This window comes from Polyodon spathula, chromosome 8 (genome assembly GCF_017654505.1).
Source record: "Polyodon spathula isolate WHYD16114869_AA chromosome 8, ASM1765450v1, whole genome shotgun sequence".
In the NCBI taxonomy this organism is placed as follows: Eukaryota; Metazoa; Chordata; class Actinopteri; order Acipenseriformes; family Polyodontidae; genus Polyodon; species Polyodon spathula.
The window spans coordinates 43,539,987-43,612,075 of NC_054541.1; the positions used below are offsets into that span (position 1 = coordinate 43,539,987).

The window sequence follows — 72,089 nt, forward strand, 5'->3', positions numbered from 1 at the left end:
GTGATTGGAAATTGCACTGTTTCTTAGAGGTCTTGATTGTGACTCATATCCTGCAAGCACTGGATCACCTTGGCAGTCCTCTTAGATCAGGGCTTCTCAAACTCGGTCCTGGGGAACCCCTGTGGCTGCTGGTTTTCATTCCAACGGAGCTCTCAATTACTTAACTAGACCCTTAATTGAACTGATAATTTGCTTAATTAGACCATTTAACCAGCTCTTAAACAGTTGCAGTTCAAGTTACTTATCAAATGTTATGGCTAACTTGCAATATGCAACTGTTCAAGAGATGAAAACAAGTAAAAAGTAAGTAATTTTGCAAATTATCAGTTCAATTAAGGGTCTAGTTAAGTAATTGAGAGCTCGGTTGGAATGAAAACCAGCAGCCACAGGGGGTCCCCAGGACCGAGTTTGAGAAGCCCCGTCTTAGATATTGGCTTACCGTCATCAGTGCGTTTACATGGCACTTCAAATCCCTTTCAAATTCACTGATCAGATTCGGAAATCCTGCCATGTAAACGCTGCAATCAGACTTGGGAACCGGATTTCTCTCCGTAATCTGATTCCCGGTAATCGGATTTGCGGACGTGGTTTACCCGATTCAAATCATTTTCAAATCCGATCTCGCCGCCTTGTAAATGCGATGATCGGGTTACAATGTTGTTTCGGCAGTGCGCATGTGTAACAAAAATCAGAGAGCAGTCCTGAGCATTAGTGGTTGTTTGGGTTGATGAGTATATGACGTCTCGAAGCAGCTTGGTGACGAGGAAACTGTTTTTAATAAAATCTCTTAACGAATTAAATGGGATGGGGTCTCGTCTCTGACACACAGGTGTATATCCTTTGTGCTCATAAATGGCTTTATCATTTCGCAGAGTCATAGAGAAATTGTCTCTCCGATCTGCACCTGTACATTCGTTAAGTATAGTTATGTATCACCAATCCCCACCTCTTTCTTTGACCCATACAGTACGACCGGGCTGGGGCTCGCTTAGCAACAGCTGTACGTAACAGAACTGGGGTGTAATCGTCAGTCTGGCCCTGTCTGCCTTGATCTAGCGCTAAACGCTGACAACGGAAAATAATGAGCACTCCAAGGTTCGCATTAATGTTTAATTGCATCAACATCATAAATGCTGAAGTACACATTTGGAAAAATGTGTAATCGATCTGTATTCTGACTGGAAAGAAGTTCTGAAATAAAATAGAGAGGAGAACAGCTGTTCCCTCGGAGGTTTATGGTGCCTTGACTGGCGGTTCTGCGCCTACAGTTTCTAAGCACGTCACCGGTAGCATTTAACCCTTATCAGGTAAGAAAATGAATCGAGAAAACACACACACATATATATATATATATATATATATATATATATATATATATATATATATATATATATATATATATATATATATATATAAACACATTTAACAACAAGATGACGTAAATCTGTCAATTTATAAGTAAGGAAATACTTCAACACCATGTATACCGAGATACCGATTCTGTGTATTCCGATTACAGAGAAATCCTATTACTTCATTCCATGTAGTGATTGGTGTGAAGTAATCGGTTTAGTGTAGTTGAATTACATGGAGTCGGATTTTGCAATCGGAATACAGTTTCCATGGCAATGGATAAGCCAATGCAATACTTCTCTCGGTATACATGGTGTTGATGTAATCGGATTGCCCTTTTTATAAAAGTTACAGTAGCTTTGACTGTGTAAAAAAGTACAATGATCCCAATTTAACAAGTTCTAAACGTCAAAATGTAAGATGTAACATTTAAAATACGTTTTGACATATATTAAAAACGTTTTCCAGGTACTGTATATTTATATATAATATCTGCAATGCATTTAAATAATATCAAAATATCAAAATAATTTTAAGATATAGTTTGAATGCAATTGAGATATCCTAATTACTTGTTTTGAGATATCTTAACATTAATTAGATTCCTGGTCATGTTGAGACATCTCAAAATAACTTCCTGTGCATTTATATTTAACTTATTTTGAGATATCTCGAAAATTACAAAATCTTCATTCAAAGGCTAACATAATTGAATTGACGTTATCTCTAATTCATTTTAAGATATCTCAGTGACGTATTTAACTCATATTTATGTAAAATGAAATTGCTCACTACCATTGATATTGTGGATTTGTCAACTAATTAATGAGAGGAATCCACTGTTCTTAATGTTCTCTTTGGTAATACACAGTTATCATTTGGAAATTAATGTTTGTATTTAGCATTGGCAGGTTTCAGTGAAGCACCTCTATTTAAAACCAGTCTGACCAGTCACATTTGATCCTCGTTTCTCCCCCTCCCCCCCTCTGAAACATTTGATCTCTCTGCAGTCCAGTGATGCTCTCCTCGCCTCGGAAATTCCGGCTGTGCTGGGCCTCAGCTTGAAGGCACTCCTGTCTGAACAGAGGGGGACCCCCTGGGCCAAATCCTACCACACTCAGGGCCTCTCCATGCAGCCAATGCTTCAGCTCAGTGACTAATGCTAAACTAAATTAGTATTAGAAGTCACGATTGAGCTAATAAGATTAAAAAAAGAGAGTAAGCAGTTACAGAAAACACATGTACAACACAGTTCTAATGAAGAATTTTGTATTTTTGAAAAACCACATTGGGTACATGTTTTCTTCTTTCAACCCTTAGACTTCATCAGTTTCCTCTGGTTACAAAAGGTTTACATTTCACATTTACAAAGGATACAGTAAAACATTGGTCCAAAATTTCTTCTAAATTTAATGGTTTTACATACAATACACCTAAATACATCCATATGTTCTTATAAAGTACCTTTTCCTTCCACTGATTTGAATGTGGGGTCTAGAAAAAGCAGAACATGAAAGTACAAAAAGGAGGGTTTGGAAGCCTCTTTCCAGTATATCACAGCACTACATCAAGAAAAAACAAACAGTGATTTGTCAATTGTTTAATCCTCCTTAACAGTGTAATGAAAATCAACAGGTAAATACACTGTCAAAACCGATAGTGATTACACAAGAAGGGTGATCATTACATACTTTATCTATCTATCTATCTATCTATCTATCTATCTATATATATATATATATATATATATATATATATATATATATATATATATATATATATATATATATATAGATAGATAGATAGAGTCATATACTAGGGTATGCAGCCTCTCAAAACTTTGAACCTGTCATTTCTAGGGAACAACTTGTACATCACAGAAACAGAAATTGGGCTTGGCTAAAATGCTGATAACACTAAGACACTGCTAACCTTACAGAAAGTACCAAATAACAAGAAATAAAAACAAACTGAAATAAATATTGTTGGCATTGTTTAGTAACAGAACATAATTTGCATTTGTCACACAATTTTTATTTAAAGCTCCTTTAACAACCGCTCCACCATATTTCAAAATTTAAACCGAGTCGTGGTCCACAGTCATACACAATAAAGGGCAACTCTCACTCAGTACAATAAAACATGCTGCCAATAGTGGCGTGGATGGTCTATGGTTTCTCACACACAAACAGATGTGCCCACATTTGCAAATTGGTTTGCGGTCTTCTACTGCATATCCAGTGCAGCGTATTTGTTCAATTGAAGTAAACCAACACTGAAGTCAACGCTGTTGTATAGTTACATGCTACCATCTTCAAGAACCTGCTTGCAGGGTAATGGGATTGCTATGGGATTTTAACCTCTGGATTAATGAAGTCCAAGCTTTCGTGGACCAACCGTACAAGTTTGCTCTGCTTTAGATCTGTAAATGTTAATGGACCTCTAAAGTTGCTAATGGAAATGTGTCTATTGCTGACAAACAAACCAGCATGCTTTTAAATTAGTGTCAATGGGCAATGAGCTTGACTACATAATAAATTTGATCCTTTGAAAGAGTGTTCTTATATAAACCCTGATAGTTCAGTTAGGCTTGCTTAGCATATACAGCATTCATTCAGGAAATAGCTTGATATTATTTAAAAATATGATTGTACATGGACAGTCATGAATGATCAAGTGCTGGGAAATTGGAGGATTTCTATTCTGACTTTTATAAAACAGGAATGAAGCAAAGCCCAGTTTGTAATCTGACTGATGTCCTTTTTCAAAACGTATGTGTTGTTTGATAAACAGCAATAGCAGCTTATACACAGAAAGGGTTGGGATGGGTTCAGTGATGAAGAATGTGAAAACGTGATGGAATGTGTCATGAATTTGTTTCAACTTACAAACTCAAAAATGCCACTTATTAAAATAATTTGTTTTGCATTATATTATTTATACCTTCCACCCCCTGATGCTACTGTTGAGGTTTTTGTGTCAATAATGCTGTTTCCTTTCTTGAGGGCTGTATAAATGTTTAACAAAACCTGTTTAACAGCTCACTGTACCTTCTGTGTCTGCCTGCTTGATGAATCACATGCAAGGTATTGCAAATGTCATATATATATATATATTACAGCTGTATATAGACATCAAGGAATGCACCCAAAAATGATCTATAATTAGTTAAAAATGTACCACTACAACTTGCATTGGTTTGATAAATAACATTATTACACATTGCTTTTAAACATATACCTATGTTTTATAAGATAATGTTTAAGTGTTTGCTATGCTGTGCACAGGTTACTTTTAAATCCCTGATATTTTATTAGGGAAATGTACATGGCTTTAGGTTACATTGTAAACCAATGAATTAATTTAGGTCCGAGTCCTGTTTGGGTATCAACAAAGAACATTAGCCTAATGCTTGGGACAAAGACTAATGTTATATTTTACAGCAACAGTTTTACCAAAATGTTTGCAGATCTAGAAACAAACCACTGTATTTAGATTCCTCAGCTATCCACTTTTGTGCCTTTTACATTTCCAGAACCATTTATCAAAAGTGCCAGGATGTACTGCCTTTCCACATCATTAGCATTCACTCACATTAACAGTGTAAAAACAGACTCGTTTCTAACAAGTTTCTCAGAATAATGGTAAAACAACTTAAAAGATGACTTGCAAATAAAAAGAGACCATATCAAAACAAAGCAGGAAACGTTCCTACTAATGTCTCCTGAGGAATTTAGATTTAAAGGAGCAAAAATAATTCCTATTTGCTTCATCAGTATTTCTAGGTATTTCTCCCACTAGTACCACACATTATGATCCAGGTGCATGGAATCCTATGAAGAAAGCCAAATTATACTTTATTATTTAAGTTTGCTTTTTAGTGTTTATACAAGCTTGAGATGCCATTCACAATCTGAAACAGCACATCACAGCAGCAGAACATAACTGGTTAAACACATAATAAAATAGCTGACACTTTAAAATATATTTAAACAGAGGAGCACTTTCAATAATATACATCTGTGATTTATATTTATACAATATCATTTATACAGTAATTCACTGATCAAGCATTAAGGTTGAATAAATAATTTCTCTGAAACAGCTTTAAAATACATTAAAATAATAATAATAATTTTTCCCTTGTCGTCCCCTCTAACACCCCCACCCCCAACAAAAAAAAAAAAAAAAACACATTGCACATGGTTCATTTTGGGGTCAGGCTTTCTACAATCATTGCAATATCCCTTCCATGACAAGTAAACTTACAAAATCGAAAATTAAAATCACTCAGAGAGAACTGTGCAAAGCTAGTTGGCAACCAGAAAGCTACCTTCTGCCAGTTATCAGTAACTGGAGAATTTTTAAAAAATGCTGGATCAGCTTTTTATGGTTTATTACGCGATCCGGAATTTCAAAAGGTAGCTGGGGAATCCTGGGATTGCTCTCAGGTTGAGAAGCTTAATATACGACCATTTAAGTCATGGCGTAGCCTACAAAAGGCTTCCTCATGTTTAGTTAGCAAGAGCCCCTTCAAAGTGATGCGTACGAGAGGCGAAAGATAAGGAAGATGAGGTGACATTGGGAGGATAACATTTCCCTGTTAGCCTGAGTGAGCTTCCTTTTAAACGGGGCAATAGCTAGGGCTGTTTGTTCCCATATATTAAGGGAATGATGTAGACAGAGATGTCGTCCCCTGAACCAAGCCTGTCATTGGAGATTCTCCAGCCTCGGTCTTTCAGAACTCCTCGAGCCCTCATGATGAGATCCTGAGCAGCCACAGTGTACCTGCCACAGCACAAAACAAAAAGGCATGGTTTGCCATAATATTAGGGTTATGTGCCATTGAAGTCTTTCACCACAAAATACAGCAACTCTGCTATAAGTAATTGAAATAATTTATCACTATGCACATTACCAACCAGCAAGTCACAAAACACAACTGTTACTGTGCATATTTGTATACGTGTACTGTACATCTGAAGCTGGTTTAGATGTAGGTGGGGCAGTGGGCTAATTCACTCGCCTTGTGGGTCTGGGTTAGGAAAGTTCATCAAGGAGACATTTTTATAATACATCCTTCTCAAATATAATGTAAAAATACTGTTCCAACTTAAGTGTATACTTTAGTAAGACTAAATTTAGCAATATTTTAAAATATTAAAACTGCTTGTCTTCTTTAATGTGTATATCAACCCAAGCAAAAAAAAAAAAAAAGGTGTGTATACAATGTGTATTACCTATTCAGGAACAATGTTACCTCTACCTTAGGAAATCTAACATTTTACATTGCATGAGCAAAATCCTTTGGTGTTAATGCAAAATTTCAGAATCTCACATGTACCTGTGTTGATCATCAGGGTCACAGTTTGCCAGAAAATTTGTAACAGCTTCTGACACTTCTTCATTTGACAACACGTCCCACAGCCCATCTGTGGCTAATACAAGCACATCATCCACTCCATGCTCATACTGTTTAAGGTTGTACACTTTGACCTAAAGAACGAAGGTAAAATTGAATCATCCATTATGCATTTCTCTGTATTTAAAGTATTATGGATTTTCTTCTTGTTACTGCATCTTGTAAAGCACTTTGTGATGGTGGTCCACTATGAAAGGCACTATATAAAATAAAGATTGATTAATTTCACACAGACTGATTTACAGAGGTGATTTCAAATTATGAATCTTTAGGTTAGCTTTGCAGTCAATGATACACAACAATACAGTTTTCTATAGCGCTTTAGATTGAGGCATACATAACCATTTAATAACAAGGTAATAACTGCATAACTACAGTTTCCTGCTCTTACTACTGGTAAAATAAGTGTTATTGGATGTGAATGGCTTTTGTGCCCTTTCCATGCAGTTACCGTAATTGAATTACACACTATTCACACCTTGTAATCTGCCACCCAATTTATATATTAACAGTGTATTTAAATATATACTTCATAAATGCTGTATGAGAAGAGTCCAATTAAAAAAAACACAAACAAAACAAAAAAGAAACAATACGATTTTCAAGAAAAAACAGAAAACATTAATAAGGATCTGACAGTTACTTTGTAACTGATTTTACCCCCCTTTTGCACAGCCCAGAAAAAGCACATCCCCTCAATGCTGACAGCTGGATTTCAGAATGAGCCCATACTGTAAAATGTCAAACATTTAAAATCTGATCTAAATATTCTCTGTATGGCTTTCATGCATCTACTTCACTACAGGTACATTTATAATGGGGATATTCCTATTTAAAACATCTTCACTGTTTCTTCCTCCTACTTCCACTATGCCTCGCATAATTACTTTCAAACAGATTTAGATCTTCACAGGAGAAGATTAGGCCATCTCACTTGAGATACTTTTGTTCTTGCCAAAGACTGTGATGATATACTGAATTATTCTACAAGCCAAATGCATTCACATACCAGGTCCATATATTTAAGCACAACAGCAAGTAAAATACATCTCCATCTAGCCTGGAGTTAATTAATAATTTATTATATAGGGCCAGAATAAGTAAACAGCAAGGCAACATTTAACTTCCATCAGAGTCCTATTTCTGCCCCATTTTTACAGCTTGGAGGTACAAGTAGGTCAATTGACTTGCACAGCATTCTACTGTGAGTAGCTGACTTAAGATGGAAAGTTTGTTGGAGTGTTCCTCTCATGACTTTCCAGTTCAAAACAACTATATTTCTCTGGAAACAGCTGTTTCACCCTTGACCAAATAACTGTTCGGTCATTTATAAGTTTAGTTTTTATTTAAAAAAAAACAAACCCTGAAACGTTGCTGTATAAGCGATGATTTGTACAGTGCACCTTAATGTAATAATGCTTTTCAAAGCATATGCCAATCACTCTGAGCATCATTTAAATGAGAAAAAGAAGCTTGAATACCTCAGGGTAGCAGGAGAGGAAAGGCTTGATGTAGATGTTAGAGTCATGAACCTTCAGATCATGGTCCCCTAGTCCTCTGGTGACACCAATAGTGGCCATTACACGTGCCTGTAAGAAAAAACAAACAAAACATGACATTATTTATACATTGGGCATATATTCTTTGGGTGTACCTACAAGCTTATTTCAAAAGCAGTAATTTCAAAACTATTTGACCAAACTGCTCACAAGCCTACATATCAAGAGCCAAAGTCAGTATTTTAACATTAGCCCAGATAGCCGATTTACATATGGTCATGTTATAAAAGCATCAATCATGCAAGATCAGGTAAAAGCTTCTGCTAAAATTAAATAATAACAACATCATCATCAACATCATCATGTGCATGTGTATGATACATTTTAAAAGCCTTTGCAAATTTGTAGACCCAATTAACATTATTAACAGAAAGTAAAACAAGCTTTTCTACAACCCCTGTGTGAAGCTGGAACTCTGGGCAATGTGTGTTTGTGTGAGGTAGAGAGGGGGTCTATATACGGAGTCACACCATATACAGTATATTAACGCGCAACAGATATCCCTGAAGACAGCCCCGATGACCAACATATTTTATATGAGCGACACTTTTTCCCTTCTAGCTGGCAGGCTGAAGGACACATTGGGAATCATTTTGTCAAGGTAGATGCTGCTTACCTTCTTGCCCTCTCCATAAATTAAAGGAAACTTCAGGTCATCTTCCTCTATGGTTTTATATGCCCTGTAGAAAAGAGAGGATAGCCTTATCGTTGTTTATTTAATCAACGTAACAACACCTCTTCATAAGATGCAAGTGATACCCAAACACAGAAAAACTGGTATGTAGATCAGATACGGTGTTCCTTTATTACAGCACTATCACTGGGAGTCACAGTGAAATTGACTGTGCTAGTCTATAATTGTATATTGAAATTGCTCCTCCTTATGACAAATGGGGGTCAAAAATATACTGCAACAACAATGCATAGTCACAGTTCTAGGACCTCTGTGAATATATCTATGGTCTGCAGAGAATATTTTCAGTGATTGGTTGTATATGGACTAAAACCTGTCAATAAATGCTATATACTAAAAGATATCTGAAGCAATTGAAACTGGATTCGCTTAATTCTACCATCAATATCTAATTTATCTGGTGCCTAAATATTTTTAGAGCCTTAATGAATTAATTCAAAGCAGTTAATACATGGAATTAGTCGCAGATCAAACAGCATCTTTAAAAAAAATAAAAAGCAGTGCCAATACTCGTCTCCATTAATAACATTTTAACAAATACAGCCGTACCAAGGGACTTCCGAAAAGTTAGTTGGTAAAGAATACATGAAAAGCGTAATTTATGTATTAATGCTCCTAGGCGTCTTGCTGTTTTGGGGTGCACCCAGGTTCTACAGAAGAATGCTGATTAAAGGCTAAAGGATATGGAGAACTGTCCATTCTGAACTTATCTATGGCAAGATAATTTTTTGTAGACAGGGGTACTTAATGTAAGCCAGCCATATTGGCTCACAGATCAATGTTAAGGGCAGTGCATTTACCGCCCTGCAAATTCACTCCATGGTCTCTGGGATATGAGGCACTGATTCACTGAAGTCTGTAATGGTTTATAAAATACGAGCTGTTGAAAAAAAACAGTTTGCAACAGATTAAAAAAAAAAAAATGCTCCACTTTACAAGGGCGACTGAAGACCATACACTGTAACAAAAGTGTACGATGTGCTAAATATTTATACATTATTACTGTTACCAACACTGAACAATATGAAAAGAAAAAAGGATGATAGCTTCTTAGTTGAAGGGGACATTTGAAATATCGGACTTCGGAAAGGTCATGAAAAATACACCAAATTTCACTGGTTCAATTGACAACATTTTTTCTTTTTGTTTGGTCATGGTTGATTCATGGCAGCCGCACGTCATTTCATTCTAAATGTTTACTGCAGTGGCCTTTTCACAGTATCCTTGTACTGCACAAAATGCTTGTTTCGGACTACAGTAAGAAACAGCTGTTAGAGTAAACTTGAGCACAAAACAAAAAGATGCATTCACAAGCATGCAATTTGCAATGAGAAAGCAGTAACAGATACACTGACTAAACAGACCGAGCCATCTTACAAACCAATCCTGGATCAATATGACCACTGAGAGGTACCTTTTGATAGAGTAGATAACATGGGACACAGCGAGATTGGTTTTAAATTATATTTTTAGAACTTGATACAGCTATCATTCCAAAATAGTAAGATTTACTCTTTTCCGTGGGGAGAAATAAGAAAGAGCTCTACTGCCATTGAATACCATATGCTGGCTTTACAAGGATAGTATTAGCATGTTTTTGTTTTTAAATAAAATACAATTCTAAAAAAATTCTTTAGTATGTTATACTCTTACAGTATTCAGGACTGTGTAGTATTGTGATGCTCCTACACTACAATATGATGCACACCAATGTATATGGATATGACTAGAGAAAACAGTTGTTTCTAAGACCTTGACCCAAGATCATTGGGCAGATGTAGTCTCTTGATGATGTTGAAACTCAAGGTCACTCTGCATTTACAGTGTGAAAAACAGTCAAGCAGAAACAGCCAGCTGTTGTTAAGAAGGTCATGTGCTTTGTCTGTTGCAGGCTGGAGATAACCTGATGTAAAGCTGCACAAGCATGAACTTTTTTTTTTTTTTTTTTTTTTTTTTAATGATTTGAGAAAGCATCAGTTGCAACGTTCCTTGTGTGAACTTAGTACTCTATTACAATGTTTCGGTTTAATTGTTTTAGTAGACACAGTATTTAAACAAACAAACAAAAAAATAGGGTTATTGATTATCTTTATAAAAGTCAATAAATAAATAGACTATATAGGCCTTCTGTGATTTTTGCTCAAATGCTCTTTTATACTCTGTATTGTCAAATTGAACAGCACATGTGTACTTATTAAAATAACTTTTTTTTTGGGGGGGGGGGGGGGGGGGGGGGGGGGGGGTCAAATATCATCTTATTATTCTCTTTCTCTCTAATCTTTTGGTGCTGGTTGTAGCAGAGTTGCTCTACAGTACCGGATAAGCTCCTTGCATGCTTTCCACACCGACAGGGTAAGTCATCACTGTCAGGAGATGTGCTGTACAGTACAGGTCAGGACTCTCCTGCTGTTTCTTCAGCTTGCTGGGAATCTTTAAAACATGCAGAACCTGCACATTGCAAACAACAATGTATCACCATCACAGGGCCCGAGACAGAGCTCACAATTTAACAACACTAATCCTGCTGTACAGCCTCCATTTTAGAGAAAATACCCAGCTTGAATCAGAAATGCATTGCCTCTAACAGGCAGTGCTAACTCAGGAGTCTGTCACACAGAACACAGCTTAGAAACGGTTTCAAAACAGACTGTATGAAATGGGTGACTCTTATCCAAATTCCACTGCTGTATCGAACAAGCTGGTGAATTGAAGGTGGTTGTTATGGACTGAAAGATCTTTACACACATTACAGGCAGTAATTAGGTACTGATTTGGGCACAGCATTAAATAATTAAATCAGCCAATTCTAAACTGTTTTGCTGCACACAGACATTCTGTAATAGTGAACACAAAGATGACAAATTAAGTAAGGCTTTGAGCTAAATTGAATATAGAAGAAAAAAAAATAGTTCTCAAATCTGCTCAGTATTTTATGCAGTCTTGGTAAGACCTGAAGCCCAGACTTCTATGGCTTAATTTCACAGCAGGCCCATTTTGCATCAACACAAGATTAGTGTTCAAGCAACAAGTCTGTTATGGCTATTTTGTGCATAATTTTAAAAGGAAATAAGCTCCAAAGCCTGTATTGGTTTTAGGCAGCTACTTGTATGATGGTGTGACAGGCTTGCGAGTGGACAGAGGCCCAGAGACAGACTGCAGTTAAAAAAAAAAAAAAAAAACTTTTATTATAAATAAAACACAAAATAAAAGGGCACAAGGGCCAAAACAACGGGATTTATACACAAAAACACAACACAAAACAAGACTTACAAAAATAAAGGTTTCCAGGCTAGACGACGCCTTCACTGGATCAAATTCAAAACCACAAAACAGCAAGCACAACCATCAGCTCCCTCCTCTTCCAAATGGGAATCTGAGGCCTCCTTTTACATCAGGTGGCTGGGTGCTGATTGATCGTTAATTACTCCAATCAACCCCAGCCACCTGAACACAATAAACCCAGGCAGGGAGAGGAATTTAACCCCATCCCTGCCAATCTATAAAGGGCAGAGCTCTGCTCTGCCACAGATGGGTACAAAAAGTAATAGCTGAGTAGCAGCATGGACAGCAAGTTTAAAAAAAAACAAAAAAACATGCTTATAAATGCAATACCGAAATAACACCCCATTTCTTTTTTAGCCTATATGCATGCATATTTTGGCTATTGAAATGTCTTCAACTCAGCTAGTTTCTTTTTATGAATAAAACTCCCTTTCAGTAGGTCACCATAAAATAAACTGCAGATGGTCTGTTGTAACACTACCAACACTTTATCCCACAAATGACCCCACAGATTTGCACCGTTTACCACGACACCAACATTATCTCAGTATAGCCTTACTCACACAGCCCTTTTTTTTTTTTACACCACTTGCGTGCATTAAACACATTTCTAAAATATATTCTTGAAGTTAACATACCATTTTAAATTATTACATCAAGCTTGTGAAATGTCATTGCATGAATGGTAGTTTTCAAAAACAGATTTTTTTTGTTTATAATTTGTGGACAACAGGCTTATTTTCAGTGCTATTTATAATTCTAATTGAAATCAAAACAAAAAGACAAAGATTTCCTTTGACGGTGCTTGAATTACTTAGCTATGTTTTTTTTTTTTTAATCCTGAAATTCATTGTTTTAACAAGGGCAGGTTTTTAATTTGATAGCATTTTCTCAGGCTGGAAAATTATTCAGCACAAAGTGGGACCAGCACATTTTCTTTTTAATGCCTTAGGAATCAATGTGAATGGTAATGAAGAGTATCAGATGGGACTGGTTTATTAAAGAGGGTCTCTGAGGAATTATATCTGAAGCCTCTCTAATAAGCCCTGCCTCTGACTCAATGAATTAATTTCTGTTGATCTATGTCGCAGCAGTCAAGCTAGCTTTGTAAAATAAAACATAGGACCGCACTGCACCCACTGTGCCTGTCCACTCCCCTGCAGTTGAACACAATCCAATTTACACAGGCAGGAGGCAAGGAACAGTTCAAATGAGAGAATAGGTAAGCACTGAGACAGCTGCTGCCAATACAGTATCTAGCACTCTTCAACATTTCATTAGGAAAAAAAAAACAAAGTTGTGCTTCAGTTCGTCCGGCAGAACCTGCTCATAATTTTGTAAATATAAATAAGCAACAATTGTGGGATGATTTGAGTTTCTACGGTCCAAAAGGCTCATTGTTTGACACATATGGCCATACATCACACTGAAGCAAAGAAACCCGAGCACTACAAGGGTATTGACACCTTACACTCACTGTGGAAAAAAAAAAAAAAAAAAAAAAAAAAAAAACCCACAACCAAATTTTACTATGTGAATAGACCGAACCAGGGTTAATCTCGATTGATTCCAAAGCTCGATGTCTTGACAGAATTGTTGTGTCCAGACGTGCATCCCATTAGAGTAGGTTTCATATATATATATATATATAGATATATATATATATATATATATATATATATATATATATATATACTATTATATCATATATATATAATAGTCCGGATTATATTAATAATAGCTAATCTAATTATTTACCAGTATAAGACTATATATCCGGAGTGGCTGTGCCTCAGGCCCTAATCTCATTGCATTCGCAGGTAATAAAGTATATGCTGATATATAAAAAAACTCATTTGATCTTTCTTTCTCAATTCCCTCCCCCCATGTTAAAATACAGGGCAATACAACTTTTATTTTTTAACATTGTTCAAAAGCAGGAATAAAAAAAATTTTACATGGGAAAGTCACTATGACCATTTTTTTTTTTTCCCTTAATATTGATCTTTAAGAAAAATCTCCACGGGAAGAATCCCTTTATGCCCCTGGAACGATTGATTGGCAATCAACTCATCTGTAAAATATGCTGTTGCCATGACCATGCAAGGATCAGAAAGAAGAGAAGAGATTTAAAAGTCATGGTGTCAGACCTAGCTATAAACAAGCCCACAGGGTTTTCAAACTAAAAAGGTTTTTTTTTTTTTTTTTCCCTTCAGCATATAGGCTAGTAAAGAAGTATTTACAATCTTGGTATCAGTTCTAAAAAATATCTGGGTTTCAAAGTCACATCCTGAAGCTGTAGCGTTGAATTAAAATAAGTCTTTTCTTTTACTTCTTGTCAAAGAATTTCACTAGCTCATTTTACTATTGCTGCATATCCTATAATGCACTGTAATACAGTGATGGACAAACTGCCTTTATTGGAGTACAGGAAATTATTTAATCAAATGCTGTAGCAGAAATGAAAAAGATAATCTAGCTTGAAAAGATGACAATTTGATGAAACTGCCTGTAAAACAGTCAAAATAGATACAAGTTGAACAAAAAAACGTTTTCAGGTAGCCCTCATATGATCAAATTATCAAAACTACAGAAAGTGGATGAAAGGTTAAGGCCAAGATCAAATATAAAAACTGTCTCCTCTGCTGTGTTAGCTATAATCTGGTCTTTTTTCAAGTGAGCTACTTTCAAAGGGAAACATAAAAAAAAGTTAAAAAGGACGCCCCTTGGCCTTTTTTTGGTAGAGAATTACATTGAAACTGGCTTTCTGAAGCTCCTGGCTACAGAATGGAAAGCTGTTTTGTCCTCACCAGCCTGTCATGTTGAAAGCCCTGTAGAGCATCCTCTTCCCAAGCTCCTTCCTTTGGACTCTTCTGGCGAACTCTAAATGCGTGAACTCGTTCCCTAACAAGTGAGGTTGCATATATGCCTGGTGAAAACATAAGAATACACAATTATATGAACACTGGACAAACAGGAGAAGTAGGCTACACAGTAAAACCCCTGCAATACGTGGCACTCGTGATCAATAAATTTTTTAAGAAAATGTCACCCCCGAATTCAACTGTTTAAAATTACATTGTGTTGCTAAGCAGGTGTAGAGCTTGATTTTACAGTATGGAAAGTAATTCCCAGAATTCAGCTGTTTACTTTCCTTTCCATAGATTGAACTTGTTATATAAACAGAATAGTCCAAGAACAAGCATGGAGTGCTGTGTTTATTTCACTCATGGGGATAGCTGTAAACAACCCACTCGCTCCCTTTTTCACCCCCAAATTCCCTGAAAGAATGACATGACTGATGAATGACATGTATATACTCCCTTGCAGACTTACCTAGAAACAGCTGATGCCATAGATGGTGGCTTTACACCCAGGGACAATGTTATAAATCAACCCTTGTATGGACATGCATGAAGTAATGAATTTATGGATTTGTTATACACCGTTTTGTAATTTGATTTCTGTTGGTAAAATTAGAACAGATGCGAAATAACTATGGCAATTTACAGGAATTGCCCCTTTTTAGACTTGAAGGGTCCAAATACCTATAAATTGTTTGGTTGCGTATGGAGCAGCATTCACCATTCGCTGTGTGAAGGACATATCAGGTTTTCCACACCATCTTTCTTACAGTCACATACTGTATGGACATGCATACAATGCAAAATTCACATGTATACATTCATATTACTACTTGTGGCTATGGATAAGTGGAAATGCATGTACTGTGGAATTCTCAGTTATCCAAAATATGGTGTAAAACATCAGGATTAATGTAAAAAAAAAAAACACACACAACTTTTCCCATAAAAAGCATGGTACAATGGGACAAGCAGCATCATCTTTGTGACAATGGTCATCAGGTATATGTACAAGTTAGCAGAGGACAGTTCCTGACACAGCACACTGTGAAGTTTTCTGAAAGACCCTATGTTTGTTGCTACTGTTTAGATCATTCATTTATTCCTAACTTGTGAAAAAAACCCTGTTAATTCAACAAAAAGTAAAACAAAAGTAAAATCAATCCAATCCATGGTTTGTTTTTCATTTCGTAACAATGACATGAATTTCACACCTCATGAAAAATAGAAACAGAGAGTGGAGATTATGCTTTGAAAATAGAACCCAAAATATTTTACCAAAAACTGGAGCCTTTGTCTTTCACTCTCAGGTGTAAACTCTGATGACATTGGGATTATTTCTCCATTTCGAATGATTATAGCCCTAAAAGACAAAAAAAGACAAACATCACATAATGTGCCGGGTTTTGTAATTGCAATTACACGATGAAGTCACTTTGAAATGACTGCCTCAATATGCTAGTTCAATAAACCTATTCTACTATTCATCAAGGAACTGTCCAATCAACCGAATCCAAACCATGACTCCACTTCCGTAAAACTGTTTTAGTCAAATGGAATACTGTACTTGTCATTTGGCAGTTAGGGGTCACGAATGGTAGCATCCAGCGTAACCAGCTTGTGCATGTTTTGCATCAAGATGGGGCATGTTTAATATAACCAGGGGTTCACCTGTAAACAAATCATTACCAAAGTTCTGGGGATAGGATCTACTGGAAACACAATGAAAATGTTACTCTTTGTTTGTAATTCAGCTCACCCTGTCCCCTTAGGGAAAGCTGAAGTGACAGGGGAAAAACAAGCTGTACGACAATGTGTGACTGGCCAACTAATGAGATGGGATTAATGGTATTGGTAGTTTAAACATTTAATACTAGAACGCTGCTATTGCTCTAAAAGCGGACCACATCACTGGTAGGACAAGATGAGGAATATTGCATAAGGAGTAATAAAGCCATGTCTGGAAATTCAATTATTTCCATGAACAGTTAAGTGAGAGGATACTGAATCACTTAAGAATTTTGGCACGTGCCTTTAAACATTCAGCAGACCCCCCCCACAACCAAATTGTCTTTCAACAAACATAGATTTAGTGCCTGATTAAGTACAGTAATATATTGGGTCAATCAAAGACAATTATATAAGAGTCCCAGAATCTGCAAAGGGTTCTATTTTATTTGACACAGAATGATAAACAGCACTAGCAGAGCACCAAGCTGAAGCAGGTTGTTTCATATGGTATTTGTGAAAATTCATTATACCTTTTTTTTTTTTTTTTTAATAAAATACAGTTTAATGAAACGTATCTCATTAGTGTTTTTTTTTTTTTTAATTTTTTTTTTAACACAGGACTTCGGACAAAGTAAACAAATATGTTTTTCAAGGTTTATTTTTGCGATTAAGAGTTTTGATTTTATGAATGATGTATTTTTTAAATTTTTTTTTAAATCCTACTCTGAAGAAACATTTCCCAAGTTAAAGCTGTGACTCAGGGCCCAGAATGAGGTTAGGATCTTAACAGAATACATGTGTGGATCCACTCAGCGCACAGCGATCCCAGATTCATTACCATGCCGCCCATGAACCAGGGCTACCCGCTGTAGATGCAAGCACTCCCTCACCTGCTGTCACCAGCATTTCCTACGTAAAGTTTCCCCAGTAGGAAGACCACAGCCAGCGCAGTGCAGCCTCCGGAGATATGGTATATGCTTTTTTCATGTTCTATCTGGGCATCCTATAAGAACAACAAATACAAAGCAGAAATAAATAAATACATGAGTTGATGTGGTTAACTGACTTTCTAATCCCCCCCTGTGTGCGTGTGAGAGATTACACATATATATATATATATATATATATATATATATATATATATATATATATATATATATATATATGTGCTGTAATCGATTCGCCACTCAGCCCGCGCCACTCACACGGTTCGTTGCCCCTTTAAATTCAGACCCAAGACATAAGAAATTGATTTTTACAGCGCTGATGCGCACTTTTAATAAACAGAAATAAACAAAACGGAAAATAAACACCTAGCTCCCATTCGGAGCACTAAGTACAATACAATCTGGAACCTAACTACACAGACCGGACAGCTAATCTGTTTATCGGTTCACAAAAAGACGTATACACACACACATACACTCACGTATCCTTTCGGCACCACAATACTTTATGGTTGCCTTTGTGCAACCGGGCTCTTCACTCACAGCAGCCTTGAGCAAACTGGCTGCTCTCTATAAATACCCTGCATCTGGGTTTAATTTAACAATAGCTACCCGGTGCAGGTGATAATTAATAATAAAACAATTAACAAAATGTGCATACGCACATGTTTTCTGCAGGGAGGATATTACACCCCCCCCCCCCCCCCCCCCCCTTTTTTACAATATATGTATAAGATAGAGATGGAGAGGTATATCTCTAATATACACTTAAATCCTGACCATCTCTTCACATCACACCCCCGGCCAAAAAAATAAAAATAAACACAACAGTAATTACTGGCTAAACTAAACCCTTCAAGTTTGTGGGGTCCCAATTTTAAAAAAAAATCTTCTGTGTGCTTTGGCGACTGCTTTAGGACCAATGTAGTTGTTCCCTCCTTTACTGTGCTTCAGTAATCCATTTATTTGCTTTATTTAGTGCAGTTTGTATTATTTCTAAACCAAGTCAATACTTAGACAACTAACCAATACTTTAAAATTATTTCTACTTTCTATGTGTTTTTCTGGTCCCCATTTTATTGCTCTGAGAACATATTAAGAACATAAGAAAGTTTACAAACGAGAGGAGGCCATTCGGCCCATCTTGCTCGTTTGGTTGTTAGTAGCCTATTGATCCCAGGATCTCATCAAGCAGCTTCTTGAATGATCCCAGGGTGTCAGCTTCAACAACATTACTGGGGAGTTGATTTCAGACCCTCACAATTCTCTGTGTAAAAAAGTGCCTCCTATTTTCTGTTCTGAATGCCCCTTTGTCTAATCTCCATTTGTGACCTCTGGTCCTTGTTTCTTTTTTCAGGTCGAAAAAGTCCCTTGGGTCGACATTGTCAATATTGGCCCTTCACTCATGTTTTTTGTTGTTATATATATATATATATATATATATATATATATATATATATATATATATATCTAATATATATATATATTATATATAATTGGGATATAATTGGGGATATGCAGACATTAAGTAAGTTGGAACATCACTTCAGCACCAAAATATCAGAGAAAAATGGGGACCAGTGATAATATTGAGAATTTAAAAAAAATACTGGTTATCACCTCTTTAAGGATAGCCAGATACAGAGTTTAATTTACATGTGCGAGGTTATATTCCAAAATTAACAAGAGGGCAAGAAAATGGGTTAAAACATTTCAGCTCTTTATTTCAATGGGATACAGAGAAATGAGCTAGCAGTCAGGAGGACAGAGAGAGGCAGATGAAATCATCTGGTATTAGATGTTCTGTAATCTCCAGTGTGATTTTCTAAGGAGGTTACAGCATGTTGGCTGTTCTGCTTCTCTTTCAGTGTTTCTGTAATTATATAATATGCCCACAGAATATCAATCTCTTGAAACTGAAAAAGACAATAATCTGCTTGAATCCAAAGATTTTCTTTTTTAGTCTATACAGATTTATATTGGAGGATTAGACAACAGCTAAATAGGTTTCCTTTTTTTTTTTTTTTTTTTTTAAGAAAAAGGTTTGAATTCTGCCATTGTGTGGCTGGTTCTAGTGTTTACAACACTCTTCCATAGCACTTTAGCCATTTAAATATTTAAAAAAAAAAAAAAAAACATCTTGTTCACTATTTTGTTTGTTTATACTCCCCAGAGGTAGTTGTGGTGATACTACAATAGCTTCCTCCCTCCCGAATTCTGTTTCTACACTTTGTTAGACTGTAACAGACATGCTCCTGTTCCTACTGGCAGTAGTAGAAAGTTATCAGTGGCAGGATCAATAATGACACACTGTAAACCTCAGATTCTCAGCAAATTACATTCCAAGAACAGCAATCTTTACCCAATGGCAGGGAATCAAGCACTGCATTACTATGGGAAGCGACGCCATCTAGTGGTTGTACAGAGCAGCACATTTTAATACAATTCATTCTTGATGCTCCAAATCTAACCCCACTTGTTTTTCAACTGATTTCAATGACAACATTTACACAAGTTTACTTATAAGGCTATGCGAGATGTAAATCATTTACGAAACAATCCTTTAGGAACCTATTAAAAACAACATTGAATGTTACTATATAGAACTGTAAAAGAAAGGGTTAATTTGAGGTCTTAAGTACTGTACGCTGTTCCTTGCCAGCTCTCCAATATCACTCACTGATTGTTCAAGACAACAACTTTTCATTTGAAAAAGCTCTGTTGATCAACTACTTACTATAAAGAAATAGTACCTACCATTTCTTTAAAAGCATTTTCGATTGCCCCAACCACAAGACTCTCGTGCTGGATTTTCTTCTCAGTGAAGAAGCGGGTTGGAGGTGTGCTGGGGGAGCCTGGGGCTCCGGCTGCTCCTCGCAGGGAGGCGGCCCTTGTCAGAGTCCTTGCATTCGGGGTGGTGGTGTGAGGGTCCTCCCCGTGGCAGGCGGGTGGACGCACAGCCGTGTTTTTAATGACATCCAGAACGTCCTGCAGCTGCTCCGCTATCTTCTGCTGTAACACTTTGGAGGCGAACACTGCCACCCCTGATCCAGCGTGCCCGTCGAAGAGGGCCCAGTAATGCAAAGTAAGACCTTCCAAATCCTGAGGGCAGAAACAACAGAACCAACACATCAATACATATAACCGCTGTGCTGCTTGAGATGGTTTTCAACAGCTGATTTTGTTGTGTTGTGGTTGTGTGTTAATCTCAAACCTACCAATGTAAAGATGTAAAGTACACACATAACATAAGATGTTGGACAATTGTTGGAAATCTGGTTTCTATGGTCACTTTTCTGTTCTATTCTTTTTCTTTCTTTCTTTATTTATTTACTTAATTTATTTATTTTATTTTTTTAAATGGTGCTTCTAAGTTTAGTGCAAGTTCTCGATTGGTCCGGGACTAAACGCTACAGGAATATCCACACTTTGAATAGCATCTGTGGTACAGATACTGTACTATCCGCCAGGTGACTCAATAGCAATTTTTTAATCCTATATAGCAGCATTAAGGTTAAAGGTTTGGTATAAAAATGTGATGTATTGTTAAGATTAGATTTACATATAGATGCTACTGGAATCTTGGATAAGGTGATAACAAGCAAATCTAACATTCATGAAAGGGAAATTGTGCTGGCAGTTTGGCACAGAGCGGTCAGGCACCAGAAGAGCTTCCTCTCGCAACGCTGTCTTGTCAGGTCCTTCAAACTCAGGCCTCCAGTGGTGACAGACAAAGGCCTAGAACCACCTGGCCCCTTCTGTCTTGTCCTCACTTTTCTTCAGATTGATTGAACTAGGTTTTGCAGATCATGTTCAAATAGGACTGGACTTTAGCCTCTGGTATCAATAGGGGTTTCTGAAGGATATTTTCTGCATAGGTGATGTCTCTTTTGGCTGGTTATTCATTTCTCAGCTGTAGTTTCCTCAGACAATTTGTAATGAACTCAAGCATTTCTAGCACACGGAACTTTGAACATTCAAACAATTTTCTTAGATACAACATAGCAGTAATTGTGGTCCGATATTTTGTTAATATACATTACTCTAGCCTGTTAAAAGATTCGCTGATAACCTTGGAGTTTCGCCTGTTGGGATGTGGCAACAAATAAAGTCTGTCACTGTGCAAATGCATTACTACAAATGTTTCTGTGTCATCTCTCAGAAGCATCACAATTTATATATATATATATATATATATATATATATATATATATATATATATATATATATATATATACACACATTATAAAACATTTCCATCTGAATAACATTCCATTATGTAATTTGAGGAAATACTGGAACTCTCCTTTTACCATTTAGTATGCAATCAACATTTTGTAACATTTTTTGAAAGCTGAATATACGATATGCTGTTCTTTACCATACCTTGTGGGAGGAAACTACAGTAGAGAACATTAGCAGGAGGAATGAAAATTGGAAGATGTGCATTTTAGTAAAAAGAATATATATTATATATATAAAAGATCCATAATTTGGAGTATCCAATAATGTGCTCTCATCACACTCACCACAACAACTGAAGAGATTGTCAGTGGGTGTCCTCCAACACCACTGCCAAGCAATCAACTGTGTACCCCCAGGAGCTTGACATTGATTTTGGCAGGCTACTGGACAAAGGCCAACACTGCAGGTGTCCAACTGAGTTCACAGAGAAAACAGCCATGTGGGAGTGCAGGAGGGCAGTGAAGTGAATTCCAAAAGCTGACTGCAGGTAGCCCATGTGCACGACAGCCTTAGCATAACTGCTGTACAGTCTGTGTAATACCTAACTCCTCCCTGAGGGCGAGGTTATTTCTGCAATTGACTAGGCCAGTGCAGGTAGCCCAAGTGCCAATTCAGAGGGTGTTCACCAGGGGAACGAGGTTGACAGCTTCTAGTTCACTGTCCTGCTCTCTCTGAATTGATACTTTATGGTTGTACTCACTGAGTTGTCCTCCAGCTGCAAGCCCTCTCCATTCGGCAATGAAGACCTTCGATTTGCTGTGGAATTCTTATTCGGTGTGGACGAGACCTCCGAGTTCTTCTTCAAAACGACTACTTCACAGCAGGCCTGGTCTTCATTCAGTGAACTTTTTCCTGCATTGATAACCCTGCAAGACAAATGAAGCTATTTAAAACACATGTCCTTACTCAGGGTTTAATTAAAATAGGACTCTTTCAAACAAAACAATTACTGGTAATGACAGAGAGACAACACAAGACCTGGGGGTGGGCAATTCAATCGATTAAATGGAGGTAGATCTACCACTGTTTAAATATTCTTAATACACACATCTCTGGACAGTACCAAATAATCTGTAAAGTCTACAAATTCTAATAAACTTACAGAATGCTTTGTTCATTGGATAGTCAATATACTGTACCATTCACACTATTCTGTGTTGATGACACATCTATGGACGAACTAAAGAAAGCATCAATGTTTTCATTGCCACACTATAGTTAGCAGGAGTCTATCTTTACCCTTTTAAAAAGAAGGAATATTTCAGAAGCTGCGCTTTCAGGTTTGTATCATGGTAAGTGCAGTGGGAAATGATAAATCTAATAACAGAGCTGGGTTTCTCTTGCAGCTTCCACTTTCGCCAAACATCAGTCATGGGTGGTGGTGAGACTTGTTGCACAAGACTGACCAAGCAGTTCTAAAAGCCCCGAGGACAGATTGCCATCACTGAAATGTGAACTATGTACAACTCCAGTGAAACCGACTGCAACCTGGCATGAATCACAATCACCTATTAGATACACTGGGGACAGTTAACCCGCTGTTTGTTTGCAGATTCAGGTTGAAAAGTACTTGTTTAAAAATCACTAAATCCTGAACCACTTTTTCTTTGGCATTTGAATTAGAGATTTTATATCTTGCAGTTGCTGCTAACAAGTTGCACTGGTCTTCCCCTACAGGCAACACAACATCTTCATTAATTAATGTCCAGTCGAAGAAAGTGCAAGAACAGAGGACCTTCTTAATTATTTATTTCAAAGCATGTGTACACAATTCCCCTTGTGATGTAAGGCACCCAGACAAAAGTTACAATAGCAAATGCAATCACCAAGATCCAACTTTTGACAACTGCTAATAAGGTTAACAAGCAGACTGAATGTGCGGTTTTGAAAGGATTGCTTTTGCAGGCACTGTATTTGCATAAGAGCTTTGTAGATGGGTGGTCTGGGGTGCACCAACTGTAAGAGTCACATGACCCTAATATGGCAGCCATTTTAGGTCACAAATCAAAGAAGAGGGTACTGTTAAATTCTGAGGAGTTTCCATAACACTGAATGGTAGAGTTTTAGTGATGACATATTTGGATGGTTGCTTTATAAAACTTAAAAAGGTGAATATTAAGGAGCTAAAATTTAGGACTGAAACTGGTTATGAATTACGAAGCCCACAGGTTTATTGATACTGATCTTTGAGGAATGGTATAAACCTTAGTTTGGTATGTTTGAAGACTGAGAAGCAAATAGTGTCATCTCAGCACATGGATCACGAGTTAAGTGAACTAAAAAGCAACTGACTTTTTTTTTCTCTATCAGCACTTACTTCCACAAGAAAGACAGTATTAAATTCAGGAAATCCACACTTGTAACCTTGACTATGTTGTACTGTGCCATCAGAGCCATTTCACCTGCACAAGTGTACACACACAGCAACACGATCTACCACAGAGTTATAAGGAGAGACAAGTCAACTCAAAGTACAAAGCAAGGCTTACAGTAGGCAAACCTTACCCTTTAAAACAATTTAAAAATACTGACTCGAGGATATTAAAACATGAATCCCAGCAGTTTGGATAAAGCAAATGGAAATACAGATGAGGACTGAAAAATATCTTTTGGCAACCATGAAATAGTCAACCAATATATTCAATTGCAATTAGCTCCCATTTTCTCTTAGCTTTCTATATAGTACAGTAAATGCAAGCACTGAAACTACTCAACAGTTCCCATTTTCAAGCATATGCATGAAGTGCACGGACCACCTGCATCCTGCTGTACGCAGTGCGATAACCAACTGGAAATGTAAACTGACCAAATAATTATAGCAACATTCCTGAACTCTGTTTTTAGGGGTTTGCTTGGTAATGGAAATGATAGCTGAGGAATAAGGAAACCACATCCTGAATGAAGTGGTTTCATCACTTGAAACAGGACTTTTTATTTATTTATTTATTTTTTTTTTAGGATAAGCAATTCTCTTGATATAAGTAAATGCAATATGGAAGTATGAAAATAATGACACATAGTCAAACCAGCTCAACAGCACAGCAGCCACTGAGGCAAAAGTCTTTTTTATGCAGTTCTCCTAGTTATAAGGTGGGCCTTTATACAAAAGATAATGTGTGGTTTCCCTCTAAAAAGTTGGAACAGAAATAACAGCCCCTCTTAATTAAGGCTTCAGACTACTGTGTTATTAGAGGCTGTGTAAGAGGCTCTGCCTGTGTTATTAGAGGCTGTGTAAAAAGCTCTGACTGTGTTATTAGAAGCTGTGTAAGAAGCTCTGACTGTGTTATTAGAGACTGTGTAAGAGGCTCTGACTGTGTTATTAGAGGCTCTGCTGTGTAAGAAGCTCTGACTGTGTTATTAGAGACTGTGTAAGAAGCTCTGACTGTGTTATTAGAGGCTGTGTAAGAAGCTCTGACTGTGTTATTAGAGGCTGTGTAAGAAGCTCTGACTGTGTTATTAGAAGCTGTGAGAAGCTCTGACTGTGTGTTATTAGAGGCTGTGTAAGAAGCTCTGACTGTGTTATTAGATGCTGTGTAAGAAGCTCTGACTGTGTTATTAGAGGCTGTGTAAGAGGCTCTGACTGTGTTATTAGAGGCTGTGTAAGAGGCTCTGACTGTGTTATTAGAGGCTGTGTAAGAAGCTCTGACTGTGTTATTAGAGGCTGTGTAAGAGGCTCTGACTGTGTTATTAGAGGCTGTGTAAGAAGCTCTGCCTGTGTTATTAGAGGCTGTGTAAGAAGCTCTGCCTGTGTTATTAGAGGCTGTGTAAGAAGCTCTGACTGTGTTATTAGAGGCTGTGTAAGAAGCTCTGACTGTGTTATTAGAGGCTGTGTAAGAAGCTCTGACTGTGTTATTAGAGGCTGTGTAAGAGGCTCTGAAGCTCTGTGTTATTAGAGGCTGTGTAAGAAGCTCTGACTGTGTTATTAGAGGCTGTGTAAGAAGCTCTGACTGTGTTATTAGAGGCTGTGTAAGAAGCTCTGACTGTGTTATTAGAGGCTGTGTAAGAAGCTCTGACTGTGTTATTAGAGGCTGTGTAAGAAGCTCTGCTGTGTTATTGCTGTGTAAGAAGCTCTGACTGTGTTATTAGAAGCTGTGTAAGAAGCTCTGACTGAGAGCTAAGAAGCTCTGACTGTGTTATTAGAGGCTGTGTAAGAAGCTCTGACTGTTATTAGAGGATGTGTAAGAAGCTCTGACTGTTATTATTAGAAGCTCTGACTGTGTTATTGCTGTGTAAGAGGCTCTGCCTGTGTTATTAGAAGCTGTGTAAGAAGCTCTGACTGTGTTATTAGAGGCTGTGTAAGAAGCTCTGACTGTGTTATTAGAGGCTGTGTAAGAAGCTCTGACTGTGTTATTAGAGGCTGTGTAAGAAGCTCTGACTGTGTTTAGATGCTGTGTAAGAAGCTCTGACTGTGTTATTAGAAGCTGTGTAAGAGGCTCTGCCTGTGTTATTAGAGGCTGTGTAAGAAGCTCTGACTGTTATTAGAGGCTGTGTAAGAAGCTCTGACTGTGTTATTAGAGCTCTGACTGTTATTATGTTGTGTAAAGAAGCTCTGCTAGAGGCTGTGTAAGAAGCTCTGACTGTTATTAGATGCTGTGTAAGAAGCTCTGACTGTTATTAGAGGCTGTGTAAGAAGCTCTGACTGTGTTATTAGAAGCTGTGTAAGAAGCTCTGACTGTGTTATTAGAGGCTGTGTAAGAAGCTCTGACTGTGTTATTAGAAGCTGTGTAAGAAGCTCTGACTGTTATTAGATGTAGAAGCTCTGCTGTTATTAGAGGTGTGTAAGAAGCTCTGACTGTGTTATTAGAGGCTGTGTAAGAAGCTCTGACTGTGTTATTAGAGGCTGTGTAAGAGCTCTGACTGTATTATTAGAAGCTCTGACTGTGTTATTAGAGGCTGTGTAAGAAGCTCTGACTGTGTTATTAGAGGCTGTGTAAGAGGCTCTGACTGTGTTATTAGAGGCTGTGTAAGAAGCTCTGCCTGTGTTATTAGAGGCTGTGTAAGAAGCTCTGACTGTGTTATTAGAGGCTGTGTAAGAAGCTCTGACTGTGTTATTAGAGGCTGTGTAAGAAGCTCTGACTGTGTTATTAGAGGCTGTGTAAGAAGCTCTGACTGTGTTATTAGAGGCTGTGTAAGAAGCTCTGACTGTGTTATTAGAGGCTGTGTAAGAAGCTCTGACTGTGTTATTAGAGGCTGTGTAAGAAGCTCTGACTGTGTTATTAGAGGCTGTGTAAGAAGCTCTGACTGTGTTATTAGAGGCTGTGTAAGAAGCTCTGACTGTGTTATTAGAGGCTGTGTAAGAAGCTCTGACTGTTATTAGAGGCTGTGTAAGAAGCTCTGACTGTGTTATTGCTGTGTAAGAGAAGCTCTGACTGTGTTATTAGAGAGGCTGTGTAAGAAGCTCTGACTGTGTTATTAGAGGCTGTGTAAGAAGCTCTGACTGTGTTATTAGAGGCTGTGTAAGAAGCTCTGACTGTTATTAGAGGCTGTGTAAGAAGCTCTGCTGTGTTATTAGAGGCTGTGTAAGAAGCCTGTGTTATTAGAGGCTGTGTAAGAAGCTCTGACTGTGTTATTAGAGGCTGTGTAAGAAGCTCTGACTGTGTTATTAGAGGCTGTGTAAGAAGCTCTGACTGTGTTATTAGAGGCTGTGTAAGAGGCTCTACCTGTGTTATTAGATGCTGTGTAAGAGGCTCTGACTGTGTTATTAGAGGCTGTGTAAGAAGCTCTGACTGTGTTATTAGAGGCTGTGTAAGAAGCTCTGCTGTTATGCTGTGTAAGAAGCTCTGACTGTGTTATTAGATGCTGTGTAAGAAGCTCTGCCTGTGTTATTAGAGGCTGTGTAAGAAGCTCTGTGTTATTAGAGGCTGTGTGCTCTGACTGTGTTATTAGAGGCTGTGTAAGAAGCTCTGACTGTGTTATTAGATGCTGTGTAAGAAGCTCTGACTGTGTTATTAGAGAGAAGCTCTGACTGTGTTATTAGAGGCTGTGTAAGAAGCTCTGACTGTGTTATTAGAGGCTGTGTAAGAAGCTCTCTGTGTTATTAGAGGCTGTGTGCTCTGACTGTGTTATTAGATGCTGTGTAAGAAGCTCTGACTGTGTTATTAGAGGCTGTGTAAGAAGCTCTGACTGTGTTATTAGAGGCTGTGTAAGAAGCTCTGACTGTGTTATTAGAGGCTGTGTAAGAAGCTCTGACTGTGTTATTAGAGGCTGTGTAAGAAGCTCTGACTGTGTTATTAGAGGCTGTGTAAGAAGCTCTGACTGTGTTATTAGAGGCTGTGTAAGAAGCTCTGCCTGTGTTATTAGAGGCTGTGTAAGAAGCTCTGCCTGTGTTATTAGAGGCTGTGTAAGAAGCTCTGCCTGTGTTATTAGAGGCTGTGTAAGAAGCTCTGTTATTAGAGGCTGTGTGTTATTAGAGGCTGTGTAAGAAGCTCTGACTGTGTTATTAGAGGCTGTGTAAGAAGCTCTGACTGTGTTATTAGAGGCTGTGTAAGAAGCTCTGACTGTTATTAGAGGCTGTGTAAGAAGCTCTGCCTGTGTTATTAGATGCTGTGTAAGAAGCTCTGACTGTGTTATTAGAGGCTGTGTAAGAAGCTCTGCCTGTGTTATTAGAAGCTGTGTAAGAAGCTCTGCCTGTGTTATTAGAGGCTGTGTAAGAAGCTCTGACTGTTATTAGAAGCTGTGTGAGAAGCTCTGACTGTTATTAGAGGCTGTGTAAGAAGCTCTGACTGTTATTAGAGGCTGTGTAAGAAGCTCTGGCTTGGTTGCTACCCTTTTTCCATGGTAAGAATAGCAAATAGTAAAGCCTACTGAAAGACTGAAGAATATAGAAGCTATAAAACTTTAGTAAAAGCAAGGCTAAACTGCAACAGGAGTGTGAAGATGCTAGATATGAAGGATAGTTTAGTCATAAATGTGTTAGAAACATCATTATTGCAAGTTATGTTTTCACTGAAGGCAATGCACTTCCACATCCCATAGCTGACAATCATAGAGAATTACATGGCCTAACCGTAGAAAGTCATTTAAAAGGAATTACATTTAATGCTCCAAATGCAGACCTGACTAACATTAGTGTGGCCATTTAAAGCAGAGGAACCTAGAGTCCATGTGCTAGTGTAGAATGGCTTTAACTTGCTAGTATGAATACAACTAAATATTACAAAATATAATAACAATAAGAAGAAGAAGAAGAAGAAGAAGAAGAAGAAGAAGAAGAAGGGGTAATCAAAATCTATTTGAATACATATTTTGGAAAGTGCTAAATTTTACCTGGAATAGGTTATTTCAAGAGTACTGCAAGTTCCACTTTATAATTTTTGATTTGTGATGGAACAGGACAAGGTTATGGATCACAAGAGGAAGCGAATTAAGTTCTCCCGTTAATTGATAATTGATGTTGCTAAAACCTAAAGTATGCATATTAATATTACTGGAAAATCTGCCTGGAAAATAGGGGGGGGGCAGATAAAAATGCAATTTACTAAGCTGCTAATATTGTGGAACGCTAGTGAAGCTAACCAGTATTAAGAATGATGATTGTACAGTAAATACGCAGGCATGCACATGCTTGTGCATATTGTACATTCCAATACAAATCTTGTACTTAAACAGGCAGCCCATAAAATCAATTTGTGTGATTATTTATAAAAATGTATCTACCAATACTAACAGATTTTATTGGTAAAATTTTCAGGAAAAAACTAAAAATAAGAATCTGTGTACTGTACAGAAGGGGTTCTCAGCATGGGTGTGCTTGTGTATAAAAACAAAGCATCCCTTGAATCACAACAAAGCAGATTCACTCAATGTGCCATCTGACAGGATATTTAACCCACTTACTGCATGTCAATATTCTGCAGCTATGGAGCCACAAATGGAAAACCTGCTACCTTCAGCATTGCATAACATGCTCTTAAAAGTACAGTGCAAGCTAATTAAAATCAGTTTGTTAAACGTTCAACTCTGTATTCCACACACCAACAAGATGACATTTCCATGCAGCCACACCCAATGCAGATCTGTTTAAACACAGAAAGGTTGTACAGTATAGGAGTGTTAAATTCTTCAGCCCCATGCCTTTTCACAATGCTGTCACTTTCTATTAACCAATGTAAAAGCACACAAATAATATTACTGGGTTTCAACTTAATTTATTTTTTATTTTTCTGAAAGCCTATTTATTGCGAGATAACCCTACTGTAATCCCTAGGTAACATTAGGGGTGGATTTCAAAGATCCCAATTAGCACTAATCATGGATGTTATCTTAGGCAAGTAATCCAAGATTAGTGCTAATAGGGCACTTTGAAACCAACCACACATTCAGTAGTCCACGATTAGAGCTAACTTGGATCATTTAACTCAGAATATAAACATTGTCTCTCTTTCTATTTACTCCCTTTAAATTATACTTTAATTTACAGTGGCCAGTTATTTCTCCCCTGTTTACAATGTCCAGTTACGTTCCCTCACCACAGCGATTCCCCACAACAGCTCAGAAAACCAGATGGCAAGTGGCCATCGCCCGATCTTATAGCCAAGCCAATTGCTTCATTACACTTAGAAACTCTTAAACGGATGTAGGCAAGCTACTGACTTTTGGACTAAAAAGTCTAGCCCTGCAGGTGTCACGATGGGCAGCACATGTGAGAGCTGTATGGTAGATGATTCACATATACTGATTGCCAATAGTATCACAATTGTGTTAACCAAAACACAAGGATAATCTATTGATGCTATATCCCGCTACTGTATCAGCAGCACTGTAGAACACAATTGATCTAAACTGTGTATAATCAATATACTGCTGCTGTTTAGCATATACCATTAAAAAAATGAAGGTAATTTGAAGACTTGAAGTTTGTCTGTGTTGATTTCACATGGAATGACCCATATGTTACAATACTGTATATAAAAATATATAAGTGCCATGTTTAATCAGTTTTCTTATGATAAATGTGGCTGAATAACTATACACACATGGTGTGGATGCATAATTATGAACTTGGGGAATTTAAGTAAGCATATTGTGTGCAATGTTAAGCTTTGCAGCTGAACTAATGTGTTGCTGGATGAACTGTAAAGAGCACAAGGTTTTGAGGGGTTAGTTGAAACTAGAAGCATTAGTGGGTTAGTGTCATTCTGGGTGACAAACGCACATGTTTAAAGAACAGCAAACAATCCTTGGTCATGTGTAGCTACGTCGCCAAGGGGAGACCGCAACTGCAGAGAAATGTGATATCTGAAAAGACATTTAAAAAAAAAAATAATAAAAACAAAACAGCATGAACTCAAGCAATAAATAAAAGGTCCACATAATTGAGCTCCCTGCTTTACAGAGTGTGGACTGACAATCTGTATTGCACTTCATCAGTTCTAGCACCAGATGGCAGATTTATTTTCATGGTGTGTAATGAACTTTTCACTGAATGCACAAACACTTAATCCTACTCCTGAGCTGAAAAGAAACATGGGCCAAAAATAACTTGCATGCTGTATAAAGACTGAGAATGTCAATGTCTATATTTGTTCTACATTTCAACATGATTAAATTTTTTATAAATTAGTTCTGGCTGTTTTTTTTTTTTCTTATCAAACTGCCACTCATGCCAGGTCATGCGAAGAGACTGTACAAGGCACCAGAATGTATGACCAGAAAGCCCTGGTTCAGTACACATATTACTTAAACTGTACAAAACATAACATTCTTAAAAGTCAATATGTGTGCACTGATGAAAGCGCTTTTCATCTTAAAAAGCTTTCTGGGGACGGTAGGGCAGAACTTGATTTATTTGTTCATAATAATTGATCATTTTCAGATCACTGGCAAATCAAAACACTAGCTTATATGCCTTACACCAAAGGTCTCCAACCCTGGTCCTGGAGAGCCCATATCCAGCAGGTTTTCTAGGTGTCTTTACATCATCAGTGGCTAAAGATCTGGAACACCTGTTAATCTTGACTAATTAAGCCAACAATTGGTTCAATGAAGTAACAGAGATTGGTTGAAACGAAAACCAGCAGCCACAGTAGCTCTCCAGGACCAGGGTTGGAGACCCCTGCCTTACGTACACACACACATACACACACTCACAAATGACAAACAAATTATAAATATTTGAAAGAAGACTGTAAAATTAAACTGCTTAAATAATCTCTGGCGACGGGAATTTACACAGGTCTTTCTCGATCAAATCCCTTAAATGACGCGTCAACAAGCAATTTTACTTTCTGACATTTTATTATGACCAAAGATAAATCAACCCCATATAAGTGTTATTTTGTGCCTTCCTGAAAACCCACTCCATAAAGATCAAGTTCACCATAAGAAGATTTGTAAACAGGCATCACATCTGATTAAATTAGTTCCAACAGAGCCCCATTTGAACATCAAGCTTAACCATTAAGGGTCCACTTGCATGCATTTCCTGCACACAGATCCCAATTACTGTAGCTTCCAGAAGAAAGAAAAAAAAAATGAAAGTGGATCATTACTAACCGACATGAATTATGCAATACTTTGTTTGTCAGAAGGTAGGCCCCAATAATCTTGAATTCTTATAGACGAGGCCTGCCAAGCCACTTACTTTAGACTGTGGAATGTTCATCTCCAAGTTCACTGTGCACACTTAAAAACAAATCACAGCATTAGTTTATAGAAAAAAAAGTTTTGTTCTCTTCCCTTTGCTTCTTATTCTTGTACTGTATACTTCAATACATCTATACAATTTAGCTTTTTACTATGCTCTCGTTTATGGTGTCCATGGTTCCCCTAATGATGGAACTAGTTTTAAGCAGAAAAACAATTCCACTTCATATTCTTACTGTACAGAAAACCTGTAGTGCATCGTGACATTGTCTACAGCAACGGAGCTCTCCGATTGGTTGGAAAGGTTATATTGTGTACATGTATAAAGGGCTTAATGTGCACTTATGGAACTAAAGCACTAATAATACTTCCGTTTTTTTCGCACCACAAATTGACTAAGTACTGTATGGGTTAGATTTGTTCAATTCTAATTGCCATAGGGTAAAATGGATCATTGAATTACTTCTGAGGATACATCTGCTTAGTGCAGAGAATTCTGTATTGAATGTCTCTTACTGCAAGTCAGAATGATAACTTTGTTACAGAGAATTTTAACTACTGTTATAATGTTAAGTAAGCTGCATTAGGCACATAATGTAAAGTTGACATTTAAATCAATGGGAGATACTTTGGAGCTACTGAAATCCAGCAAAGTATCTCCGACAACAACCTCCATTTATGAACGGAAGAATGTTTGTTATGCAACGTTTCAGGCAGGAAACTCTAAATTTACCTGCAAATATCATCTTTAGACTGACAGGACAATCTTTGCAACCATAAACAAAAGTCAAGCTTGGATAAGGAGGTAATTCCCACCTTAAATCAGTACCAGGAAATGGAACCCTACCTCTCTTTACAGTCTGTGTTTTAAGTTGACCTTAAATTGACCTTATTTTTGAAGGCAGCACCAAGTGACCTGAAAGGAGAGGCCAAGTGCCAAAACCAAGCAAGTCAAAATGCTGTGACGCATGCTTACTGTGTGTCAACTGTTTTTATAGTCTAACATATTGTTTTAAAGAGTTGTCCTGATAATGAGAATATACCACAGAAAACAAAGATCTCAAACATACTTTCTCTGGGTGGCTATATGACTAAAAATGCTGTCTAAATTCAACACAACTTCCTTTATACATCAGTTTTGCTTTTAAATTTTTGGCTAAATTAAGGTATCTAACCGGTTTCCCTATTTACTGTAAGGAAGCTGGAAAACAAAGCCTTACTGTATTATCTATGGGCAAACCCTGTGGTTGCTCTTTTCGGAAGCAGTTTATGTTTACAAAGTTAACACCAGTGTTGATGTTGAGAGGGACATTGGCTACACTAGTTTAACATCTTGAATGAGTAAAATAAAGACAAAGAAAACCAGGCCTAAAAATAACATTAACACTGATTTTTTTCAAATTGTGTTTGATCAGGGAAAAATATAATATAGATAATATATTATATATAATATATATATATATATATATATATATAGATATATATATATATATATATATATATATATATATATATATATATATATATATATAATATATATATATATATATATATATAGTCATGCTTTCCATGAAGCCATGTCACAGTGATTTCCAAAAACAGTATTTACAATTGAAAGGCAACAACTGCAGTTTGTCTTAAACTATGAAGGAATGCTACAGACAGAGGAGAGCATCTCACTGTGTTGAAATATGAACTCATTTAATTCAGCTGGCTTGAAACTATAAATACCACACTTAAAAATGAAATCATGCTAAAAAAAAAAAAAAAAAAAAACAGGAACAATAATACACTGGTAACATCTACAGCAAATCAAAATGTACAACTTTGCAATGAAGTGAGAATGAAAGTCAGCATATTCTAATCAGATGTTCTTAACATTTCCTTTTGAGGTACAGTATGGTTAAGTATATTAAAAAAAACCAAGGCAACCCATAATAAATGATGTTAAAAGCATAATAAAACCAAAGGAAATACATGGGAAAACTACAAAATTGCTGTGGGAATTCAGCGTGCAACACTGTTATAAGAAAAGTTAGTCATGTTTACAGTAGTCCTCTTCCTACAATAGTCAGTCACCAGGCAGAATTACACAGCAAACAGCATTACATGACATATTAAGTCATTTTGGTCATTACTATTAATGGTACTATATTCAAGTAATTTATTTCAAAAAGGAATGCTTGGTTCAAAAATCACTGTCAAAGGCAGAACCTTCATTTCACAGTACTGTACTTATGAAGCAGCATATTAACATGTAAAGTACTGCACCACCAAATCTATAGACAGAACAAGACTTTCCTGTTATTAAAATAATAGGTGAGCTCAATAAAAACTGAGCACACATTCCAAATATAAACAGCAACAGTGTTTATGGCGGTTCACTTTAATTCAGAACTACCTTTGAAGTCTAGCACAGGCATGTGCATTTTCTGTAAAGAATAGCCCCTTTCTTTCTTAAAGACATACTGTAATTTAGATAAAACGCCCCATTGATGCAAGCATGTTTTAGGGTTAGAAAATGCTTAATGGCTGTGGGTCAATAGCAGGAGTGGTGTTGGGAACATTAACAAAATCAGCAAGAAGTACAATTGTGTTAGAGGGTGCTGTTCTTGAATCTGAAGGAGAGAGAGACCTGGTAATTTGATTACTCAATGATCTGAAACTTGTCTGCAGTGCAAATCCACTCACATTCTCCTTGTACTTCTTTTTAGCCATTTACAATGTAGCACTATTCAGACCTGACCAAAGTGCTAATACAATAACGTATTGCCTCAGTACTGCAGTATTTATTTTATTTTGGTGGGTATAGGGTGCATAACCAGGAAAGCTGATTACATATGGTTTATCACGACCTAGCACGCTCTGCTTCGGGGAAACAAACGTCATAAATCTTCAAGTGGAGAATATATTTAGCCAGATTAAATAAACTGCGTACATTCGGTGCTTTAAAGGCATGCGTGGATTTTAAATTGAAATATGGGGTACTGGCTGGCAACACCTGAGGGGTACTTGAAAGTGAAAACATACTTAAACAGATATTGCAGCGAAAGACACACGAATGGCGATAGCACTTAATCCAACTCAAACGTCATAACAGATTAGTCTGCTAAAACACGCACAGGATATTTCTTCACCAGAATATTCACCCGGTGCTGCCATTCATTTATGACTAACACTGCAAAAATAATAATCACCAGACCTGTATTCAAATGCTACCCCTTTACCACTGTTAGGAGGTCTCTCGCTGGCATGGGGTAACCGGCACTCGAGTTACCCCTCAAACGTCCAAAGGTCTCACTAATAAAACATGGCAGTTTGGATTGTTATTTATTAATCACAGTAAATCAGACAAGTCTACATGAAAAAGGGTGACATCTCATTGTCAACACGGTTCTGATCTTCATTTCATCAAACACATCTAGAATATCATTCGCCTGAAAGAGCGAATTATTGTTTTTTTTTTTTTTTTTAAATGGAAGCTTTGCCGCAATGGTAGGCTAATCTTCATTTTGCGCCTGCATATAATTGCTTAGTTTGATAGGACCGGTTTCATTTAATATCTGAGGTTGGTCCTTTTAAAATGCGCGTGTCTTTCATACATTTACCTAACAATATTGCACAGGTGTTGATCCAAGTAATCGTTTGGTACATACAGTTACAGTAGGAGATACAGTAACATGGATGCAATACTTACTCTGCATAACCCGTGGCCCATGGCAGAGTCCCGGTGTCTTTCGGAATCAGTATCGGTCGGGCGATGTGATCTGCGGAGCACTCTATCTCGTCCTGAGACAGCCCAAGGAACTCGGGTCTCGTGTAGGGGTATTTCAGAGGCAGCTCGGAGCCGCTGAGATGATCACCACTGGCGCTGCCAGCCATGATGCCTCCCATAAAATTGGCAACAGCACACTTTACCCTTGTGAGCATATTACTAATGCACCGTGGATCTAGAACTTCCAGAAATTGCACTAATGTTGCCTCTACCCCAATTTACCCCCAGTTCCAGAATGTGCGTAAAAGCCAACGAACAGATAGGGCACAGCGGTTACGGATTCATTGAGTCCTGCAGGATCCCAGTGAACGCGGAAATAAACCTGTGATCAGTAGCGTCATGTGACGAACCGAGAGCTGGTCTGGATTTAAAGCGCAGCCTGCCTTGATATGAGCTCGTGCTTACTGCCAGTGGTGACACTGCCGGGCAAAAGCAGACCCCCGGTCTGCAGGGACCTCTTCGCATTATAACACTACAGTCTTCTTTCTATTGCGCCAACTTTAAAATGCTTGTCGACTCGATACAATTCTCCTGCATTTCTTTTTTAAACACATATAGGAAAGAGATGTGTTAATGTGCGATTTGCACTTTATTCTGATAATAAAACGATTAAAGCATCCCAGGGGTTATTTGTTATTATGTTTGGATCATAATGACTGGCAAAAAAAGCATGTTAGTTATAACTAGTTTTTTAAATATATATATATATATATATATATATATATATATATATATATATATATATATATATATATATATATATATATATATATATACACACACACACACACACAAAATATGATGCAAGTTGTACTTTGACTTTGCCAAACTATTGTGTAGCTGGCGAAATGCTTGAAAATACAGTCAGACAATTTTTATGGAACAGCCAATAACACACAAAGTTCCAGTTTTATCAAGGTCTTTACACCAAGATGCAATTTACTCAATTTTGTATTTAAACAAAATCTGTTAATCATAAAGTAACACACAATTCACAGCTTAAAAGTGTGTATATCATTTACATTTTGCTATAGAGACCCAATATGCCTGTCCAAAACGTTTAATTGTGAATATAATGGTATCCTTTTTCAAGACAGTTATTTTTAGTGAAATGCCTAAAATGTGGAACAGGTGAATTTACAGTTTTAGCATTCAAGTTAATGTAGTAATCCAGGCACTGGGAGGTTTGCTACATACAGAGCTGGCAGAGCTGCTGCTGGGTAACTAAGTTATCAAACAATTTAGAGAGATATATTATCTATCTCCCCCCCCCCCCCCCCCCCCCCCCCCCCCCCCCCCCCCCCCACACACCTTTATACGTGTGATTATACGGACTATCAACAGCAAACCACAGCATAGTTCATATAATCAACCCTCTAACCACTTTGCATTGAAGGAAAAACTCTTTCAAGTTGAACCTTAACTGAGTTTTAGCTAATGTATAATTCTTGATAGTTTGAAATAGGAAAGAGACAGAAAATTGATTGCCTGTATTAACAATTGAACAGTCCAAGAAGTGTTCAAGGACATGCTCATTTTAGTTACCCACCTCTCCTGTATACAACAGAAAATAAATTGCTTTATTGTCCATTACTCCGGTCTGTATTTATAACCCTATTTGTGTACTGTGCTGCTGACAACTACCATTTCATAGCCCTGTACCCATAGAAATCAGAACACACACAGAGTTTTACATGTCCACCCATTACCTTCAAACATAAAACATGTTTCAATGTGCATAAGAAACTGACCTAATTTCCCTTACTAAATTAGAGTTCAACAAAACAGGTGTTAACTCTAGATTTCAAGTTACAGTGGAAAATGGTTCCCTTTATAACATTATTGCCCACTGCCAGTCACTTTTCAGCCCTTAGGAAAACAATGTTTCCACCATAAGCCTTATGTCTAGTCAGCATTTGTATAATATTCTCCAACTGTAACACACTAGAATGTACTGTATACATTAATCACAATAAGTGCTTTAGTGCAACATTTTTGAAGATAATTTTTTGAGATTATTTTTACTCATGAGTTTGGTTTTATATGTCAAACAAGAGAGGCACTGCTCACAACTGGTGGGGGACTACAGCTAAACTAATGAGGGCAAGTATTATTTAATGATGCACCTTGTTGATAAAGACTAAAAAGCCAAAGGCATGAACATAATTAAGGCTGTTTAAAACAGGCCCAATGGGAGATGTAATTATCAGGTAGTGTACTTGCTGAGTGATGCACATTAGGGTGTCTTAGATGATACAAATTCAGCAGCCTTCTAGATATGCTTAATTGCACACTGGTAGTATGAAAACATATTATTAATCAAATTGTGCTTTAGAATTAGGTAACGCTCACTTCTAATTCATACAGTAAGTGATTCCATTAATTTCAGTATAGCTAGGGATCCTCAAAACTAAACCTGTCCCCTGTTAAGACAAAGATACAATTGCATCACAGGAGAGACATGCTTGTCAACAAGGTGCCAACATCCTGGCAACATAATGATATAAAACCTATTATTATTATTATTATTATTATTATTATTTTATATTATTATTATTATTATTATTATTATTATTATTATTTAGTCATGTGAATAAGGTTTACTCTCTCAAAGAAAGGCTGCTGCAGCTGCTGTAATACCACCATAAGCTGTATGTGTATTCTGAATATAATGTGTTATTTGAATGAGTATGTAGGCAATACAATTTGTAACTGCCCTACTTATATTCAAAAGCAGAAATCAAATGAAGATTTTACTTACCAGAGAATGGTTCCCCAAATTCCTGGTATAACCCTTTTCAAATAATAATTGTGCTTAGGATGCCATAAAAAGGCGATTTTCAGCAAAAAAAAAAAAAAAAAAAAAAAAAAAAAAAAAAAAAAAAAAAAAACCCAGAAAATAATAAAAATATCTATTAATCTCATTTCTACCATTTGACACTATGATCAGATATGATGGGTTGGTATTGAGTTTGTTGCCATCGTATCGTCAGCAAAATAGAACAATGTCCAAACTGGGCAACAATTTACCATCAACAGAAGTTGCTCATGTAACCAGGACTTTTAGGAAAATCCAGAATATTGCCATGACAGATCCAGCCGCTGTTCAGTTTGCTCTGTATAGATCTAATTAAGTGTTGCAGCGATGAATACAGTGGCTGAAATGTGTACTCCACCTCCATATAATTAAGTTAATCATTTTCCAGCAATTGTCTGGTCTACATAAGTATACATGTATATCATTTGAAATGTTTCATGAATGAAAAATGACATGCAGAAACAAGACTCATCTAATGAACATTAATGTGCATTAATACACAGAACAGCACAATTGCATGTAATAAAAATCCTACAAAATTCATACATATAATATACTACTTCAATATGCATATTTATGTGATTTCGGATTTATCTATTTATGTGTCTGCTTAGGGCTTAGGGCTTAGGTCTTTTGTGGAGTGATGAAACAAACATCGCGCTATTTCGTCACGCTGATAGTCATTACGTTTGGAAAAAGTCTGGCGAGGTATACAAAGAGAGAGAGAGAGAGAGAGAGAGAGAGAGAGAGACAGAGAGAGACATGCTGCTCCCGTACTGGATTAAAAGAAAACTATTAATTACTGATGTTTTATACACAACTGCACAACTGCTTGTCTGGCCTGTAAGTGGTCTGTATGTTAATGAAGACATAATGGTAGCGCAGTAAACAGCTCTATACGACCATTTTATAATAAATACAACAAATGCAAGCGTTTCCAATCCTCCACATCAAAAAAAAAAAAAAGAGAGAGAGATGGAGTTAGTTTGTAGAATTATGTTTTCTACCAAACCTTTCAAATAACCATCACCAAATATAATTTAAGTCATAATCCGAAAAGCGTGTTAATAATGTTTTATTCCGCAGTAGCCACAAGAAATATTGCCGCATCTGTCTTGATAATATAAGTGCCAGAGTTCTCGGAAACCTCTGTGCGGCGTTCAGAAACTGGCAACCATGTTGCTTTGTTAAGATAAGACAAATCTAAATGTAGCAGAGCGTGCTTAAGTAATGAGAAATTAGCCGGCATATTAATATAAAAACGCTGATAACGTGCTTATAATAATAATAATTTACACCTCTATATTAAATTGCTGACCAGGTGCGGCAATAGGCCTACTGTCCATCAGCTAAACACTGCCTAACGGGGATAATCTTAATCGTAAATAATTGACAGAAAATGGTGATGCTTTGGTCGGTATTTGGTAAAATGTAAAACACTAAACCCTAAATGTTTTTCCAGAGGATCATTTTTGTAGACTTGCCTTGTACAGTAGGCCAGGCAGCTACCACATAAATGATTCATTGTTATTAACATGAATAATAATAATAATAATAATAATAATAATAATAATAATAATAGTATACACCAAAAAAAGTCTGCATAGCAGGACAGAGGAAGTTGATGTTGTTTATTTGATTGCTGGTTTGCTATTAAAGAAGTTGGGACCGTCCAACGTAGAGGACTACTCCAGCCTTCAGATGACGGCTGGAGAGAAGAATTCAAATTAGCATCCTCAGTTTAAGGATGCTAAATGGATGGGCTTTTAACTAATTTAACTGAAAAAAATGGTCAAAAAATCAGTAAATTAAATATTCAAAACAAAAGGGATGGTGGTACAGTGCACGCCTCCCAGTGCCTTCTGGTTGACAAAAGCCAGCGGACTCCACCTGGGCGTGCTCCAAATTAACCCTGGAACGGACCAGGGCCCTGAACATGGCCCCGCGTCAAAGAGACCCTCCCCAGTGATCTTACGCTTGTAGATGGCCAGTCTAGCAAGAGCCAGATTCACCAGGAGGTCTCTCGCCTTGGTGGGGAAGTAGTCCTATTTAAATGCCTAAAAAGGACATCAAAATTCTAATTAGCATCATCGTAAAAGAGGTGCCATTAATCATCAGCCATAAAAACGAATGATTGTGGAAAGTCTTAATTTGATGTGCTTAAAAGAAAAAAATATATATATCTGTTGTCTGTTGTTTTACAAGGTTAAACTTCTAAAAAAATGACCAACCAGTAAAGCACACAAAATAGCAATGATTGTGTTGCTTACCAGTCTTCAAATGGAGAAAGAAATATTACTCATAACCACTAGATGTCACTATATTTCCGTTAATAGAAAGGATTACCATAGATTACTTCAGTGATATAACCAATACATTATGGCTTCACTAGGCTTTCAAACCCTTTTAGTCTTACCTCTTTTAGCATTACCAGCATTATCATTGGTTCTGTTTTTTTCTTGTGTTGAAGATCTTTTGTTTATTTGCTTGTTTGTATGGTTTAATGTGATATATAGAGAGACTTGTAAAAGGCAGGTTTGCAAACCTATTTTTGGCCACTGTCTTACATATAAATACAATGTCAAAGTGCCACTGTCACTGCAGGGAAGTCTGTGAGTAAGACATTACCGGGTTTGACTATTTTGACTGCAGTAATGATACTGTATGTTTAATGGCTTGGAAGCATCTACTAGTAGTACATTTCTTCTGCAAAGGTAAAGATAGAATTCTGTAATAGTATGTATTTTAGAGTTATGGTATTGTTATGCTGCCTAACTACCATTTTGTTAATCGACTTCTATTAGACTATCAGACAAAGCCATCTTATTCACCCTGCAAGTCTGGTGTAAATTGAATTTTTATAATGAAACATACATTTTGTTCCTATCATAGTGAGATTTATGCATACAAATTTAAACTTTCTCGATCATAGTTTACCGCACCATATGTCGACACTAATCAAACTATGCATTTCATACCAGGAATCAGCGTCACCGTTTACATTTTTAGTCTTTTTCAAAACAAAAACAGGGATGAACCACAAGAAAAAGAGGGAGCCAGTGAGAATGCTGCTAGTGATAATAGCAGGCTAAACCCAACCTGACCCGTCCTATATCCAGTGCAGCTGTGTTTTACTGTTTTGATGAAAAAACATTTTTGCGTATACTGTATGGACTCTTATTCTTTAACAGACATCGAGATTTCTTCATACTGGCGTTTTCATCTTTTCTTTGTGCCCCTCAAAATTATGAAACTTTTGAGAATTTAACAAATCCATATTAGATAACAGCGTGTGGAAGCGACAGCGAGTGGGAGAAGTAAAGGCATGGAAAAGTGCAGAGCAGTTTAGAAGCAGTAAGGAGAAATTGCATCTTTAATTGCTTTAATCAGAAAACACAGGACATTGGGGAAACACAGCAGCTCAAAGTCAAACAGCTGCGTGTGTTTTTCTGATAACAAACAAGCTGAAACTAGGAGCAGCTGATTCAAATTCAGCGCCGTTCTGAGACACGGGCGAGGGGAAGAGCCAACAGCACAGCAGAACAACGCAGTTAAACGAGGCAATCTTCCCAGCGACAGCGAGAAGTACAGGCGTGGAAAAGTGCAGAGCAGTTTAGAAGCAGATTGAAAGCAGGTTGACAGCTGCAGAAGAAACTAAACTTCAAAAAAAAAAAAAAAAAAAAAAAAAACCCTCAACATGGTTCAATTCGCAGTTTGGACCCCCTTACTACAACAGTGTGCTGCCTTCCGGGAGCCTCGGTCAAGCACATCACTGAGAACGTGGACAAGCTTCTAGAACGAACAGGAGACGACCCGGTAGTAGTTGTCCACATCGGTACAAACAACATTGGAAGAGACAGACCAAAATCCCTGCAAAACAAATTCAGAGAGCTAGGAAGGAAATTAAAAGAGAAAACCAAAACTGTGGTATTTTCTGGTATACTACCCGCACCTTGCAAAGGACCATATGGACAGCTGGAAATAATGAATCAAAACGCATGGCTGAAGACGTGATGCACACGGGAAGGCTTCACCTATCTTGATCATTGGACCACAATCTACAATGAGGACTATCTGTATAGACGGGACGGACTGCACTTAAATAACAATTGAACCAGTCTACTTGGAGAAAAGATCCTCGAGCAGGTTCAGAAGCATTTAAACTAGAAAGGAAGGGGGGAGAAATCAACAAAAAAACAGAAGGGAGACAGCATCAAAACAAGGACAACAACTCGGGTAAGACAACCATTAAATGTATTTATCTAAATGCTAGAAGTATCAGAAACAAAAATTCTAGAACTTGAAGCTACTGCACTAACAAGTAACTATGATGTGATAGGTGTTACTGAAGTTTGGTTGTCTGAGAGTGATGGGGACGAATATAATATTTGTGGGTATACACTGTATAGGAAAGACAGGCAGGACAGAAGAGGAGGAGGGGTAGCGCTATGCATAAGAAACAGTCTTGAAGCCCAGGTGTTAAACCTGGACAAAGAAAATAAAGCCGAATCAATATGGGTCAGAATAACGGACAAAAATTCAAAAGGCATAATAATAGGAGCATGCTATAGACCGCCAGATTCAGACGGTGAGCAAAATAATCTGTTATACAATGACATTAGAAATGCATGTAGCAAAGGAGAAGCCATACTAATGGGGGATTTCAACTTCCCCCATATAAAATGGGAAAACCCGGTGGGTAGCACGAAGGATGAAATTGAAATGGTGGAAATGACAAATGACTGCTTCCTAACACAATTTGTCAAGGCACCGACTAGAGGGGAGGCATGCCTTGATTTAGTCTTTTCAAATAACGAAGACAGAATAACTAAAACAGAGGTCAGAGAACCACTGGCAAACTCAGACCACAACATGGTCTCATTTGAAGTGTTTTTTAAAACCCCAAAAGTAAATACTAAAGCTAAGGTTTACAATTTCAGAAAAGCAAACTATGAAGGTATGAAACAGAGACTAACAGAAGTAGACTGGAGTAAAATAGAGAAAACACCCACAGAAAAAGGATGGCTGTTCTTCAAAAATGTAGTACTAGAGGCGCAAAACAATTACATCCCTAAAGTAGACAAATCTAAATGTAAAACTAAATGGCCAAAATGGTTTAATAGATCAATTAAAAAAAATATTCAGCAAAAAAAGGCACTTTACAGAGCATAAAAAAGGACCAAAAAAGGACCAAAAAGAAAGTACACAGAAAAAGTACACAGAACTGCAAACGCAAGTCAAAAAGGAAGTTAGAAAGGTCAAACCAATTCCAAAATGTTTTTCCAATATTACAACAGCAAGAGAACATTCAAAGATGAGGTTAAATGTTTAAGAGATACAAATGGCAAAATTGTAGATGAAGAAAAAAATAGCAAATATATTAAATGATTACTTTTCACAAGTTTTTACAAAGGAAGATACTGACAACATGCCCCACATGTCATCCAGTTCCTATCCAGTTTTAAATAACTTTAGCATAACCGAGGCAGAAGTGTTAAAGGGACTAGGAGCTCTTAAAATAAACAAATCCCCTGGGCCAGATGAGATCCTCCCAGTAGTACTCAAAGAAATGAAATAAGTTATTTACAAACGGCTAACCAAGATCATGCAGCAGACTCTTGACACAGGGGTGGTACCGACAGACTGGAAAATTGCAAACGTAATACCGATCCACAAAAAGGGAAACAAAACTGAACCAGGTAACTACAGACCAGTGTGCCTGACTTCTATTATATGCAAACTTATGGAAACTATAATAAGATCCAAAATGGAAAATTACCTATATGGTAACAGGGTCCTGGGAGACAGTCAACATGGTTTTAGGAAAGGGAGATTGTGTCTAACTAACTTGCTTGATTTTTTTGAGGATGCAACATCGATAATGGATAATTGCAAAGCATATGATATGGTTTATTTAGATTTCCAGAAAGCTTTTGACAAAGTCCCGCACAAAAGATTAATTCTCAAACTGAACGCAGTTGGGATTCAAGGAAACGCATGTACATGGATTAGGGAGTGGTTAACATGTAGAAAACAGAAAATACTTATTAGAGGAAAATCCTCAGAATGGAGTGTGGTAACCAGTGGTGTACCACAGGGATCAGTATTAGGTCCTCTGCTATTCCTAATCTACATTAATGATTTAGATTCTGGTATAGTAAGCAAACTTGTTAAATTTGCAGACGACACAAATAGGAGGAGTGGCAAACACTGTTGCAGCAGCAAAGGTCATTCAAAATGATCTAGACAAGATTCAGAACTGGGCAGACACATGGCAAATGACATTTAATAGAGAAAAGTGTAAGGTACTGCATGCAGGAAATAAAAATGTACATTATAAATATCATATGGGAGATACTGAAATTGGAGAAGGAATCTATGAAAAAGACCTAGGAGTTTTTGTTGACTCAGAAATGTCTTCATCTAGACAATGTGGGGAAGCTATAAAAAAGGTTAACAAGATGCTTGGATACATTGTGAAAAGTGTTGAATTTAAATCAAGGGAAGTAATGTTAAAACTGTACAATGCACTAGTAAGACCTCATCTTGAATATTGTGTTCAGTTCTGGTCACCTCGCTATAAAAAAGATATTGCTGCTCTAGAAAGAGTGCAAAGAAGAGCGACCAGAATTATTCCGGGCTTAAAAGGCATGTCATATGCAGACAGGCTAAAAGAATTGAATCTGTTCAGTCTTGAACAAAGAAGACTACGCGGCGACCTAATTCAAGCATTCAAAATTCTAAAAGGTATTGACAGTGTCGACCCAAGGGACTTTTTTGACCTGAAAAAAGAAACAAGGACCAGGGGTCACAAATGGAGATTAGACAAAGGGGCATTCAGAACAGAAAATAGGAGGCACTTTTTTACACAGAGAATTGTGAGGGTCTGGAATCAACTCCCCAGTAATGTTGTTGAAGCTGACACCCTGGGATCCTTCAAGAAGCTGCTTGATGAGATTCTGGGATCAATAAGCTACTAACAACCAAACGAGCAAGATGGGCCGAATGGCTTCCTCTCGTTTGTAAACTTTCTTATGTTCTTATGAACCGGGAACACCTTGGGAGTGCTTATGTATGCTTCTGTCATTTCCAAAAAAACAAGGCTGTAAACAGGAATGTATTATTAGTTATAAAAACAGAAAGGGGTGTTCTGGTACATATACTTTCAAATCCTTATCCAGCCATGAGGTTAAATACATTTTAATTAGAAGAATTCCAGTGGACTGTGGGAAAAGTCTTCGAGGCCACAAGACATATTGAATTTGGATGAGGATTATGTGTACTTTAAGTAAAAATTTCTTGCTATAGAAAAATATCCTTCAAGCCACAGTTGTAATTCAAGGTGTTAACGCTAAGTGCTCAGTATAAGAAACTGATGCACTTTCAAAGATTTTGCACCCGTAGAATAAAAACTGTCAGTATGGCAAAACTTGTTTGAATGTTGAAACTCTAAAATGAAAATGATTATGAAAAGTAAGTAGCCTCAAATTACATAAGGTAAGGGAACAGAAAAAACAAATAAATAAATTTGAAGCCACTTATTCTTTAATTGTTACCTAGTTTTTTTTTTTTTTTTTTTTTTTTTTAGTTATTATTATTCAAATAAAACAATTTAAAACATTTTATACTGAGAAATTGTTTAGATGTACTGTGGTAAAGTACGTGGAGAAATCGTGGATGGAAGGTACATGAGTGTTATAATTCAGCTCTGTATATTTCCAATTTAACCAGTTGGCAGGGGAAAATGTAGTCCAGAGTCCTAACCAGGGGGAATCAGGACTACATTACCCAAGAGACGCTGCGCTGATTAAACCATAGATAAAAGTAAGGTAAAATCCTATGATCTGGTTCTGTGTTAAGGCAAAGGCCTGACAGGAGACCTGTGGCGTATCAAAGGTACTGTGATAGAGAATATATACCTGCGTTTTGTAACCGGTAAACAGCTTAGCTGTCTGGTTTTAGTTAGAATCTGGAAAGTGTGCTTTATGCACTCCTTGTTGGAGTTAGGCTGTTTGTTTTGTTTTGATTTCTTTTGTGTTTGTGAAAACAAATAAAACAGGCACTGTCCTCTTTTTTCAATTTTCTTTGTTCTGGAAGTACCTCTTATGCACAAGCAGACAGAGGAAAGGTCCCAAACCTACCAAAAATACCCCCCACTTTGCCATAGTACGTATTCACTAACAGCAAATTACTGACTTAGCGTAACTGGGAGTTTGCATCTTTCATTGCATATTAAGTTTGTGAAGTTTATTTTCATAATTGTAATGTAATAATAATAGTGTAAGCCCAGGAGAAAAAAAAAAATGTTCTCGGTAGAAGCAAATCTTGCTGACAGCTGTATTTATCTTTTCTGTATGTACAGTATTTGTAAGTTAAGACTCCTCAATTTATTATGTCCAATTATTTACCCTCAAAACAGCAACTCCTCACAACATCTCTGGAGAGCTGCAGGTCAAAGGCTGTCCTTCCCTCCCATGACCAAGCTGATTGACTGTTTATTATAAGCTCCCAGCAGAACAAAGGCCAGTCAGCCCTGCAGGTGTCTTTGCCATGTTCTGCTTCTATAACCCACCAGAGCCAATGCAACGATCCCTGTGGAGATCTGCATCTTGGCACAGCCAGGACACAAACCTGCCCTCCCATGACTGTAGGACCTGCATACTATGCAGTTGTGCCTTTACCAGGTGAGTTCCTCGTGTATAATCGCATACCTCCCTAATTTAACTGTGGTTGACATTCAGGTGGAACCTGAATGTTTTTGAAAGGCTACAATTGTAACGGATATGAATAGGTATTCGGGTTTAGCCTCTGGTAACCTAAATTACTGTCCAGAACATGAATTGCTCAGTCAATGCTAGTTCGACAATTGATGAATAGGGGTTATGAAAACATATCACTGTATTACTACCAACCTTTAGTGTTTGTCATCCAGCCCAAAATACAGTACCTCCACTGTCAATATCTCTCTATATAGAAAACACATAGGCAGGCAATCTATCTTTTGCAAGAAAAAGAAAAAGAAATAAATAATAAAAATAAGTTTAATTGGAATATATTAGTTCATTGGTTGTGCAATAAGTCCTAACTGTTATTCCTAACTGCACTTATATTACTGGAAGTGACACTATTAAGATAAAATGTTTTTCTTACTATTACTAACAAGAAGATTACATTTGTGAGGTACTATTACCAAGATGTGTATGAATATGTAATATATGTGTTTGTGTGTGTGTGTGTGTGTGTATGTGTATATATATATATATATATATATATATATATATATATATATATATATATATATATATATATATATATATATATATATTTCCTTTTTTATTTTATACATTTAGAATCTCCAGTTTTTTCTCCCAATTTGTAATATCCAGTTATTATTATTATTATTACTGTTGTTGTTGTTGTTTTTACATCCAGGAACTCGAGAGCGGATGTCTGCAAGCTACTGGCCTCTGAAGACCTCCCAGCAAATCTCTGCCCCCAAGCTCACTGGCCTGCTGCAGAGCGGTGAAGAGAAAGTCTAAGTTTAAACTGGGTCCCCTTTAGGAAAAACAAATATACAGTATCTTTGGAAGATAATAATTGTTGACACACTTTCGTATAGAACGGGTACTAGACAAACCCTTTAAATGTCGTTTCAAATGGACCAAGAAAAATGAGTTACACTCGAAGATTTGACTATCAGAAGTTGAACAATAACCAGTGAAGATAACCACTAAAACACTATAGCATTGAAACAACAAATATGCTTGTTTTGCGGTGGAACTGGAAACATGGTACTAGGAATTGCATTGACTACTGTAGTGTGCCTTAATTAAATTCACATTTAATGTGTACAAATATACTGTACGTGTGCAACACATTGTAATTATTAAAAACATATGACAACTGAAAACATAGACATTCAATCTGCTATATTGTGCTAGGTTATGTTAATTGTATTAAGTGGAGTGTGTTAAGAATCAACATATTATCAGGAACCTATACAAAATAGAAGCCTGCTAGATCTGGAAGATATGTTGCTAGTAGAGGCAGGTTTGTTTAGGTAGTTCCTATTGAGATGTACTACTGTATTTGACAAAAAATATAGCCTCAAGTTACTGACCTGATTGAGTTTTCAGAAATATTGACAATCGAAATTATAATTTCTCAATCTGCCTTTACCTGGCTTTGAATGTGCTACCACCTACTGGGCAGTTAAACGCACACATAGTATATTTGCTTTATATATTTGTGTATACATGTACACAATATATGTATGGACCACTGTTTAACTGCACAAGTGTTATTTTGGATGAAAGCCTTACAGACTGAACTATCCACTACATCCCTTCCAATGCAGAGTGGTAGTGTGTGGAAGGCCTCACTGTTTGTAGTGGTAATACTCGTAAATCTATCACATTGCAAGCACCAAAGCACTGAACTATTGCACTTCCTGTGTTTTTTTGACATCACTCTCTTATTAATTCACCTCTACAAATTCCAATGCTTTTTCAAAACCAGTCATACCACTGCTCACAAATTTACAAGGTTAAGAAAATATATTATACATGTAAACATACATGTAAAATGTAACCATACATTTGATGGTACGCAATTACAATGCAATTATATCTTGCTAAGCCCTTCCAAGATTTAAAGGGCTCAAGTTTGCTAAATAACTGTTTTATACTTTTAGCACATACACTGTAACGCAAGTCTAGTAACCTCAATATAGACTGCTAGCTGCTGGTGAGTACATACTACAACTCTTTAACTCTATTTTAATCTAGCTGGTGTTTCATTTTAACTCTATCTTAATCTAGCTGGTGTTTCCTCTGACTAATTGATTTATTTACCCTCTTATTATCTTCACAAAGTAAAATAAGTACTTATTGAATTGGTAGAGCAGGATTGTCATTGTTTGATTAGCTTATTATACACAGCCACCTAGGGACAGTTTCTATACCACTTCTACTGTAGGTAGCAGTCTGTTCAATCTACTTTTAATTCTATAGAAGAACATTTATTGAAATAAAATAACCTGTTTATTTGAATCCTTTGGGATTGTCCATCTGGTTTCAGCTCTCTCATGCTCTTTCTTGACACTGTTTTGTGAAAGAGGTGGAAAGGTAGAAGGCAGCAGTTTTTGCTAGCAGTATTCTAGTACTGGAAAGGTTTTGTGAAAATTGCACAAAGACGATTATAACCACATCAGTGAAGATATTTCTTTCCACTGGAGTGCTTCCTAATCAGGTGGTAACCGTGACGAGAACCTATTGAGACCTCCACCTCACCTCCGTGAGGAGCAGTCAATGTGCCCCCCCACAGTAGAGCACTTGTCTTCACTTGACTTTGTCTGAGTCTCAGACAAAGTTGACAGGAATATGAATCTGCCAGATAATGATCAAAATGAAGGATGATATTCCATGATCCTGAAAATGATATACTTCTGAACTTTCTCCATTGATCAGATGGCCAATTCCAGGTCCATTTATGAGCCTCAAATTACTACGTGCAGTTGCCAAGTTGCCTGTTATTACAGTGTGTTAACAGTGTGTTGGAATAAAGCCCTCCGCACACTATGATTCTTGACATACCTGTAATAACATGAAGTGCCTCCTTGGCTCGGTTCTTTGTTCTGCCTTGGGTAAACAGTGTTGGTTATTCAAGGTTATTCATTGACCTTTATTTCTACAATATATTCAGATGTCACAAATATTTAGGAAGCTACATTCAATGTAAACAATTAAACCAAACTATAATTTCTAAAACTATGGATAGATAGAAAATATTTTTTTTAATATTGGCCTGTTTATCAAATTAATGAGAAGCATGTCAATGACATTCACCCCTTGCAACGGCAGTTTACAAAACAAAAAGATGCCTTCACATAGTATATCCCCAGATATTCTCAATAACTCGTGTTAAAATATGTCCAGAACAAGTTTCATAACAATTAAATAATATATGGATGAATTGAGAGACAGATTCTGATACTCCTTGTGCAATACAATGTCCTGGATACAGCGGTTCTGTAGATATATGTAAATGTGAGATGTACAGACAGCTGGTCAGACAGGCTTGATATATATATATATATATATATATATATATATATATATATATATATATATATATATATATATATATATACACACACACACACACACACACACACACACACAGTACCACCTGATTATTATAAACTCAGTAACCCGCACTAACAATCATCCTTAGTAAGTTTCTAAAAACAACTTGCATGGCAGGTCTTTGATATACATCCCCATTGTGTGACAGATCTTTGATGTGCATGCCCATTGGGAGGTAATAACTTGTCTAGTATGTCAAGTCCACCCACTCAAACATATGGGCATATCACAGTAAGATTGCATCAAAGAGGGCTATACTTGTGGAATATGAAATTTCTGACTGGCTGTGATTGTAGTAAGCGTTAACAGGTTATTGTTCTGCCCACTTATCACAAATACACCTTGGAGGGGTTTGATTCAATGCACATTGAAGAGGCAGTCAGGCATAGATCATAGATGAAAACAGATGATAAATTACTTAAACATATTTATAAGGGGCTTGATGTCATGAACTGCTAGAATTAAGGTTGACAGATTTGCGGTTAGAAGGAAACCCAAGCTATTTGTTATTTATTATAGACTGCTTACAATTAGGGGGTGCGGAATACGTGTTGCTCACACTCATACTGTCTTTAAAGAGTAGGTAGCGTGCTGTTCCAGGTTAGTGCTGGTCCTTGGCGACAGCTCCTGAGTCGTGTTTAGTTGTCTAGTAATATACAGAACAAGACAATTACAGACAAACAAAACAATTACAAATGTTTTTTTTTTTTTTTTTGGTTGGTTGGGAAATATTTTTAAGAAAAATAAAAAACTGAAATATCTTTCTTGCGTAAGTATTCAACCCCTGTACTGTGGAAGCTCCCAGTTTGCACCGATGAAAGAAATTGCCCTAACGAGGACACAATTACCTTACCATTGGCCTCCACCTGTGAACCATTAAAGTTGCTGTCACAATTTCTGGATAAAAACCCCACTGTTGAAGGATCATTGGTAAGGCTGTGAATCTGAAGGAAAATGAAGACCAAAGAGCATTCTACAGAAGTTAGAGATAAAGTAATACAAATGCATAAATTAGGGAAAGGGTACAAAATAATATCCAAGTGTTTGTATATCCCAGTGAGCACAGTTGAATCAATAATCAGGAAGTGGAAGCTACATCACACCACCCAGGCACTGCCAAGAAAAGGCCGTCCCTCAAAACTCAGCGCTCAAACAAGAAGGAGAAGCCACAGAGAGGCCAACAATCACTTTGAAGGAGCTACAGAGTTCAGTGGCTGGGAGTGGAGTAATGGTGCACCAGTCAACCATATCAAGAGCTCTGCATAACAGTGGCCTGTATGGGAGGGTGGCAAGAAAGAAGCCGTTACTCAAAAAGTACCATCTGAAAGCACATGTGGAATTTGCCAGAAAGCATGAGAGTGACCCAGCTGCGATGTGGAAAAAGGTTTTGTGGTCAGATGAGACCAAGATAGAGCTTTTTGGCCAAAACTCAAAGCGCTATCAGTGGCGCAAACCTAACACTACCCATGCCTCAAGACATACCATCCCTACAGTGAAGTATGGTGGTGGCAGCATCATGCTGTGGGGATGCTTCTCATCAGCAGGGACTGGGCATCTTGTTACAATTGAAGGAAGAATGGATGGAGCAAAATACAGGAAAATATTACAAGAGAATTTGCTTCAGTCCACTAAAAAACTGAAGCTTGGGAGGAAATTCACCTTTCAGCAGGACAATGATCCCAAGCACAAGGCCAAAGCAACATTGGAGTGGCTTAAGAACAAAAAGGTGAATGTCCTACAGTGGCCCAGTCAAAGTCCTGATCTCAATCCCATTGAGAATCTATGGCACTATTTGAAAATTGCGGTCCACAAGCGTCGTCCAACCAACCTAAACAACCTGGAGCAAATGTGCCAAGAAGAATGGGCCAAAATCACTCCGACACTGTGTGCAAAGCTGGTACATACTTACCCCAAAAGACTTAAATCTGTTATTGCAACGAAAGGTGGCTCTACCAAATATTAATGTGTGGGGGTTGAATACTTTTTATTTTTCTTAAAAATATTTCCCAACATAAAACCAATGTCACCTTACATTAAATGAGTTTTAATTTAAGTGTTTTAAAATAAAATATCAAACAGAACGAAATTTCAATGTACCATTTGCAATTTATTAATATGAGAGAATTGGTCAAGGGTCTGAATACTTTTGCAAGGCACTGTGTGTGTATATATATATATATATATATATATATATATATATATATATATATATATTTGGGACCAATGTAATATATATATACAAATACACCGTTTATGTGGCTGGCATTAGGGTCTTTTTGATGCTCAGAGGAGGTGTGACGTAAGCTGTGGTGTCACACCTTCACAGTCAGCTAGTTGGCATAGAAGAGTGAACATGGAGGTACAGGGCTGAAAACAAACTCTCTGGAACTTCAAATCAGAGAGACGCTATGAAGAAAAACAGAATCGTCTTTTTCTGTACGATCTGATACCTTTATGTTTCATCATCTTAGAGATTAACAAGAAGACCATTCATGTATTATTATTATTATTATTATTATTATTATTATTATTATTATTATTATTATTATTCTTTTGGTTTGCTGTTTATTTAGTATTATTATTTTTGTTTTTTTTGTAAAGAGCCCTGCGATACTTGCACATGAAGAACGCTAGATTTGCCATTTTAAATGTGTAGAAAAAAGGTTATCCATAGTGAGTGATCCCCTATGCAAATAACTGTTCTCAGAGTTGAGTGTGGTATAAACACTAGATCTGCTGCTATAGAGAAGTGAGAGTATTTAGTTGTCATTGACTTTAGCAATGATAGTAATATTAGTACAGTAATACCTGACGTTAGCAGTACTTTGTTTGTGGCTGATTATTGAAGGTGATTTCCTCACTAATATTGAAAATCCATTCTGTGGTGTACTGGCTGGTAAGGGTAAGCCCATGCTTACTTCATCTGTAAAACACAACAAAAAGGAGCTAAGGGGTTAATAAAACCAACCCATAGTAGCAGTTGAAATGACTGTAAATACAGATATTATTGTACAACTATGAATAACAGCAAGAAGAATGATTCAAGTAGAAGCTCTTTTGAAATTTAATACAGTTCAGCAGGTTGACTTGACTCTTATGTGTAGATGTAGAATAAAACCACAGTGATTAACTTGAACACTTTAATCTTATAATTACGTAATTTCCTTCATACTGCTGTTTTTGGACTTATTTCCATGGGATATTTTTAAACTTAATTTACAGGTTGTAGTAGAGCTAATGTATCTCTTCATTTTACTGGTATAAATAAAACATGGTAGAGGGTTGTTTATTCTTTTTTGTAGTTCAAAATCCACAATATATGTGGCTACAAGGTGGAGAACTGAAAATAAGTTGAAATGATAGCAAGGAGTCAAAACAGGCATTTCATGATGTGGGATATATCTCCTGAAGTCTAGTATTTAGTTTGTATTGGATCTAAGAAAAGAATATTGTTTATAAAAAGAAGGAACTAGGATTAGCCCCACATCTGCTGAGGGAAAAGGTCTCCTTCATTAAGAATGGTAGCTGTTAAGTTGTATGCTCCATTTCTGGACTCGGATAAAGTAAATACCACAGACATGCAGTGTGTTAACAGGAACAGGGAAGAGACTTGGAAAAAAGTATTAACAATTTATTTGCAAGAAAAATATAACCAATTGAGCATGGATGGTCTAAAGATATTCCATGCCAAAGACTTTAAGCCAAATGCCTAACCCTTTGCCCAGGCATAAAACAAACAAAAAAACAAAACAAAAACCTTCTATTACATTTATTTATTTATTTATTTTTACAATTTCCAATATAAAAGGTTTACAATGGTAAATATTAATAATCAGTTTCCTTCACTAGTGTTATCTTAATAAAGGCTTACAGATTGTAAACGTCTGGGAGCTTCACTTTAAACTTCACATATGCTAAACCCATTTCCATGGGTGTCTGATTTAACCCACAAAACATTCTTTAAATTAAACTCATTACAGCTTTGTAAAGAGGGCCCAAAATAAACTCATAGTTGTTGTAATGACAGTGCTCCTTTACTATTTGACCCATACAATTACTCTCAGCTGACATGCCTAGGAATTAAATACATTTTATAAATAGTGAATTACACAGTTAAACATTTGAGATTTAAACATCTGGGTTAGAATGTGAAGATTTACATATGTGTTTATCATGGGACCGAATCATAAAACTTTTAACTCAGGTTGAAATAAACCTCTACATCTCCAACTTTGTATGCGTACTACAGCTATGGCTTTTCTAAGATTGAGACTATATAAACATAAGTTAGATATTTTATTTAACATCATGTAATAAAAAAACCAAAAACAAAATGGTATGCAATTCAATATGTTAACGCAACATTATTCAGCAGGTTTCATTCAAAATGTGTTAATTCTATAGGGTGATACAAAACTTTTAGCCATAGCTGTACAGTATATCTTTAAAATTTTCTTTTAAGTTACTAACATTTCTATGCTTAGACATTGGATGTACTGCTGCATTTCTCTGTGCAAGGTCACAAGAATCACAAGAGTGGAAGATGAAACATGGAGAATATGGTAGATGTGAGAGCTTTCGCGCTGTAATGGAGATACCATTTAACTAAGACAACGTTAATTAGAAACTTGCTGGGAATCTAAGTATGTTTACTCAATAAATGCAAAGGCCAAAAAAGTCAAAAAGCGCTATGTGTAGCCTTGCATTCCTGCTGGTGAATACATATTGCTTCATTGCTGGTGCTTTTACTTACCCTACTCAACAACATACAGTTCAGTTCCTGTGCCCTTAAAGCAAGCGACGCATTCTCCACAAGGTTTTACTTCAGTCAGGCTTTGACTCGTTAAATAAGATTCACTATTCAGGAATTCATGTTTTGTGAATCGAGCTGAATTAATAATTCATAGTAAAACACCATTAGGTAGAATCTGCCGACACACGCTTTGTATTAATGCAAGCCCTGAGAGCTGAAAAAACTTAAATAAACTGATCAAGATTAGTTGCCCTGATGATTTTTTTTACCCCAGACAGAGGAATACCCAGATGGAAATAAACAAAGATAGGTATTTTATTGTCTTTTAAGATGAATAACATTGTCAAACTAATTGGGTGAGTGTAGTAATGTAGCATAAAGCAGCCTTTTCAGGATCTTGATTTATGCTCAAGTAATAGATGACTGAAAGTAATGTTTTGAAAATAAGTCCTTATAACAGGGGAACTGACTTCCTGGATTACAGAAAAAATGGTTCCAATCTGAAACCTTTACAGACTGGCCAAAAAAATATTTTGCAATGACATATTTTGGTAATGGTAGATTATGTAACTTGTAACTGTTTAGTAAAGAACAATTTCAATTATTCAAATGTCTGCATTGCATCCCAATCAGCTGGACTGAAGATTGAGTGATCAAGTCAATGCCTATTTGTACCCTCCAGATCTAAGGAACATATGTTACCAAGCTTCTGAACCCAAAAGACAAGGGCCAAGCTAGTCTGGGCTGCTGAAGCACAATGAGGTCAACTTTCCATCTGACTTTCCTACCCAACCCACAGGAGCACAATGGTCATCACTCCCTGTCAACCCCCAGACAAGATCAAGAACCAGCATTTTACTGTGTTCATTGATTTTAGTTTTTACACTATATAAAAAAGTAAACTACACTACAGAGCAAACAATGCATTTGTCTTTGTCAGCACAAAGTAAAAAAAAACCACACACACAAGCTAAAAATGAGTCAGTCTTTATTTTGTTTCTACCCACAGTCACCCTCTTACATTGTTACAGATACCATATATAAAATTGTCACTGGAGATAAATTCACAAAAATAGAAGTACCATATATATATATATAAAATATGCATTGAATTATTTCTCATACAAACAAGGTAAGCCAGTATTTGTTATATGCCGCCTGTAATAATATGGTGTTGACAACAACAATAATAAAAACATTGTTTTTTTAAATTAAAAGGCCATAAATATTTGCTAGAATATCAATAAATATCTCTAACATTGTTATATAGTGTAACACATACTGTAGGACTGAATGATTTATTGTAATCAAAGGAGAATTAATATGTTGCTTCTTATTTTCAAGACGCTGTTTCAAGCATAATGTTAAATATGTTTCTTGAAGGCAACACATTGAAAACCTTGCCTTCCAATTGATTTTATGTAAATTCAGACAAATATTAATAAAACACCTTGACAAGGTGTTTTATAAAAGTGTGTGTTTTATTTATTTATTTTATTTATTTATTATACATATTCATGACTGCTTTGGACTAAAATTAAAATAAAAAATTTCATTTGGTTGATGGAAAAAAAAAAGAAAAAAAAAAGGTTATCAAGCCAAAAAGCCCTACACTATTATATAGTAATATATTTATCTAATATTTCCAGCTTTAAGCTAAAAGAAGGTTGTTTAAGCAGCCTACTAATTGACTCTTCTTAGGATTAAGCTCCAAGCAAAAAAAAAAAAAAAAGGCTTAATGTACAAGCTGGTCATGAACTTGTCCACGAACTGACCCTTTGGATATTATAAATCAAATCTTGAAACATGTATATTTATGAAGGTTAACCAGACTGTTAGGTGATGGAAAACAGTGAGGGGTATTGGAATGCAATGTAAAATGTAGTTAAGGCCAGCTTTTTTTTTTCAGAGACAACGAGCCCTAGTTTAATATGAAACAAATGGTGACGTGCACCCGTCCTATCCTACCGATCATGCATGCAAGTTATATTGAGGAAACACACATGTTCAGACCGCATGCGATAGGCTGAAGACTGCTACACGCTGCATTTGCTCTGTACATAATTCTTTTTTCCCAACCTCTGTGTTCAAATTGCCCTTGCACTGTCCTTGCTACGATTATTCAGAAATTATAGAGAATGTTAAGCAAAAAAAAAAGTTTTTTTTTTTTCAATAATTTACCTGAAGTGAAATACCAGGCAATTAGTAGGTTTAGATAGCCTAACATTCCTTAAAATTCACTGAAAATAACAGATGACCAAAGTCAGTCCTTCCAATAGTTCAATTGCCTGGTCATTCCTTGTCTCATAATGTTCTACACATTATCAATGAGAAACAGATTCAGCTGTCTGCTGGGTTAGACCTGCCACGGGTGCCTGTGCTAGAGGTTGGACTTCTGTTGGGGATCTTCGTTAACACAGTGTTCCTCCTGATGCTGCTGTCCGATTCCTCTTTCTTAAACTTACGCTTTACCTTCTGGCAGCAGGGGAAGCAGTGTGCAAAATCTTGCAAGAGATGCCCACTGAAGAACATGTATATCCAAGGATTGCAGCAGCTGTTCAGGCTTGCTAGCAGAGCCGATAGTGTCACTGCGGTGTTTTCGGAGTCTGAAAAGCAGAAAGAATTATTTGCGGTAACGGAGGAACTGTGTTTTATATAAAACCACAGAGGAATAACACTAATGAAAAGTGCACAAATAATATAGTTTCTCATAGATCACTCATTTTGTATAAAAAAGTCATCCTTATCTATCTATCTATCTATCTATCTATAGTGTGTGTGTGTGTGTGTGTGTGTGTGTGTGTGTGTGTGTGTGTGTGTGTGTGTGTGTGTGCGTGTGTGCGTGTGTGTTTTGACGTTCAACTTTTGATGAGTGCTGAGTTAAAAGCAATACAATCATTGTGTGATAACCAAGCAAACACAATTATGTGTTGGTTTACCTAGAAAAGATTAATAAGATTTTGTGTCTTGAATAAAATGTGTACTCTGGGGTGGTAATTGTTAGGCATTATTTTCTGAAATGTAAACTTTAAAATACACCAGTAAGGTTTTTTTTTTTTAAAAAACAATAGTTTTTTTTTTTTTAATAGCTTACATTCTTCTTTCTTTCATTATAGACAAGCATAAGAAACGGAAATATTAATCATTGCATATTATTATTATTATTATTATTATCGTCAGAATCTGGATGGACCTATTCAGCTGTAAACGATTCGTTTATTGTACTGTACAAGAACTTTCTATAAATAACATTTTGATATTTGTATGAGGTGATAGCAACAGGTGATACAAACATTACTTAATATGTCAGTTAACAGTTAGCAGTCAAGATTTTTTTTTTCTTTAGAGATTAACAAGTGGGTTTAACGACAGTAAATAACGTGTAACTTGAAACTGTTAGACAACTGCTAAACAATGTAAAGAATGTAAAATGCCCAGGTCCCTTGATCACTGATTAAGTATAGTCCGTTTGTTTTCTTTGGGATCACAGGTACTTGCTTTGTTTTACTATACAAAATAAAAAAATAAAAAAATAAAAGAGTTAAATGAATAAAACTCATACATACCATCCCAAGCGAAAGTTGGATCCCAGACTGACCACATCTGCACAATGAAAAAAGGAGCCCAACAAACAATGTACGCCAGAACAATGACAAAAGTCATTTTCACAGTTCGCATTTTGGCCCTGGATATCGTTGTCACACTGCTAACACATGACGTGATCACTCCGTCTTTGAACGCTGTTTCGCCTTGGTTTTTCTGGGTTTTGTATTTGATGTTCTTCCAGATGTTATAACAGATAAAACCATAGCAGATCACTAGTATCAAAACTGGAATGAGAAAGATACCAAGAGTTATCCAAGTAATATATGCCTTAACACCCCATGGCTCTATAAAGTGTGCCCAGCAGTCATAGACGTCGGAACCGGTTTCAATTTCACTCAGAGAAAAGATGAAGTACTGAGGTATGCTGAGAAGAAAACTAAGTAACCACGTGTTGATTATCATCAAATACGATCTTTTGGTAGGTTGCTGGAGAGTCTTCAGCGGGTGGCATATGGCAATATAACGGTCCACAGTCATCATAACCAGCATGTAGGTAGAGGCAAACATACCCAGAACCTGGAGATGTTTCACGATTCTGCAAAGAAAATCTGGACCAGAAAAGCGAAAAGTTACCTCCCAGCAAAGTTGAGGCAGGACCTGGAAAAAAGCAACCATCAGATCTGCCAAACTGAGGTGCTTTATAAAGAGATGCATCCTGGAGATTTTTTTCTTGGTCCTGGATAAAGCCATTAAAACACTCAAGTTCCCAATGACAGCGACAGCAAAGGTGATACTGAGCACGGTTATCTCTATCTTGGCTACATCTTCATTTCTTCCAAAAAGGTCGCTTTCATTATGAAAAACACTCCTATTGTCAATTGTCACTGGATGAATAGTCATAGTTTCTGAATAGTTCTCCATGTGAACGAGAAAGTGCAAGATACTCTTCCTGCTCCCCTCTGGCTTTCATGTAGTACACGCAGGTCAGTTGAACAGCTCCCTTCTCTTATATGTGACGCTGACAGCTGAGCGCAGCTGAGAAGATGTGATTGCACTGGGTATGTTGCTTGAATGAGAAAGCTTTGGGTTCGTAGAGTGGTTCATATTTCAATGTCTCCCAAGCTACCAAATCCCACTTTCTCTACGTAAACAGTCACGCGCGACATCCCAGTGCACAATATTCTCTCCAAAAGTTGTTTTTTGAACATCACTTACACTTCAATATTTTCTGGTTTGATTGTTTTTACGGCGCTGGCTGTAAATATGGCAGCTTTGTTTGGGAATATACTATATAAACATGTAAAACTAAAAGGTGTATCGCACACGCAACATATAGGCTAACTAGCTTCCCATCTAGTGTAAATAAATGTATAATTTTTACGGTGTGCATATTTAACAAAAATAAAAATAGTATTTGATAACAGAACTTGTGCCATATAACCATAAGAAAACACATAATTGTGTGTGTATATATATATATATATATATATATATATATATATATATATATATATATATATACACACACACACACACACACACACACACACACACACACACACACACACACACACATATATATATATGGTTCAACACTCAATCCGTATAAATCTCCCCACAAATCAAGAACACTGTCTAAATAGAATCATTTTGGCCGCACAATTTATGCCTGAAAATCTATGGATGCAGTTGGACCTTGTTGTTTGACCGTTTGTGAACACTGTAATATCTTACTACATAAAGCGAAAACTTTAATTATGCCGAAAACGTTGCTGTTGTGGAGTTGAATTTCCTTTGTAAAATAGGGGAGACCGGGGAGAGTTGTAACATTTTTTACCTTTCTCTCTAATTACGCAGATGATTTGAACTGGTTTGACCAGGCTTTGATACAATTTGCGTTTTTTTTTTTCATTTGATGGTGTAGATATCCTTCTGCCTGGTGTTGATGGTTGAAGTGTAATGCTGGCTCCAGGGATCAGTTCATTTTGCCTCCCCAGCACATCAGAACACACAACGTCTGCAGTGCTGGCTCCGGGGATCAACCACAGTGCAGTCACCCCACAACAACACATTTAATTTAACTCAATAATTGAATGTTTAATTGAATCAGATCAATTTTCCCAGGGAGACATTATTTATTTATTTATTTATTTATTTTAATTTTATTTTTTTGAGCAAACACTTTTTTTATTTTGTTTTTACATGTTAAAGATTTTATTTCTGGCTGGATTCGGATTTGGATGTAGAGGCTCTCAGAGAAGACAGACGACGCCTCTTGGCGATCTGTTCCTGACGTTTCTCCTTTGCCTCCTTCATTCTCTGGGCTAGCAGCTTGGCATACAGGGAGACATTACTAAACCTCACGTTCCAGCAGTAAACAACAAAAACTTGCTTTTGATTGGAGAAATTCAAGATGTTACAATCGTCTCGTGTTAAAACTGCCCCCGGTCTCCCGTACTATTAAACTTCATTTCTCATACTATCGATGGTTACAAATTAGATTATTTTATTGTTGATTTAAAGCATATATTTTCACAATTATGTCACGTTTAATAGGTCAAAATATGCTTTTTTGGATTTCTGTAGAGCCGTTCTATGTACACCTTTATCATAATTCATAATTTGCTCATTTACTTAGTTTACACTCAGTGCACATCACTTTACCCATTTTCAACATGGGCTACTATGGTAACTGTCTAATAAATTGCAGATTTAAATGCAAAACAAAGCTTTAAATTAGTTTTCTAGTTAGGGGATCTGTATGAAAGAAAACATTTTATTCAATTCCCGTGTTCACTTTAGTTGTTCGTGATAATGAATGAGCTATTGATTTGCTTTTATTGCAAGACTGGTACAGAACAGCAAACAAGCGAGGGTCCTTGACATTTTGTTATTTAATTATTTTTTTTAATTTTCTTGTCTGTTATATTTGTACATAATAAACAAGCAGTATCATTTTAGGAGTAAATACTTAAATTGAGTTAATAAGACCCAGATCTGTGAATGTATATCACCCCGCAGAAGGTGTTGTGGAGCAAAGAAACGCAGGCTAACAGTAAAGCACTGCCAAGTTTTTAGTTATTAGTCATTCAATTTCATACAATTTTCATCTGGTCATATTTGTAGTGGATGTTTTTTAAACATTGTTCATGAAACACTGTGATGAACATATTTTACAATGAAAACATGAAATCTGGATGAATTTGAACAAAATACACACTAGAGTCTGTATTGTTTTTAGTATGTCTAGTAGATCTACTGTATAGCAAGCCTTTTAAAGCTACAAACTGATCTTCAATATCAACACAGTGATTTTTAGGGGGATCACTGAGAAGTTGTACCATTTTGAATTTCTTTCACTTTTTTCTCATAAGGAACCTACATGGTGTTTGATGATATAACTATGGTATAAGAACATAAGAAAAAAGAAAGTTTACAAATGAGAGGCCATTCTGCCCATCTTGCTCATTTGGTTGTTAGTAGCTTATTGATCCCAGAATCTCATCAAGCAGCTTCTTGAAGGATCCCAGGGTGTCAGCTTCAACAACTTCTGTACACTGATAATCCATTGTAGCTACTGTTTCAGGACTACTGTGCAATATTTGATTGTTACATCCATTGATTGTTGCTCCAATGTCCGCCAATGATTGTACAAGACACTGTAGAAGTAATTATATCCCAGTGCTGTTTTATCAAATCAAACTGTTGCATGTGGTCCATGTTCTAGTCAGACTGCCAGATGTTAATGTTTAGAATTGCATGGGCTGCAAGGCTCCAGATGGCTTATTTAACACTGCAATCTTCTCCCTACAGTATAGAGTATAAGTATAGAGTATAAGTCTGTGTTATAGCACACTGCAAGCATGTACAGATGTTTAAAAACATAATTCGGCAACAAAGTTATTTCCTCGCCTCCTTGTCCACATGCAGCTAAACAACTCTTTAAAAGGAAGAACTCTGAACGGTCTTTGTATTTATCTTTTGACCCTGGTATATAAAAAAACACAGATAATGAAAGACAACTCAAATGGTACTAAAGCTACCTTTTAACTGTGCTGACCCCAATATTCAGGGTTTAGCAACAATACCTGCCACAATGGACTCCTATAGCAGACTACAGGGAATATAAATAAATAATACCCTTTAAAAAACTGTTACATTCTAAAAGAGTATGTGTTTTCATTAAGTCTCAGTTAAAGTTGTTTTTACTTCTCGTTAAGGAATTGCTCTTCAGTTAGTTGTCTGCCATAAACATATGTAGGTCAATTGCAGTGTTTATATAAGTGTTTTTAGAAAGAAACTTTGGCTGATATAGTTACATATCTATGTGAGGTCATTCCAAGTGGTACTTTTAACGGGGGGGGGGGGGGGGGGGGGGGGGGGGGTACATTTGAAGCTACTTACTCTTTAACTGAAAAGGTAAGCATAGTTTAAAACATCTATTGAAGAAAACATTTCTGGTGGACACTTAATCTTCTTTGTTTGATTGTTGTTTGTATGTAGATGATAATATAAAACAAATTATAACACGGCTTAGAAAAATAACAACCTCTGATTGGTTAAACAGCATCACATGGCTGTGCGTATATATAGCGTATAGCACGGCTTGCATACTAATGAGCAGCTTCACACTGAATAAATCACTACGCACCACTGCATTCTAAATTATTTCAGAAGCCTACCCTTTCAAATTAACTGCAGAGGTTTCATTTCAGACCAAGAAAGGATTTGTTCTGCATTTGTTTTTTGCACTACACAGAAAGCCGAGTACATTTATTAATTCCCAAATGACCAGTTCTGTAATATTCTGTATAATTTACTGTGACCTACATCCAGGGAAAAAACAGCCATGTGCGTTTTAGTAAAGTCAGAGTAGATGGCAAAGTATGTCAGTGAAATTCATTCATGGAGTATTTGCCTATAATATCTATGTACTGTAAAGCCATAAATATTTTTGCGTATGAAAAAAAAACACAAACATTTTTGGCATGAATATCAAATTATATTGCAATAGGTTGCCAACATTTCTCAATCGAAATAAGTTTTATGGATGTGATTCACCAAATATTTTGGTCACAAATATGTATGTTTTACAGTATTAATTTTCCTAGTTTATTTTTATGGTTTCCTTGACATTCTATGCCACGCAATGTAAATGTTCAAAATACTTAAATGTAAATGTTCAAAATAATGCAGACTCGTTACTATACTGCGAGATCGTAAGAGATCGTAAGTTCACAGTGTTTCAACTACTTATCACCTGCTAATTCAATCGGTTATCGCCAGTTTGCATAATCCACTCGAATTGGCGTCGGTGTTGTATTTCTCAATGACTAGATCGGTTAGCAATACCGTTTTATATGAAAATTGCTTAATCACGCAGCGGAAAGATATCATTTATTTTGAATGGTATAGAAAATATGTTTTACTCATGTAAGATAAAAACTACATTTTTAAATATAGTTTTGCAGTGGTCAGTGTTCTGCTCTTGAAGTGTGGTTACCAATATTACAAGATAAGTAAGAAGGGGATATCTGCTAGCACCACATTTTGCCCAGATAAATGAATCACGTGTGGCACCTGGCCACTTCGCGACCACATTTCTAATAATGAGTTTGTGGTCATATATTAACTGGACGCTCAATGAATTGTAGCCTTTTCGACACACATAGTGGAACTCATCATTACTCGGCGCCCGTATTTGAACAAGTGTACCATCTACTACTCCTACAACATTTGGAAAATTACAGATTGCATGGGAAACTTTCTTGACTGTGTGAAGCTCCGGCGCGGTTGGTCAGTTAATGTAGTGTGCAGTGTGGTCTTTAAGTGCAGTTGTCACATTTTCAATACATCGACACACCAATGCCTTGCTAATCGCCAGTGTGTCACCCAATATATTCTGAAAGGATCTGCCGGCCAGAAATCTCAATGTGATTAACCCTGGCACTTCTGTAGATAGAGTACAATGTCTCTTTGTTTGTCGATGTACAAACGGATCAAGAAATGTAAACAGATCTTGAATATCCTCCCTCTTCAAACGGTACTTGGCAATAATTTCTTTATCCAATACCATGTCAAATTCCTATGAGCCGAAGCTCTCTGGCTTGTAAATATTGCTGTCTATGCCTTAAATACACTGCATGCATCAGAGCAACCATGTTTTTGAAAGCTCAAAACAGGAAGTTACGCTGAGATCTGGTATTTATACACCACCAAAGTTGGTGTCGATAGAATAAGACAAGTAATACAACCAGTTAGTGTGTGCAATGTTATATAGAAACGCTACTTCTAATGTATATTCTGCTCCCAACATCATACTTGCCCGATGAGCTATTGTAAGTGCATATAGAAATGACCTCCTGGTGTTCCCGTGGATAGGATATCAGATAATCATCGTATTTTCCTCATGGCATAACAATTTTATTTTAATTTTTAATTTTATTTCATTTATATAGCACCTTACGTCATAGACCCCAAGGTGCTATACAGAAAACACAGTACACACAACATAATAAAACATTAAAATAGCATAAAAAAAGATTATAATAAAAAGACTATTCTAAATAAAAGTAAATACATTTCCAATCATGTATATATATTTAAAAAAAAAAAAAAAAAAAAACATGGTAATAATAAAAGACTATAATAAAAAGGCCTGTGTATATAAGTCTTCAATCTTGACTTAAAAACAGCAAGATTCCTAGCTTCTCTGACAAAAAAAAGCAGAGCATTCATAACGTCCTTACAAGAAAAGGCCCTACCTCCCATACTATTAGTATTTACCCCTGGAATAACCAAGAGTCCTACATTCTGAGATCTAAGATTCCGCTTAGGAATGTATGGGACCAGCAGCTCTTGTAAATAACCGGGTGCTAATCTATTAAGGGCTTTCTTTATAAGTTAAAAATAAAATCTTAAAATCAATTCAAAACTGCACAGGAAGCCAGTGGAAGGAGGCCAAGACAGGAGTAATATGTTCACCTTTTCTGGTTTTAGTCAGAATTCTTGCAGCAACATTCTGAATAAGCTACAGGCGAGAAAAACTTTGGAACCCCAGAAAAAAAGTGCATTACAATAGTCGATTCTCTAAGAAACAAAGGCAAGACTTAGCCTCTCAGCATCAGATACAGAAATACTAGATCTAAGTTTGAGTATTTCTCAAATGATGAAAAGATGCTTTTGTAATTGTCCTAATACGGGACTCAAATGATAGAACACATTTTTGCTTCAAGTTTTAGTTCTGAGGAAAGGCTGCTAAGATCTATTTTATATAAATCAACATTTTTTTAATTGGTGCTGTGAACTCTCTTTTTTATCAGAATTCAAAATTCTGTGACATCCAACACATTATGTCTGCAAAGCAAGCCGCTAATAATGCCCCAGTAGAGGGATTGTCTGGATTCAAAGACAAGTACATCTGAGTATCATCTGCATACCAATGGAAATTCACTCCGTGCCTGCGGATAATGTCACCTAATGGCAACACATAAAATGAAAACAACAGAGGACCTAAAATAGAACCCTAAGGAACACCACAGACAACCTCTGACAAATCAGACTTAATCTCCCCAACAGAAATGTATTGAAACCTATCGGAAAGAAAAGACCTAAACCAAGAACGGACACCGCCTGCCAAACCCACTAAACTCCCAAGCCAATTTAATAGAACGGAATGGTTCAAGGTGTCAAAGGCAGTGCTAAGATCAAGAAGAATTGAAATTGAATTAAAGCCAGAGTCGGAGCTTATTAAAAGATAATTTACTACCCTAACAAGAGCCGTCTCAGTGCTGTGTGCAGATATGCAAAACTGCCGTGCTTTTAGACTCAAGCTATTTTACTGTGACTACATTATTTATTGAATCTAATTGTCTTACAGTCTGGAAAATTTCACCTGGTTACAAAGCAAATGCGAAAGGAGTAATTTGAGTTATGTTTCATGATTTGTTGTTATTTATCTCGATTTACCGTGAAGAAAAACACTGACATATATGCCCTGTACATTATACAGTAGGCTACGTCATCGAAAAGTAAACAGCTCCTAAAGAGGAAGCTATTATATGCCATGAAAGTCTGCACGATAAGTAGCATAAGTGATTTGAGAGTTATTATTGGGACCGACACTTTGATGATTGAGCCCGATTCTGCTTTTGTTTTTAGAAAGTGGGTGCAACTGCAAAGCAAAAGGGTGGCTCGTCTATGAAAATGATAGTATTGCAAAGACTGAGAGAGAAATTCCAAAAGAAGAAAACATCAAATGATGCTCCCACAATCTATTACAAGTATTAAGCACTTACTTATGCTCACGAGATACTGCCTCGTGCGTACAGCTTTATCATCTTGTGTGCACAAGGTACTAACCTTCTTTTTTACGCTGCTACTTACTCTTTAATAGCCTTGGATTGGTACTTGGTTGTAAAGGTGAGGGAAGGACAGCCTTTCTTGTTTTAAAATCAACACATTAATGAATGGATTATGGAATACTTGATGCTGATAAATACTTCTTAAAGGCAATCACGAGTACAAGTATTAGAACACCCCTGGTATTTAGGACCACTGTGATCCATATTTGTCCATTGTGTCACATTGCCTGTGCTTGGGTTTCCTTTTCGGGGTATAACACTAGTATTTGCACAAATATTTACTTCAGTGGAATTTATCAACATATATACTTTTCAAAAGAATGCATGGTTCAGTTATAAAGTATGCTGTGGGAAACAAACTAAACAAAACATGCTGAGGGTCTTGAGGTAGTGGTGGGGTGAATCTGCTATAGTAATCTAGAAATGATGAATGGGTCTTAAATTTATATTTCGTCTTGATGGTGATGGACATGATATATTGTCAGAGGCTCATTTAGTGCTTAGTACTGGCCTGTTTAGTACCATTTATTACAGTTTTGTCAGGCTTGTAGACAAGTGATCCCTATTAGCAGTGTTTTTCCCAGCTATTTTTTCTTGGAATGGCTTACTTTAAAAATGAATAGATGGGTTTGTAAGTGTATCTATTTATAAATTCAGTCAATGTGGAATTCAAGCAGGCAGCAAAAAAAAAATTAAGCATATAAGGATAAGACTAAAAATACATGTTTTACTTTATTTGAACCATGCTGAAACTCTTTTGAAGGGGGGTAAATATGATGGATAAAAAGAAAAGTCATAATAATTATAGGAAATATAACCCTGTTTTATTATTATTATTATTATTATTATTATTATTATTATTAATTTAGTTTTCATTTGCTGATAAAAAGGCACTTTGGAGTTAAACGTAATTCCCAACCCTCTTTGAACAAAGAGATTTTTCTTACAGATATTATGATTAATAGAACTACTATTTTGTAGTTGTAGTCTTTTTTTTTTTCACTGTAATGGCCCCCTTTCGCACCTTATGTGATACCATAAAAGGAATGATAAAAAATTATTTAAAGGAAGATTTTATCATAATGATTGCTTTTACTCGATTAGGCTGGAAATGTAATTTAGTGCTCTTTTATAGACTTGGACTCCGCTCCACAGGGCACTAAACTGGGGGCGGTCATCTTTCACTGTTTGGTCAGTAATACAGCAGGATTAGGTCTGAACAACTGCTCTGATTTGTTCCTTTATGATCAGGTTTGCACACAGGTGAAGTGCACTTTACTGGGTCCACCTGGTGAGGCCTGTCTCTTGGGCTTTAAACTCCAATCACAATCACTCCTGGAAACAAGGTGGCGCAGGGTTAGCTGTCTTTAAAAGCTTTCAGCCGATCTTGCTGTCATATAAACTCAGTGACAGCTTTAAGCCAAGCATACCTAAAAGATACAACAACTCTGGTTATCCTCAGTCCTTCCATCTAAAACCACAAACAATGTGTCTTCCAAAACTTATGTTAATCTCTATTAGGACCCAGGCACAGTCAGCATGTCTTATCAGCTCATTCCTCAGAAAACACCCTGTAATGAATAAGGTCATCACACTCAGGACGCTGTGTTTTAGTACCATCTTCACACTAGGCTACAGTTTGATAACAAGAGTAAACTCGCACTGTACTCCCTACTGTTTACCAATTTCGATTTGGGTGAAAAAACATGATGTGTGTGAAGACAAGTATAGTGCAGTAAGTCAAAACAGTATCTGCATTGCACAGGCTTGTTCCAGTATAAAAACCAGGTCCATACTGCCGAGCTGTGGCTCTTTCACTAATGGACAGATAAAATTGAATTTAATTTTCTGTCAAACTCAGTAGTGAGTGGGTAAGCAATAAGCAGTGATGGTATATTATGAGTCCAGAATTCATTACCAAGTTATAAGTCGGGGAGTAAAGGGGTGTTTTGTGTGAAACAGATTAGCATGGCTAGGTTGTAGAACCGAATGCAAATTAACCTCTGGGAGCACAGGGCAATAAAATGAAAGATAATGTTGTCTACAAACAGAAGCATGATTGTAGACCTACCAAAAAGAGCAAACAAATCCCAACACAGGGCATAATCACATAGGCTCAGTATTTGAGAAAATAACAGGGAAAGAGGGTTTTTTGTACATCAGTTATATTCTCCATAGCAACAGTCTTATGCACCTTTACTGTGTAATAAAATTCCAGGGGTTCTTATGAATATAATGACTGACAGGTACATAAGATTCATTACTGAATGCCTGACTGAGATAACACAGCCCTTCTGATGCAGAGATAGCTTCATTAGAAAAGAATAGCTTAAAGATCAGCTCAAAGCATCAGCTTCCCTTTCTGATTCCTTTAAATGAAAAGCAGCACTTTTTGGCACAGATGATAGGCACTATGTCAATGACCTAATCAATCTTCATAACACTGCTTAAAATAACAAATTATGCATTTTGTCTGTAAAAGTATTTATGTATGGTAGAATGTAAGAATACCAAATCAAACTGCATACACTGAGAAAGACTTACCGTTGAAATGTGGGGGTTTATTTTAAGACCCTGTATCAAAGTTTAACCCGCATAGTGTTGGAAATGCATAGTTCTTAATTTTAAACAATTTCACATTTCCTGAAAAAGTTCACATGCTGGGCTTCTCTCATTCTTTCACTATTCTGAGAGACCAGCCTCCTGCAAGAGAGAATATTCTGTGTAAAAAATGGAATTAAAATTCCAGTCATCAAAATGCTTCTTGAAAAAACACTGGCTTATTTTCAAAAGTAGCAGCATAAGCGGCTCAGTTTATCAAGATGTACCTGCTCATCTCAATAGAAGTAACCTGTCATTCAAATACTGCCACCTTGTCAGCGCAGGAGAATGACACTCGAGTTAACCTTTTCTCTAAAGTGTATAGCATCAATAGAAATGTTTTCTTAGAAACATTTGCAAATGATTTATTAAGAAATGTGTTTTCAAGAGCTGTGGTGCTGACCACAGTGGATTATAAAAGGATAAATATAGGGAAAATATAAAAGATCATGTCTACTCTACACATGCGCTAGACAAATTGACAGTTAGTCAAATGCTGTAGCCCTAATAATAATAATAATAATAATAAAATAATAATAATAATAATCAATCTCTATTCCATTATGTTATATGTGTCATTTTTTTATGGGTATAGGACCCATTAGTAAGGTTACACCACGTTCACGTGGACCATACCAGAAATCCTTGTATGCCCAGTTAACGTCTCAGTGTCAATGTACTAAACCCTCATGGTTATGCGCTATTCTTATACATTGTGTACTTGTACTTCCATATAGAGTAGAAAAAGATTGACACATTAAGTTCATTGTAACTATGCACAGTAACGCATGGGTAAATTGTATTTTAGGTGCAGGAGGCTCTACATGTACCTCATTTTCCCTGAGTAACTATGTAAATGCAACATAACGTACAATAACTGTAATCATTAAGTGTGTTACCATGTTTTTGTTTGCTGAGTACATGAGCTGAGTTACCCTCTTTTATGCAAATCAAGTAGAAAACTCATAGTTTCTATATTATTCTGTGATTAGTCCGAATGTTTACTAAACTATAAGTCTACTGAACTCTTATTGTAGACATTTTAATGGGATTCATCTTCACTATTCTAACTGACAATAAAAACACTAAATTCTAAAAGGCGTAAAAAACCACAAACTCAAAGTGAATCCCAGGTTTCCCTTGCCTGGTAGTAAGTAGATTTTAAAAAAGTAATAAGAGATTAGGTATGGGGACACATTCTACAAGAATATACCTGACACAAAGTAACTACTGTGTAAATGCACAGTAACTAGAGACACTTAATATAAGGTGTTACCATTGTTTTTTTGCTGGATCACATGAGCTGGTTTTTGTCTTTTGCAAATAATGGTGAAAACTGAATAGTGGTGTAAATTATTTGTGATATAGTCCTGAATGTTTACTAAACAAAGCTCTACTGAATCTAC

General features: G+C 36.7%; 2 protein-coding genes across 2 annotated transcripts; both read right to left on the reverse strand.

Moving 5' to 3' along the window:
• Nucleotides 1-3,198: 3,198 nt before the first annotated feature.
• On the reverse strand, nt 3,199-36,763 carry LOC121319997 (protein phosphatase 1H-like). The gene is made up of 10 exons (XM_041258055.1): nt 36,379-36,763; nt 22,798-22,963; nt 20,610-20,954; nt 17,796-17,908; nt 16,453-16,537; nt 15,121-15,239; nt 8,951-9,014; nt 8,257-8,364; nt 6,698-6,849; nt 3,199-6,141 (listed from the first exon to the last, which is right to left on the reverse strand). Exons 1-10 carry the CDS (start codon nt 36,609-36,611, stop codon nt 5,994-5,996), a joined length of 1,533 nt encoding a protein of 510 aa, XP_041113989.1. The 5' UTR covers nt 36,612-36,763; the 3' UTR covers nt 3,199-5,993.
• Nucleotides 36,764-57,858: 21,095 nt separating this feature from the next.
• Nucleotides 57,859-60,640, reverse strand: LOC121319144 (arg8-vasotocin receptor-like). The gene is made up of 2 exons (XM_041256326.1): nt 59,740-60,640; nt 57,859-58,779 (listed from the first exon to the last, which is right to left on the reverse strand). The coding sequence occupies exons 1-2, from the start codon at nt 60,638-60,640 to the stop codon at nt 58,514-58,516; spliced, it is 1,167 nt and encodes a 388-aa protein (XP_041112260.1). The 3' UTR covers nt 57,859-58,513.
• Between the last annotated feature and the right edge of the window lie 11,449 nt (nt 60,641-72,089).

Coding starts and splice junctions, on each gene's coding strand:
- LOC121319997 (XM_041258055.1), bottom strand. CDS start 36,611: ATGCTCACAAGGGTAAAGTGTGCTGTTGCCAATTTTATGGGAGGCATC. Junction 20,955..22,797: donor TGCAGCTGGAGGACAACTCA/GTGAGTACAACC, acceptor TTCTGCCCTCAG/GATTTGGAAGGTCTTACTTT. Junction 8,365..8,950: donor TTTATGGAGAGGGCAAGAAG/GTAAGCAGCATC, acceptor TTTTTCTTACAG/GCACGTGTAATGGCCACTAT.
- LOC121319144 (XM_041256326.1), bottom strand. CDS start 60,640: ATGGAGAACTATTCAGAAACTATGACTATTCATCCAGTGACAATTGAC. Junction 58,780..59,739: donor TCCAACTTTCGCTTGGGATG/GTATGTATGAGT, acceptor TCTGCTTTTCAG/ACTCCGAAAACACCGCAGTG.